Genomic DNA, 72,089 nt, shown 5'->3' on the forward strand with positions numbered 1-72,089 from the left:
TGTCGACGTTTGAGAGATAAAGTCGGATGGTTTTATGGGTGACAAATGAACAGAGTTGGTTTTGAGTCACATGAGACGATATATATAAAGAAGTAGATCATTTACTGTGGCGCTTTATGAAGGGGAAACGTCAACTGTGAAAGAGCGATGTGCGGTAAGAAATGCGGCGGTTTCGGGATTTTCCGGAGTGAATCTAATCTTTAATTTCCCGTTTCTGAGAGAGCGAACCCGAGACATATGAACCGCCATTACTCACTCGACTTCAACACGGCTAAATACAAACCCCAAGAAAGTGAGTCGCAAATGTAGCATAAAAGGTCAGTTATAAAGAGTTTAACAGCACTGACGCGCTCGTGTGAGAGGTTTATATTACTGTATAAGCTAGAAACTAATATTTATACTAATATGGAACAGAAAACTAACTCACAAAAAGGGCTTTAAGATGTTCCAGAAGTGAACTCAACCCATTTTACTGCATGTTTTTACATTTTTTGGCATCAGAGAAACAATAAATTACTCTAGTCTTTCCACACTGGTTTCATTTAGTCAGTCAGTCAGTCATAGGTTTGAAAAAGTAGAAATAAACGTTTACCTTTGTGAGCAGATCTAACTCATTTCAAAAAGGTGGTTCCCGTCCACATTTTAAGCAAACAAAAAGTAATCCTGTCACAATAATTACTTCAATAAATTATAGCTGGAACAATACATTTCATGGTTCAATATTTAAAGTAATTTGCTGCGGCTGCACGAGTTTTAAAATGGATTTATAAAACGTTTTTCGGACCACAACGTAAGGACATTTTGCAGTTTTTGTCTCACACTCACTCCTGAAATCACGAGTCTCACGAGATCAAACGACATTCAGCATTTATAAAGTTCAAGAGTTGTTGGCTGTGTCGGTGGCATTAAATACTGCAGTTTCAATACTATAGTTTAACGTGATATTTTCTGTAGCAGTTTAAGTTCATGATTAAAGTCTGAAGTTAAATTATTATAAGTCATGTCGAGTCAAATGCCTGAAATAATAGTTCATAATTACAGATCTCTACGAACATTAGAATATTTGAAAAGCAGCAGCAGGCATCGAGTACAGCACTTTTGTTTTTACCAGAGGTCGACAAGTCCCCTTTTAATGCCCTGTTGTTGCCATGGATACAAGCCGCTTTAACCCTTCCCCTCGATGCGTTAAATGCAGCTAAACGACAAACGTCACACGGGCTTTGCTCATTTCACCACACAAACAAGTCCTCTGCTTTGCTCGTTTATTGGGCGACCCCGTGGCTCCTCAGTCGCCGCGGGAGTCTCGTCTCTCTAGTGCGTCTCGTCTGAGCGCCGAGCGGACCCGGGACTCCAGCTGCTCGGCCCGCGGCCTGGAGAAGGGGTCCACGGCGAGCATGTCCAGCAGCAGAGCGCACACGTGGGGGCCCGGCGCGGGGGGCAGCGGGGGAGCCCTCTTGCACTTCATGGGGATGCACAGCGGGAAGTCCGGGTTCTCCGAAAGAGCCTCGCCCAGGGGCATGAGCCAGCGGCCTTTGCACGCATAGGCGCCTGCGGGACACAAAACGCATTCGATTAAACTGCACGCGACGCCATATTCAACTGCATTTTTATACTTTATTTGTCCGGGAAGGTCCCGCTGGAGGTACAATGTGACCGGTTACGTTTGGATTACAGAGGCAGGCACATGAAACAGTGCAATGAAGAGGAACACCATTAAAAACACAGGCACCACTCGACTGGGAGTATTTTTAGAAGGCGTTAAAAAAGGGACCAATCATGGGCACTGGAATAAATAAGGTTTAAATATAAATTAGCTTTCAATTGAACTTGCTGTATCAAAATGATTTGTTGAGATATGAAGGACGGGCAGGCCAGCTGTTCCCGGACCATGAACACACGTCTGCTGCTGCTGCGCGTCGACTGAAGAGGTTCAACAGGCGTCTGAAGACATGGATGAAACGAGCAAATGTGATGAACAGTTGGACAATTCAAGCGGTCAGAGCTCTGCCTCACAATGAGATCACAGGTTTGATTCCCGGGCCAACATCACATGATCTCTCTGGGTGGAGTCTGCATGTTCTTCCCATGATGGCGTCCAAAGATGTGCATGTGTCAGGTAAACTGTCCCACGTGACTGAATGTGAGAGAGAACGTCTTTGTCCAGGGAGCGCCCCGCCTAAGGCCCATAGTCACTGGGAAAGGCTCCACTCACCCCTGAACAGGAGCAAGTGGTAGAAGGTGTGAATGAAAGATATTCGACACCTTTCACGTGAGGCTGGAGGTATGAAGCTAACTGGAGGCACTGCTTGCTCTGACGCTCTGTTACTCTTTAATCTGAGCTTTAGTTTAAACACAAAACTCAGATTAAATCAAAACGCCTAAAACAAGTGAGTGAATGACAAACAGTCGACTAATGCCAGCTTGTGACTAATGTTATTTGAAACCAAAGCGGCTCCTCGTGGTTAAAACAAAGAGTGTTAAAACAAAGCTCAGGTTAAAGAGTAAGAGCAGCGTCTCGAGCGGATGTCGAGGACCATCACGTGAAAAGCATCAAGAACAGTCTAAAAGAACTAAAGACAGAACATCCTTTAAAAAGAATGTCAAGAGAGAGTGGTGCTTGTCGGTGGTGCAGTTGTTAAGGGAGACGAACACTCAGCGCAACCAATTGTCAAATGTCTCTTCCCCCTCGCTCCCCATTTTATGCTACAACTGTCCTGTTTAATAAAGCTAATAAATGGAATTAAAAAGAACACAAAAGAGTAGCTTAACTTGTATTGCACAAAAACATGTTGTAGAGGTTTTAACTTTGAGTTCAACTTCAGCTCCTGATTCAACATCAGGAACATCAAGATTAATGAACTCATAGCATTACATATACGGACTTGGCCAAAATGTTAATAATGTTACGATGATTATCTAAGTTATTAAGAGTATGAGCTTAATGATAACGATTATAAATTATTTTAAGCTTCTTCAATGGAAACAGCAAAAAATAAAGAAATTCAGTGCTTTACGTTTATGATGGGAGTGCATAATTGTTATTTTTTTTTAAACATTCATTAGTTTTAACCAACTAATCAAAACATTGGTGACTGCTCTGGTTAATTAACTCCATAAAATGCACACACAAAGTGAAAGAGGCACTTCTGGGTTGAGGCCAGTTTAAGCCGGTGCGGAGACAAAGTCAGGTGGGGAAGTGGTTTGTGAGAGGTAATGATTTAGAGTTTAAACCTCCCGTCTCCTCAGAGTGGATTGTGCCCGGTCCAGTCAATGCTCTTCAGAGAGACTTAAAGAATAGTTGAAGAATGGAGCTGTGAAAACCCTCCAGCTTCTTCCTCCTCCGTCACCTTCTTATTGACAAAGAGGATTGTGGCGCCGCCTGCTTTATTCTATTTGGTCTTGGTGATATGAACTCTGCCGTTCGTTCTTAAGCGTCGCAATTCGGTCTAATGCGGTTTATGTGGAGTTTCTTGAGACGAAGGCAGGTTTGCATTGCCTTTCATTTTGGCGTGACAGTGGAGCAGAGAGACAACTGGCCCCAGCGCTCTCGTACAGTCAAATGAATATAGAGTCCACGGCCGCTTGGGTTTTCAGAGGGAAACAAGAAACAAATAAAAAGACCATTGTTGGTGAAGGTACTAATAGGAAACTGAGTATTTTGTAATTGCTATTGTCCTCAAGGGGGCGATAAAAGGAAATGGCCAAGTCTGTGAGTTGGACAGTTGGCCTTTGTGCGCAGCCACAATGACCGGGATAAAAAAGGAAAAAAATATTTAAAAAAAAAAGAAAAAAAAAAATCATGATCGTAAAATATATAGAATAATTTGTTTTGTAATTACAGCAGATATTGTAATTAGAAAAAATAATTATTTTTAAGGAGAGGTCAGTCAAACATCAGGTTCAGACTCTGGAGGAATACATTGTGTTAAATTTAACTGACTTTAAAGTTGTTGATGTTTATGTTCATGAAAAGCACATTGTTTTTTTTTGTTTTTTTAAATAGGGTTGAAAATCAGATACCAAACTGTACTAAAACTAGTATTGAAACTGGATTAATTCCAGCAAGTATTTGATCCCAAAAAAAATAAATGGGGACATTACAATTGTTTAATGAGTTTGAAGTTTATCAGAACCACCACCCGTATCAACAGATCCCGTATCAGCCCGATATTCCAAGGTTTTCCCCGGAATTTTCCTGCGCTGTCCCAGTTTCTTTGTTCCCATTCCCAGTTTGTTCTCCTCAAAACTTTGAATTGAGAGTGAGCATTAACATTCCTGGCGTCTTTCACCCTTTTGGGCCGTGCAGGCTTCATTACACACTGTCAGCTCGTGTTAAGAACGACCCGGACTCTAATAGCAGCATCAAATGTACAGCGCATAAATCACCCGTCAACGCGCTGACATTTAGATTTATGATTGCACTATCCCTTTGTTGATCGATCTTTGATGTATAGCATGTGACGGTTTTTAATATGCCACCGTAATTGCGCACGCCCGTCACGCCTGCAATTTGACTGTTTTTTAAACACGTCCACGTGCAGATTGGACATGAATTCATACAGTACATGTCGAGGCTTTTAGAGTCTATAAAAGTCTAACATTTCTACTTTGAGAGAAAACTTGGCTAAAGAGTTCAGACGCGAGCTGGGAATATTTAGCATCTTAGAACTGCAGAATCCAGGACGTACGGAAGAAAGTATTTCAGGAAGTTAGAAGTGGAAGTTGTGACGTTTGATGTAAGAGCACTTCCTGGTTTGTTGTATAGTTTACAAAATACTTCCCTCCTTTCAATGACTCAATGTTTTTCCCGTTCAGATGCAAGTACTTTTTAAAGCCGCCTACTTGCAGTGCAATCTGGAAGACACAAAAGTCCAGTAGATCAAAAAAAGGACAAATGTCTGTCTAAAAAGGCACTGTTAAATACAATTATTAATTTGCAAGGCTGTGGTTACTAAGGTGGTTGAACACTTCTGACAAAACATCCATGTGATGAAAGTACGAGCTGCCAAACTATTAACACTCCTATGAACTGAACGCTGATGGTTTGAAATATATAACGCAACATTGGCTTGTATAAAATGTAATTATAAAGATTTTATTCCATCAAATCTTTGAGTCCGTGTGTGAAAAATGCATTTGATTTATTCCACAGGTTAATTGTAAACAATATTTAACCAATCGTTATATCAAATTCCACCACATCTGTTTTGTTGTCATCATCTGATTATGTACTCGTGTTAGAGTTTATGCTGAGGTCAGACGCACTAATGCTGCGTTACACTTACTCCGAGCTCGGACTTTGAGTTCTGATGTTCAACTTCACACATCTCGGAATTCCTACTTGGAAACTCTGATAAACTCCGGGGTCTGAAATGTTGCCCGAGTTTGGATTAGAGCTGGGTTTCGATTCGAATGTCAAGAATAGATTCGATTCCGATTTTTACGTTTCAAAATCGATTTTTTCTGATTTCTCAGATTCTATCCGATTCGATCCGGGGGTTAATGTTATTAAAAATGAAAAATGTATTTGAACCGTTTCCTTCACTTCATGACTGTGTAGAGAAGCAACATATTAAAACTAGTATTATAACAATATTAAACAGCAAATCTTACAAGTATTGGTAGTTACTGATGGAAGACTGATGAAAAGGTTAAGGGTCAATCTACCTTCAAGAAAGATAATCCAGGAGTCCTGAATTATCTTTCTTGAAGGTAGACTGAAGTTCACTGAGGGAAATGAAGAAAATAATTTTAAATTATAAAATATATATATATATATCTCTCTCTATCTATCTTTGGACGTACGAATCGATAATCGTCATTAATATGCGAATCGATTAAAAATCGGAAAATCGATTATTTCAACCCAGCTCTAGTTTGACAGCAAAGAGCAAATAAGGGAAAATAGCACAGGTATTATTATATTATTTTACTACTTGTTGTTTTGAGTTGTAATTGTACATAAACTAATCTACAGCTCATTCCATTTTCCAACTTGACGATTGGAACAGAAACTCGTGGTAAACGTCACTTCAATCCATGTGCCGTCGTGACACATATTCATGTACAATTACTGTCGTGATCACATGCAATGGTATTTATGTATTTAATGCATTCATTTATTTTTATCTTTATTATTTTTCCCCTCCATCCCTTGTTGGTTAATGGGAGGTTTTGTCTATGGGAGTTTTTGTTTATAGGAGATCTTCTGCTGAAAGTGTTTTTCAAACTTCCTATAACTGATCTGTTCTTTCCTTCTGTATCTACCTGCGTTGCACCAATGAAATTTCCCCATGTGGGACAATAAAAGATTGTCTTTTCTTATTTGATGTCCGAGTTCTAACCTCCGTGGACAATTTTGGGTCCAGACACAGAATATAATATAATAGTCCATTTCAGTTAATTATTCTCTAATGTATTTTATTCCTCTACAAAGTCATGAATAGCAGTTGTGATCAAAATACATTTTTAAAAATCAATAATTTAAGATTGAAAGACCTTGGATTCACTTGTCACTAATTTACTTTGTTGTGATGAGTTTTATTCAGCAGTTAGTCATTTCCTTTTGCAAATTGGTGCAATCATTTGATCAATTATACATATGATATAGGGCTGTGTTACGAGTTTCTTTACATCTTTAAAAAATAAAAAAATAAAAAAAATAAAGCCAAATTCAGAAAAGTTTTATATTGTTTGAACTGTATGTAGAATAAGAGTTGTGCAGTTGTGAGGAAGATACATCTCACTCACAGCAGTTTGTGTCATTTCCTGTAACTCTGGGCTGAGGCTCTGTCATCTGCACCAGTGACAGCCACAACACAAGGCAGAGTAACACCACTGCAAGGCCCGGTTACATTTATACAGTGATTTCTCAGCTCTGTGGACGGCTTGAGCTCTAGTCTTACCCAGTTGTTCCTCGGTGGTTCCCTCCTCCAGGAAGGCGATTCTCTCCAGGACTCCCCAGAACATGACGCCCAGAGAGAAGATGTCAGCCTGAGCCGTGTACGACTGTCCGCCCCACACCTCCGGAGCCATGTAGAAGTCAGAGCCGCAGGTCGAGGAGAAGTGCTGTTTGGAGAGGTCCACGCTCAGCGAATCCTCTGCCATCTTACTCAGCCCGAAGTCTGCCACCTACAGGACACGGACAAACAGCAATGAAAGGAAGACAATACCATTTTAAAAAAAAATAAGGCAATGTTGACCTTTATCAGTAGTAATACAAGAGCACATGGTCAAATAAAATGACACACCATCATTCTGTGTTTCCTTGTCTCCTTTATCACTAAATAGAACTAGTATATAATTGTATCTTGCGTTAATTAAAAGTATGTTTTTTTTTTTTCAATCGACGAGTTTGAACGTTTAGTACTGTGACTCCTATTCACAATAATCAATGTCCTCTATTGCTCCACTACCTATAAAACGGCTGAATACATGAGCTAAATACACTCTCCTCAGGTTTGTTTGTCGTAATGGTGTTGATGTGTGCAGCCATGGGAAAACTGCAGCAAACCAATCCTCCCAAAAGGGACAAATCAAAGTCTTTTATGTTCCATACTAAGGCAAATATTTAAAAAGGTTACATGACCGTTTCAAATCTGTCAGAATTCCAGTTAATTTTTACAGCACAGATTTGGTGGGGTTCATGTTGCCAAGGGATTTGCACACAATTACAGGCTTTGTCCATGATGCAAGTCTCATGGGACTTGTATCATTATATGCAGGATCTTCTGTGTCAAACATGGGAAGAGTCAGGAGTCTTTGATGCTCCCTTTGTGTAGTAGCTCAAGATGCATTGTATAAAAAGGCTTCAGAAACATTTTCAGACTCAAAACCATAGATGGGTTAAAAAAATATATAACTCTGTACTTGTCTGTAGATTCTCTATTTTCAATGTGTCAGTTTTTGTAAATGAGAGCTTTTAAATTAATTCAAACAGTTTCATAATTAAGTTTAGTTGAAATAAAGTTTCTAAAAAATAAAACATTTTATTACAGAAGAGTGATTTTGATTGATTCATTAGTTTTGTTATTCAGCTTCAACAAAACAGATTCGCATTGTCGGACAAAAAAGTTCTTATATCTGAATCAATAAAAGTAAACGGGGGGGGGGGTAATGCAGTGCAATACTGATGTAACCATGTGCAATACCTGTAAATAAGAGTGTTCTATTTTGTTTTTATTCTGTTTACTTACCTGCTAATAGTATTACCTATGACCTAGTCTTGTGCTAGCTATTTTTACTTTTATTCTATTCTATTCTATTCTATTCTATTCTATTCTATTCTTATTATTATTATTATTATTATTATTATTATCTCTTTTTATTTTTTAATTTATCCATTTTATTTTATTTCCCAAGAGTTCTATTAAGAGTGTTTTTTTTTTAAACTTCCTATAATCTGTCCTTTCCTCCTGTTCTACTGCGTTGTAACAACGAAATTTCCCCTTGTGTGGATATTAAAAGGATTATCTTATCTTTTTTTAATGTATGAGACACATTTAGCTAGGGCGGTGCAATTAATTGATTTTTAAATCAATATTCAGTCATCTCCAATGAAAAAGCTTGGGTTGGACCATGAGTGCCACTTCAGAGAGCAGCTTCAGAGAGACTGATCCACCCTCGATGTGTGACGGAAAGGTTCCATAGGTCTTTCCTTCCTGCTGCTGTCAGACTTTATAACAAACACTGTTAGTCCTGAACACTCGCAATACTGACCTAACCTAATACTGATGTGCAATTCTGTCATATGTGCAATTGCTGTTGGAATTCATGTGCAATTACTGTGAAATTCATGTGCAATCCATGTGCCGTCGTGACACATATTCATGTGCAATTACTGTCGTGATCACACGCAATGGTATTTATTTATTTGTTTATTTATTTGTCTATGGGAGTTTTTATTTATTTATAGGAGATCTTCTACTGAAAGTGTTTTTCAGACTTCCTATAAGTGATCTGTTCTTCTGTATCTACCTCTGTATCTACCTGCGTTGCACCAATGAAATTTCCCCATGTGGGACAATAAAGGAATATCTTATCTTATCTTTAATTGAGGTCCACAGACAATCAGTAAAAGCACATGGTTTGGAGCAGAGCTCAGGCTTTGGCGAAAGAAATTAGTTTTAAATGGCAATATTTCTGTTTGTATTGCTTATGTTGAGGAAATGCATTAAAAAATAGCTTTTACTGGAGATAGAATGAAATCGAATAGAAAAAAATCAATAAATAACTAGGAGTAAAATGGCGATTCCTCCTTCTGCCACATAGTCCTTCCCTTTGCTTACCTTGACCACGGGCCCTTTGGCGGTGACACACACCAGCACATTGGCCGGCTTCAGGTCTCTGTGCGTGATCCCTAATCGGTGCAGAAAGGCGATGGCGCTGGAGAGCTGCAGCACCACACTGTGATTCTGCTCTTCATCTGGAGGCGTGGACAGGAGAAACTGGTTCAAGTTCCCTCCATCACAATACTCCATCACCAACCAAAGCGCCAGATATTTCAGCTGCGGGCCCTGGCTCTCCTCATTAGGTGCCGGCCTCTTCTTCGCCCTCGTCGCTGGCCTTTGTGGAGCATCGCTTTGTGACTTGTCCTGCCCGGTGTTGGTCCTATCTTGAAGTCTGTTGCTCGTCTGGAGATTGCTCGGCGGTGTGCTGCTGCTGCTGCTGCTGCTGCTGCTGCTGCTGCTGCTGCTGCTGCTGTTAGTGGCCTCTAGACTTTGTTTTGATCCTACTGCGGTGCCTTTGAGGACACGTTCTACTAAACATAAAGGCAGTTTTCCTGGTCGTAGCGGCTTTAGAGTCCTCGGGCCAGTCTGGAGCAGGCAGTTGTGAAGTGCAATGACGTGAGGGTGCGCTTTGGCAGTGGCTCTCATCACCCACAGCTCCTGCAGGTACAGCTCGATGCATTCTGGGTTGTTGCAGGGGAGTCGTTTGATGGCTACTTTCTGCCCCGTTTTGGACATCTGGCCCTCGAAGACCACTCCATAGCTGCCACGTCCCACTTCCCTCTCCAAAGTGTACAGCTCCTCCATTTTATCTCAAAGCTGTGAACATAATACATACAGTTAGCATCGGGGTTCAAAGCAGCAGTAACTTAGACCTCAGCGATTCACGATAAGAGACAGATAAGAGTGTTTCTCGGGATAAAATCTTTGACAAATTGAACTTAAAATGTCACGGTGAAGACAAACGAATCACTAAAGCAAAGCATGCGCGCAAGGCAATGTTATGAAACTAGGTTAAACATGGCGTTGCCCTGACGAAAATGATAAAAGGAAGCAAAAAACGGTTGTTGTACTCACGTTTTACAGCAGCGCCGCAACCTTAAGATACAACGGCATGACGGGGAGTGAAAACGGCCGCGGTGAAGTACAAGAAAAGCTAGTTAAAGTGCGTGTTATTTCAAAGTTACCGGTGTTTTAACGCTGTGAAAAGGACAACAAACGGCGCAGGAGCGACTCACTTCCGCATCCAACTTCGGAACGTCCCGCTTTTGGTCTTAAGAGCGTTGTGATTGGCTGGTAATACGTTCTAATTGCAGAGCGCGTTTGCCATTGGCTGAAATTTGATTCTGAAAGTACAAGCCCCGCCTACTGATAAATACGAACGACTTTATAAATCTGAAACATCAAAGACGATAATTTAATACTTACTAGGATGGAGTTATGTTGTTGTTGTTGTTGTTGTTGTTGTTGTTGTTGTTGTTGTTGTTGTTGTTGTTGTTGTTGTTTTATGGCGGTTGGCATCCAATTGTTGCATTACCGCCAGACTTTATTCCTCAGACTTTTCGTAGTCCTCAGACTGTCGTAGTCCGTAAAAGAACTCCTTCCATTGCTTTGGTTGTTGTTGTTGTTGTTGTTGTTGTTGTTGTTGTTGTTGTTTTATGGCGGTTGGCATCCGAGTGTTGCATTACCGCCAGACTTTATTCCTCAGACTTGTTATTTGGTTTTTTATAGCGGCTGGTATCCAAGTGTTTATGTTCTAGGCTTCTTTACTTTATTCTTTAGGCTTTATTCTTTAGACTTTATGCTCTAGGGGCTTTATTCTTTAGACTTGAGATCATATCTTGTGATACCAGAAAAAAAAATCGAATAACATTTTAATAGTAACGTCATCATGGAAGTCGTCGTATGCTGGGGTTTAAATTTAAACCAGCAGGTGGTGCTACTGTAGCCGAGTTAAATGGATTTCGAAAATTGTCATTAAAGTACATAATTTCTTCATTTACTGCTTAAAGGCAAAATACTTTACCATGTTTATGCAAGGTATGGCAAGTTCATATAAAATAGCATAGTAACTGTAAGGTGAACATGGGTAAAGTGGGATTCAAAGCACATTATGCTAACCCTAACGCATGCATAATGAAAAATATTTTTTTTTTGTCAAATGATATGAAAGTTACCAGTGAACAAGTATAAACATAGCAAGTCAACATTCACAACTTGTATGAGCCCCATGAGACGCTGCACATTGGAAGGAAATAAAAAGAGGAACGGGTTTGCTGCATGGAATCTTGGTGATCTACCGTCTGTGTGTGATGTAAATGTGGGGACCATAAACTGCTCAACATTGTCCCCACCAGTCTAACATAAGTTCTCTTTGAAACTACCTCTGCGGGTCCCCTCCCACTCAGTACGCACTCACGGACTATTCCTTTCTAATACCAGTGGGGGAGAATTCCGAAAGTACTTGAAGTAAACTGTCATAATTTACTGTGACACTGAGAGCAAGAGTTTCAGGGCTTTGTGCCAGTGATGGTCAGGAAGGGCATCTGGTTGAGGGCCCCTCCAGCCAGGGGTCTCAAGGCAAAATCAGCCTGCTGCCTAATGTTAAGTCCGCCATTGCTTGAAATCATTGAATAATTAAATTAGTTAGGCCTATAGTGATAACTAATTTTTAAGTACAGTATATTTAACAATAAGTAATATAGTATTTATCATGACAGATGTACATTTAGTCCCTGTTTAGTCTTGGTTAATGCATCAATTCAGCATTTGTCCTGGTTTGAACCAATATTTAGCCCTATTTGAATCCAATTGATCTAGCCATCTGCAATGTACGAGCCATCGAATGAATGGGCTATTTATTTAACCAATACTAAACCTGGTGCAAGTGCTTATGTGTGCTTGCATGAAAAAGAAACAAAAGTAAGATTCACCCACCACATTACATCATTAAAAGGGCATCATCTCAAAGCTCGGGTGATTCTTTGATTCACAGCCTCCGACGCCAATCACAGACGCTGCTCTTCATTACTGCAGGAAGATGGAGCCGGTCACACTCCACTCGGTTTTATCTTTACGCAAATGCCCTCTGTTCTATTATCATATCTCACTCTCGTTGACAGGTTCCCAGATCTACAACACGCGACGGGGGCATAATATATCGTAGTCCACCGACTGGGGATTTACTGGACGACATGTTTTGTGGAAACCTCGCCACCAGGACGAGGGCGGTTTCAGGCGATGCCAAAACAATGTTAACGTCTCTAAAAAAGAATGATAGTTTAATCACCTCTGTATTCTGCTAATTGTGTTTCAGTGGGAGCTTCGCTGGCTAATTACGGAAGCTGCCAACAGGAGGGACAACAGTAATTATTTCTTTGATTGAGGTCAGAGCCCCTCCACTTAATCCAGAGGGGGTCTATCATGAGCCGCGCCAAGAGAAAACAATATTCGAGGCATTCACAGCAGGTGACTGTGCTAATGGAGATGTGTGCGCACTTAGCGGCTTACTTGGGGAAACCGGGATCTTGTGAGGTTCAACAAGAAGGCAATTCAGTTATGAATACAGGCCCGTGATATTGAAATGTTTTTGTATGTTTTTGTAGTCGTAATGTTAAATTCTCCCCCATGGAATTTTGTATCAGACTTACTTAATAATGCCATGAGTAACTTTATGAAGTGAACCACAACGAGGAAAGCCCTAGAAAGAGAAACAAGAATATATATTTGAATTGTTGATGAGCACCAAACACCTAAATTTGTGATATATGATTTTCCGATAAAACGTTTATTCCTCCTCCCCAAAAAAGAAGCTTTTTTCTGTACCAATGGTCCCTTTTCCCCATAGGCCCGGCTTGATCATTTATTTATTTATTTGTCTATGGGAGTTTTTATTTATTTATAGGAGATCTTCTACTGAAAGTGTTTTTCAGACTTCCTATAAGTGATCTGTTCTTCTGTATCTTTTGTAACCTCTGTATCTTCCTGCGTTGCACCAATGAAATTTCCCCATGTGGGACAATAAAGGAATATCTTATCTTATCTTATCTTGTTCCGTTTGTGCCTCTTCACTTCTTATTCCATTAATTATCTGTGGGAACATAGCAGAGTCTTGCACAAATAAATCAAAATTTTAAAAAAATCTCACAGCTTAGAGCGAATGAAAATGTTTTTAAAAGACAAATACTGTAATTTCTTGTAATTGAATCAACTAAAGCATTTGATATATATTCATTAACGACATTTGTGAACATCAGGTTAATAAGAGACTCGTTTTGGAAGTGTTTAACTTTACATTGTGGGAGAAGAACTTCACTTTTAGTAACATTTAGACACCTACGCTAACTTGTAAACCTGTGCGTGTTCTTGCACCTCAGGTTGTGAAACACGTTCTCTGTTTTGCAGTTCAGCCCTCTTAAATAACGTCACTGCTTCACATAAAGCACTGCTGTTTGTCTCACTGAACGCTTACTCAGTCAAATCAAACTTTGTAGACAGTTTTCTGGGGCTGGATGTTGAGAGCAGGTCTAATTTATCTTCCACGCAAAAAACAATGTCAGGCAGTTTTGGGATGAATAAAATGCGTTTTATTTATTGCTGTAAATAGTGATCACTTATGCGTTGACACTGAGCTGAACCGAATTGAAGAACTGCATGTTCCTGGATTTATGGTTCTGTTACATACAATACATTTAATGACATAATGAGACTTTGATGCTTAATTGATTTGACTTCTAAATGGCAAATGCTGATGAGAAAGGTTTTGTCCTCATAATGTAGTTAGAGTATGGAAATAACATTACAAACATGTTAATATACATTTGTTTGCCAGTGGGAGTTAATGCCAAAGTGCACAGCCAATTGACCAAACAGGAGAAAATAATAGAAATAAAAATAAGGTTGTTTTTTTGGGAACATTTTTTTTACTAATCCAATTTTTCAATCAGACAATTCAGGGCATTTATATAACTACATAAAGTAAAGTCAGCCAGTGAAGAACTTTTTGGGCGGTGGTAATTTAGAGGATTCTTTTGTAGATGGAGGCTGACTGTATTTTTTTATTTGTAGAGCAATTATTTTTACCGTATTTTCCGGACTATAAGTCACACCATTTTTCATAGTTTTGGCCGAGGTGCGACTTATACTTATATTTATGCTCATATACTTATACTTATATGTGATATTATTTGTTATTTTCACACTTCATACTCCAGTGCAACTTATATATGTTTTTTTTTCTCTATTATGATTTTTTCGGCTGGTGCGACTTATACTCCGGTGCGACTTATCGTCCGGAAAATACAGCAGTTATTCTGTAGGTGAGTGAACTGTCTTTGTCTTCACTCTCTGTCAATATCAACTCTGTCATTGTGTTTGCAATTGTGATGCAACGTCATTTACTGGATCTATCATCTGTTAATATTTATGTAACCAAGAGGCATCAGGTGTGAAGGGGTAAAAACGGATCTGGCTGCATTTGTAATCTCCATTCACCAAGAGTCATTTGTAGCCAATTATTTGCAATTGAAGAAATATTCTGTGGTTACATTGAAACAAATTGAAAGTAAATGTTCATTGATCTATTTTCTTATTCTGTATTTCATGGAGCTTAGTTGCTGCTGACACGGATTAATGAAAGCATTTGAAATTATGATGATCTAGTGATGACCTTGGTCCTAACCTGTGGATCTGTGTTCTCCTCATTTGTCTGGATCTTCCTCATCTATCAAATATCTCTGTACATACCGATACATATATATTTTTTACCTTGATTTATTAGTAGATTCTTGATTTATGCATGCCATATTTGATTCTTTGATGTTACTATTATTATCATTTTATTATTCATTGTTTGATGTTACACTTTAACACCGAAACTTGTTTGCAAACTGTGTTCAATGACAATGGCAATAAACCTCCTCATCCAGATCCTCCTCATTTGTCTGGATCCTCCTCATCCAGATCCTCCTCATTTGTCTGGATCCTCCTCATTTGTCTGGATCCTCCTTATCTGGATCCTCCTCATTTGTCTGGATCCTCTTCATTTGTCTGGATCCTCTTCATTTGTCTGGATCCTCCTCATTTGTCTGGATCCACTTCATTTGTCTGGATCCTCCTTATCTGGATCCTCCTCATTTGTCTGGATCCTCTTCATTTGTCTGGATCCTCCTCATTTGTCTGGATCCTCCTTATCTGAATCCTCCTCATTTGTCTGGATCCTCCTCATTTGTCTGGATCCTCTTCATTTGTCGGGATCCTCTTCATTTGTCTGGATCCTCTTCATTTGTCTGGATCCTCTTCATTTGTCTGGATCCTCCTCATTTGTCTGGATCCTCTTCATTTGTCTGGATCCTCTTCATTTGTCTGGATCCTCCTCATTTGTCTGGATCCTCTTCATTTGTCTGGATCCTCCTCATTTGTCTGGATCCTCCTTATCTGGATCCTCCTCATTTGTCTGGATCCTCCTTATCTGGATCCTCCTCATTTGTCTGGATCCTCCTTATCTGGATCCTCCTCATTTGTCTGGATCCTCCTCATTTGTCTGGATCCTCCTCATTTGTCTGGATCCTCCTTATCTGGATCCTCCTCATTTGTCTGGATCCTCTTCATTTGTCTGGATCCTCCTTATCTGAATCCTCCTCATTTGTCTGGATCCTCCTCATTTGTCTGGATCCTCTTCATTTGTCTGGATCCTCTTCATTTGTCTGGATCCTCCTCATTTGTCTGGATCCTCTTCATTTGTCTGGATCCTCCTCATTTGTCTGGATCCTCTTCATTTGTCTGGATCCTCTTCATTTGTCTGGATCCTCCTCATTTGTCTGGATCCTCCTCATTTGTCTGGATCATCTTCATTTGTCTGGATCCTCCTTATCTGGATCCTCCTCATTTGTCTGGATCCTCCTCATTTGTCTGGATCCTCCTCATTTGTCTGGATCCTCCTTATCTGGATCCTCCTCATTTGTCTGGATCCTCTTCATTTGTCTGGATCCTCCTTATCTGAATCCTCCTCATTTGTCTGGATCCTCCTCATTTGTCTGGATCCTCTTCATTTGTCTGGATCCTCTTCATTTGTCTGGATCCTCCTCATTTGTCTGGATCCTCTTCATTTGTCTGGATCCTCCTCATTTGTATGGATCCTCTTCATTTGTCTGGATCCTCTTCATTTGTCTGGATCCTCCTCATTTGTCTGGATCCTCCTCATTTGTCTGGATCCTCTTCATTTGTCTGGATCCTCCTTATCTGGATCCTCCTCATTTGTCTGGATCCTCTTCATTTGTCTGGATCCTCCTCATTTGTCTGGATCCTCCTTATCTGGATCCTCCTCATTTGTCTGGATCCTCCTCATTTGTCTGGATCCTCCTCATTAGTCTGGATCCTCCTTATCTGGATCCTCCTCATTTGTCTGGATCCTCTTCATTTGTCTGGATCCTCCCTATCTGAATCCTCCTCATTTGTCTGGATCCTCCTCATTTGTCTGGATCCTCCTCATTTGTCTGGATCCTCCTTATCTGGATCCTCCTCATTTGTCTGGATCCTCTTCATTTGTCTGGATCCTCCTTATCTGAATCCTCCTCATTTGTCTGGATCCTCCTCATTTGTCTGGATCCTCTTCATTTGTCTGGATCCTCTTCATTTGTCTGGATCCTCTTCATTTGTCTGGATCCTCCTCATTTGTCTGGATCCTCTTCATTTGTCTGGATCCTCCTCATTTGTCTGGATCCTCCTTATCTGAATCCTCCTCATTTGTCTGGATCCTCCTCATTTGTCTGGATCCTCTTCATTTGTCTGGATCCTCTTCATTTGTCTGGATCCTCCTCATTTGTCTGGATCCTCCTCATTTGTCTGGATCCTCCTTATCTGGATCCTCCTCATTTGTCTGGATCCTCCTCATTTTTCTGGATCCTCCTCATTTGTCTGGATCCTCCTTATCTGGATCCTCCTCATTTGTCTGGATCCTCTTCATTTGTCTGGATCCTCCTTATCTGAATCCTCCTCATTTGTCTGGATCCTCCTCATTTGTCTGGATCCTCTTCATTTGTCTGGATCCTCTTCATTTGTCTGGATCCTCCTCATTTGTCTGGATCCTCTTCATTTGTCTGGATCCTCCTCATTTGTCTGGATCCTCTTCATTTGTCTGGATCCTCTTCATTTGTCTGGATCCTCCTCATTTGTCTGGATCCTCCTCATTTGTCTGGATCCTCTTCATTTGTCTGGATCCTCCTTATCTGGATCCTCCTCATTTGTCTGGATCCTCTTCATTTGTCTGGATCCTCCTCATTTGTCTGGATCCTCCTTATCTGGATCCTCCTCATTTGTCTGGATCCTCCTTATCTGGATCCTCCTCATTTGTCTGGATCCTCCTCATTTGTCTGGATCCTCCTCATTTGTCTGGATCCTCCTTATCTGGATCCTCCTCATTTGTCTGGATCCTCTTCATTTGTCTGGATCCTCCTTATCTGAATCCTCCTCATTTGTCTGGATCCTCCTCATTTGTCTGGATCCTCTTCATTTGTCTGGATCCTCTTCATTTGTCTGGATCCTCTTCATTTGTCTGGATCCTCCTCATTTGTCTGGATCCTCTTCATTTGTCTGGATCCTCCTCATTTGTCTGGATCCTCTTCATTTGTCTGGATCCTCTTCATTTGTCTGGATCCTCCTCATTTGTCTGGATCCTCCTTATCTGGATCTTCCTCATTTGTCTGGATCCTCCTCATTTGTCTGGATCCTCCTCATTTGTCTGGATCCTCCTTATCTGGATCCTCCTCATTTGTCTGGATCCTCCTCATTTGTCTGGATCCTCCTTATCTGAATCCTCCTCATTTGTCTGGATCCTCCTCATTTGTCTGGATCCTCTTCATTTTTTCTGGATCCTCTTCATTTGTCTGGATCCTCCTCATTTGTCTGGATCCTCTTCATTTGTCTGGATCCTCCTCATTTGTCTGGATCCTCTTCATTTGTCTGGATCCTCTTCATTTGTCTGGATCCTCCTCATTTGTCTGGATCCTCCTCATTTGTCTGGATCCTCTTCATTTGTCTGGATCCTCCTTATCTGGATCCTCCTCATTTGTCTGGATCCTCTTCATTTGTCTGGATCCTCCTCATTTGTCTGGATCCTCCTTATCTGGATCCTCCTCATTTGTCTGGATCCTCCTTATCTGGATCCTCCTCATTTGTCTGGATCCTCCTCATTTGTCTGGATCCTCCTCATTTGTCTGGATCCTCCTTATCTGGATCCTCCTCATTTGTCTGGATCCTCTTCATTTGTCTGGATCCTCCTTATCTGAATCCTCCTCATTTGTCTGGATCCTCCTCATTTGTCTGGATCCTCTTCATTTGTCTGGATCCTCTTCATTTGTCTGGATCCTCTTCATTTGTCTGGATCCTCCTCATTTGTCTGGATCCTCTTCATTTGTCTGGATCCTCCTCATTTGTCTGGATCCTCTTCATTTGTCTGGATCCTCTTCATTTGTCTGGATCCTCCTCATTTGTCTGGATCCTCCTTATCTGGATCTTCCTCATTTGTCTGGATCCTCCTCATTTGTCTGGATCCTCCTCATTTGTCTGGATCCTCCTTATCTGGATCCTCCTCATTTGTCTGGATCCTCCTCATTTGTCTGGATCCTCCTTACCTGGATCCTCTTCATTTGTCTGGATCCTCCTCATTTGTCTGGATACTGCTAATCTGTGTCCTTCTCATCTTCCTGGATCCTCCTCACCTGCCTAGATCCCCCTCACCTGCCTTGTCGCTCCTCACCTGCCTAGATCCTCCTGGATAATGATAAACCTGAAGGAAAGAAGTAGAAACAATTACATTATATGACAAAAAAAATCCTCTCCTCTTCTGATACAACATATTTGATCAGCCATTATTCGACTTCATTTGACAGCATGCACTTGAAATGACATATAATTAGCAGCACATCAAACATATAGCATTTGCAAACAGCCTTAATCCCCCTTTTGTGAATTACAGTCTCCACATTGAACCCGTTTTTAACAGAACTTCTTCATGTCAGTCACCACACGGACGGGACATCAATCGCCGCCGCACACCTCCAGCACTTAAGGGCGCTCCTGTGTCACGGCGCTAATCAGAGTTCTTTGTGTTCCTGTAGGGCCCTATCACTGACAGACAGGCCCCTCCGCTGCAGCCCGTTCCACCTGCTTCTTATCTCCCGCTCGCTCTCAAACTCCAATTCAGCCTCACTATCGGACCCGCCACAGGGACACACGTCACACCACAGGAGAGAGAACCAGAGAGAAAGAAAGAAAGGCTTCTGCAGGTTTCACTGGATCTTTAAATGCATATTGTCGGCTAATTAATTTGCATTTTGGTCAGGATTTTAGTCCAGAGATAATTCGGAGAGCTTTTGTTGAACCTGGAGTGGAGGCAATTTGTAATTTATTCTGCGATTTCATGCTTAATGGTCAAAGGGAATATAATGGCCCACGAGGAACTCAGCATGCAAGGAACCACTCACCCGTTCACACATGTTAGGTTTCCATGCTTTGTGGAGACCAACATTGACTTACATTCATTCCCTTTTTCTATGTCATAAAGTAGAACGTGTTTTGCCCCAGTACAGATATATTGTAGGATGGAAGGATTTACCTCATTGGAACTGATTTTTGGTTCCCACGAAGCCAAACGTCCTGATGGCCTGTCAAATCCAGAATGAAATCCCACTGTGACCATCTCCTTGGGTTCAGATGGGTGTGATTGACAGGTGGATTAGCCAATCAGGGACACACCTGGTCCGTTTATATAAAAAATAAATATGACTGTGTAGAAGAAAAGATTATCACGGGACTGAAAACAGTGCATATTCCTGCACAATCAACGAGCGAAGCATAAAATGTCCTAAATCTGAGGTGAGAGAAGTTTGATGTTGTGCTAAATTATACATGACCAATAAACTCGTCTGGTTTACATGTGTCACAGAAATAAACACATCTGATTGCACAGTTCTGTTTGAGTTTGTCTTGAGGCGCGATGAGGGCGTGGTTTACAATTAATGTCATTAGAATGCATTATCTCAATAACAACATTCTAATGATTTTTTTAAAAGCACCAGGATTTTGCTAAAATGTGTCAGTAAATGTTGTGGTTGAGGTTCAAGTCTGGCACAAAACATGAACGGCCCAGAAAATTAACCACAAAAGGACAGAAACATAATTTATATATTCAGTATGTTCTCAGGAAAGTTTGAATAAATCCGTAATTTTGTGTATATTATTTAGTTATATTATTAATATTATTATTTTCTACGTGTTTCTGTGTTCCCGTTGTCCTGACTGAAAAACAATGAGCAGTACTACAGTTTATGTACAGTAACAATGTATGAGCTGTAAATAAACTGTAATACTGCTCAGTAATTTAAAAAAAAGTACTCAAATCAGCCAAAATGTTGATCCAGTAAGTTCATTCATTGACCCAAATGTTGTTATTATTTTTACAGTTTATAAAGCAGCATTTTAGAGTGAATTTATACTTTTGTTTTCATTCAGCTCGGTGTCGGCGTTAGCGACATTAGCACAACAGACACTTATAAGTGCAGAAGCCCAGCGCAGGAGCAGGTTCACAGAAGTGTGGACAGTAGAGAGAAAGTAAAGGGAAAATAACGCAGGTACCACCAATATTTGATCAGATATCAAGCTATATCCAAACGCAGGATAAACTCGGGGTTTCTGACTTTTGTAAGTAGGAATTCTGAGATGTAAGGCTGATCCAGTGTAAATGTACAAGTTGGAACATTGAAAAAGTGACCTCTAAGGACGACTGGAATGCAGCATGACTATAAATATTAATTTCTATAAAAGACCTGGTTAAATAAAAGTTAATACAAATAAATAACAGTAAATACAGCTACTGTTATGTACAGCCATCTGCTCCATCAATAGAACATAAACACCACGGACGCATCCATGAAACTCCCATAACAGATGCCAAATGTGAAGGAGCAGCAACTCTACTCTGAGCTCATCTCTGCGATTTCTAAGGTAGTGCACAGCCAAGCTAAAACAAAAAAACAAATTTCATCCTCTTGTGTGATGGAAAGTGAAATGTGAGCTTTGTATTGTGGCTTAGCTCCTTCCTCTCCGTGACCGACTGACTTTCTAACCACATGTACTTCAATTATTCTGTCTTTACAGTGCAAAACCCTGTGATTCCAGTCCTTCCCGTGGAGTCGTCTGCGCTGTGTGTTAGTGTTGGGTTTGTAGCAGTTCTCTGAGGAGCTGTGACTTGTTTTCCTCGCTGTGACTCACCTCAGCGCTGCACCTGACCTCTGCTGCTGCTGTTGCTTCTGCTGCTGCTGTTGCTTCTGCTGCTGCTGTTGCTTCTGCTGCTGCTGCTGCTGCTGTTGCTTCTGCTGCTGCTGCTGCTGCTGCTTCTGCTGCTGCTGCTGCTGCTGCTGCTGCTGCTGCTGTTGCTTCTGCTGCTGCTGCTGCTGCTGCTGCTGCTGCTGCTGCTTCTGCTGCTGCTGTTGCTTCTGCTGCTGCTGCTGCTGCTGCTGTTGCTTCTGCTGCTGCTGCTGCTGCTGCTGCTGCTTCTGCCGCTGCTGCTGCTGCTGCTGCTGCTGCTGCTGCTGCTGCTGCTGCTGCTGCTTCTGCTGTTGCTTCTGCTGCTGCTGCTGCTGCTGTTGCTTCTGCTGCTGCTGCTGCTGCTGCTGCTGCTTCTGCTGCTGCTGCTGCTTCTGCTGCTGCTGCTGCTGCTGCTTCTGCTGTTGCTTCTGCTGCTGCTGCTGCTGCTGCTGTTGCTTCTGCTGCTGCTGCTGCTGCTGCTGCTGCTGCTGCTGTTGCTGCTGCTGCTGCTGCTGCTTCTGCTGCTGCTGCTGCTGCTGCTGCTGCTGCTTCTGCTGCTGCTGCTGCTGCTGCTGTTGCTTCTGCTGCTGCTGCTGCTGCTGTTGCTTCTGCTGCTGCTGCTGCTGCTGCTGCTGCTGTTGCTTCTGCTGCTGCTGCTGCTGCTGCTGCTGCTGTTGCTGCTGCTGCTGCTGCTGCTGCTGCTTCTGCTGCTGCTGCTGCTGCTGCTGTTGCTTCTGCTGCTGCTGCTGCTGCTGCTGCTGCTTCTGCTGCTGCTGCTGCTGCTGCTGTTGCTTCTGCTGCTTCTGCTTCTGCTGCTGCTGCTGCTGCTGCTGTTGCTTCTGCTGCTGCTGCTGCTGCTGTTGCTTCTGCTGCTGCTGCTGCTGCTGCTGCTGCTGCTGCTGTTGCTTCTGCTGCTGCTGCTGCTGCTGCTGCTTCTGCTGCTGCTGCTGCTGCTGCTGCTGCTGCTGTTGCTTCTGCTGCTGCTGCTGCTGCTGCTGCTGCGATCAGCAGAAATCCCCCTGAGCATGTTAGATAAGGTACTGCAACCGACCACTGGTGTTCAAAGTAAACTGGTGCTTTTACGAACTCTTACAAAATAAAGTTGCTGCCGGCTTACGACAAAGAAAGACACAACAAATGACCTAAAAGGGCTGTACTTGATATTTTTTCATGTAATAAAGTACAATTAGTTTGACCCCAGTACATGTATATTGTAAAAGCAACTTTTTGGGTGAAAATGAGTCAATTGTGCGCTGTCTGCATCTGCCAGAAACGTGATCTGTATGCAGCCATTTTGACTCTGGCCGCTAATGCAAAAAAAATTGCATAAACTGCTCAAATATCCAATTCTTTACTGTTAGATGTGGTTCTGACATTTATACAACAACAATATACATCGTACAAAAGTGCAGCTTCATTTCAAAACACAAATGTGACTTTGATGTAGCGAGTTTTGTGGAAAATGCTAGTCAATGATTAGCATTGGTGATCAATTAGCATACAGGTCAAAATACATACATCTTTGAAATCTTCTAACTAAGGAAACATGGCTTGTACGTGACTGAAACGTTACCTGTGTGTGGTAACAGTGCCGTACTAAATATGAAGTAAGTTTTTAAGTGATTTGTAGGTTTTAGTGCTTAGTGAGCCAGCCAGCTTTGTGAGACGCCACTCTTAAGACAACATTCATGAACCAATTTTGCGTGTTTAAAAAGACAAAGTACAAAAGTTCCCATAGAAACAACACGTCTCCAACCAGCTCCAATTTATCTCTATTCTTGTTTTGTGACCTGCGTTAGCATGAACCGATTATGGAGCATTTTATTCCTCGGGAAGCTGGGCGTGTGCTGTAACCATGCTAGTCGCTGTTAGCTTTACTGTGACGGCAAAACGAAAGTTGTGAAAAGCGCTTATTAACTTCCAATCAAGCTTTTTCACGGACATAAAGGTCGACTAACCAAGCGCACTTTATTAAATGTGGTTCAAAGAAAAAAACCTACATAACGAGAAGAATTCACTACCGTCTAATTTAAACCCGGGCGCACTCATCATTTCAGGTAAACCGTGACTCAAACCTCTTTCGGGCCTCGGACAGACCTGACCCCTTTGACCTGATCGCTCATTCATAGTCTCGGTTCGGATATCGTTTCCCGTTAAAGCACATTTTTACCGCTTCGTTAGACGCCAGCGGCAAACGAGTGGCGTAGGCAGGATCCCTTCTACGTCACACAGCGGGGACTAGATATGCGTTTTTTTTTTTTTTTTTTGCGTGTGCAGGGGATCACCAGCCTCTCCCTCCTCCTCTTCCTCCTCCTCTTCCTCCTCTTCCTCCTCCTCTGTGGATGAAGCAGCTCTATGGAGATGTGCGCGTCGAGGAAGGGGAGGGAGCGAGCAGTACAGGAGGCTGAGCCAGGAGGGAAGCGCTGTGCCAATATAAGAAGCCCTCAGAGGAGACACGCCATCAGTTGTTCAAAACCTTTAGGGTACGGATACGAGCCAGGCAAAACGCAACACCAAAAAGTACCACCAGCGCTTTTCCGGGCTCTGCATTTGCATACAACAGGTAAGTCCTTTCTGTGTTTTTCAATGCACTTTTAGGATGGAACAGTTTGCTTGCTGGAGCGCTAATGAATCCCTGGGGAAAATGACGTCTCACTTTGATTTCTTCTTCCCAGTTAGCCACACAATTACTAGTCCACCAATTCTCTGTTGTTTTGTCGAGTACTTAAAAGAAACTCTAAGTCATCTTTCATTTTTAACTTCTCGCAAAGGTGTTTGAAATGCTTAGTATTCTTTGCCTGTTCCAGGGTACTTGGAATTGTATCATATTTTAAAAGTATGGATTAAATAAAATGTCTTTGTTGCAAATTTTACATATTTAAGACTGTTTTGGTCATCTATATCATTAAAACCAGACAATATAGTATAGTATTATCGTTATACTCCTATATAAAACAGATTTATTTAGTTTGTTAGGAGGCACTTGGACTTAAACTCAACACTGATCAACACAATATTTAATAATTACCACTGAAGTGCAGAAAAGTGAGTTTAGACCTGTTTTCTTGTTACAGAAGCCTATGTCTTTGGGTCACTGAAAAGCGCTATATAAATAAAAGTTATTATTATTATTATTATTATGTACATTTTTATCATCACCAAAAGTTAGCAGATCGTTTAAACCGTAGTAAAACCATTATTAGATATGTTTGGAACCCGTTGCCTGGTCTATTTTAGAAATTAGTAACAGTTGCTGCGGTTATATGCACACTCAAAATCAGATCATATTTGGATTTTTGGAGTTATAAGATTATTAAAATGAAATATAAACCTTAAAAACATCTGATCATGATCCCTCCCTCAGATTATTTGCATCAGATTTTGCTGTTTGCATGTTTGAAGGTCCAGAAACCAGATAATATTCAGATTTCGGTGCACATAGCCAATTTTTCAGCAAATAAATCAACAAAAATAAATTCTAAAATAAAAAGGAAAAATTCCGATTCGGTCAGATTTATAAAGACAGTTTTATCATTAACTGTATCATTGGACACCAGTTGATTCATCTTCGCAACATTAAAAGCTAATATTTTGATTGATCATTGAGAGTCACGCATTAAATAAATCAAAAGAAAAGTATGGCAAGGCAGATTAAAAAAAAAAAAAAAAAAGTCTTGACAGGCGGAATTGTCAAATGCGTTATAATGCTAAGCGGCGGATAATGATGATTCTAATGATAATGGTAATGAATGTGCATAATCTTTTCCCATTATCGGTGGGAGGCGACCAGAGCCCAGACTGAGAGGAAAATGGTTGCCTAATGTGGCGTTGACAGATAAATGAAGGCGCACTAGAAATGTTTAATGAACAATGAAATATGTTTACAAGAGCACGCTGTTCTGACGTACAGGAGCAACTGGACCTCCGAGGATTGGCCTGTGACTAACGTTCACGGTGCTGCGCTTGTTGGAAAATTAATTACTAAGAATTACGTGTATAATGTTGTCAGATTTACAACGTTAAATGGTAAATTATTTTGGGTCTTCAGGGTCGATAATAGTGGTCGATTAGTCAAAGATTAATGTTAAAAAAGGGTTAATTATACGTTAAAATAATTGAAATAGTTATATTTTAAAGCCCAAAAAATGTAAAAATGTAGAAAAAAGAAATCCCTAATCTTTGCAATCAAAATATTTCCAATTACTGTAAAATAAGTATTTATGCCATTGTTGAAATAAATTGTGGCATCAGGGAGGGCATCTGAATTATAATACCAGAATGACATTTTATTATACAATATACTTGATTTTTTGAGTGACACAATGCCAGCTTTGTCTTGTTGAAATATGACTTCATGACAGACATTTGTGCTCACGATGTTTGTAACAGAGGTTTTGATTTCAATTTTAGTTTTAGATTTTGTTGCTTGTAGGCTTTATTACACAGAAAAGGAGAGTGTGAAATGGGGGATGAGAGAGAAGGGAGGACATGCAGTAAATTGTCGTAGATTCAAACTCACGACACTGCGGCCGGCTGCACATGGAGCCTGACATACGTGTGCTTTAACCACTCCAACACGCTTTTGATACTTTTATCATGTAAACTTGCTTTTAAACATGATTTTGGTGAAATGATGGGAGACATACCATCAATGGCAAATACAAGATATTCATGTTAATCAGTGTTTCCCAGCGGCACAAAGGATGATTTCATATTTAAAAGAAAGATGGAATTGAATAGTATTGGAATGTAAACGGTTCTTTGTTCATTTGACATCTTTAATAACGCCTTTGTGGGATCATGTTGGCTTAACTATCATAAAAACAAGAAAATATTATAACAACTATTGTCAATCTACTAATAAACACATTCATAACGAGAAAAGAAACATCGGTATGTGATATATAGAGGCACTAAGTGTGTGAAACCCTCAGAAAGGTTGCAAACAGTTCATTATGTGCAGCCTAATTATAGCTAATACTAAATATAACAGTCAATATTTTGTTAATACATCATCATAAGTCATAAGTCCGGTAAAATCATCTTTGGTATGTTTTGAGCTTAAGTACCTAAAGTAATCTCATCGTGCAAGATTTCTGTCATGATATAGTTGGGGATTTCTTGTAAGCCTGAAAATGGTGCACGTACGTCACGACATTCCCTTATAATAAGCTCAAGTAGCTCTTAGATGCGCCGATTAGACTGTTTACTGGATTTGATGTGTTTTCAAATCTTGATCAGCCCAGGCTCTGGTTAATGCGATTTGGAGCAGACCGGAGCAGCGATCCGTCCGCGGAGCCTCTCGTTCCTCACCTCGCGGGGGCCACGGGAGCTCGTGTGTCCGTGCTGAGATTGCTTTCCCCTGGGCTGCGTGTCCAATGGATTTGTGATGGTGTCGGTGCAGTTTAACAGCGGCCCGATCAATGATGACACGATCACGTCAGCGCTGCTACGTACAGACGGGCGGCGGCGGCGGGTCGGGGGCTGCGCGGTGCGGGCAGCAGTCGTGATGTCTCATTATTGGTTGGCCGGCTCACGCAGCGCTTGTGGGTAGAATCTTTTTGTTCTTCAAAGGTCAAAAAGCAAGGGAAAAAAGTTTGTTGAAGGAAGAAAGACTTTTAACATTTCTGATATAAGATCAGGGATTGAGAATCAGAAAGATTGTACTCAGTATTTCCCCTGGGGCTTAAAGCAGGAATGATAGGGCAGGACTGGAACAGGGCAGAACAAGTCTACATCGTGACTAAACTGGGCTCAAATCAACTCCCTCTGTTTCTGGAGACTTCATCAGTCGAAAGTGAAGAACAATCTGTGATTTGAACTAAGGTTTTTTTTTACTCTGATAGTAATCGATACAAACACTAGTCCCCAAACTAGATATTTATTTGAAGTATTGAGACGGAAAAATAAAACATAAAAACAGTATAAATTTGACCTTTCCGGAACAGTTTTAGAATGATTGAGTTTTATCAAACTGGACCACATTGGTGACATAAAGAAAGTACTTTATAATGGGTTGATAGTTACAGTAAAAAAGAGAAGCTTTTTATTATCAGCGTGGTATTGAAATCGGTATTAAATATCGAGCATATTCCTAAATCAAAATAGATTTTTCTAAATATCCTGTGAATCCACGTTAGAGTGAATAACTGAAAGAGTTAATGGTAAACAATTGGAGCAACAACCCTGTTTTAAAGTCTGTAGTATATATAAGACATGTGGTTCTTCTGCTAATCTGGTCTCCAAATCAAATGACTTTGGGCATTGTAAGACTTTATGAGAACAGACAGAATGATAAACCCTTTGCGAGCTGCACGACACATTTACATAACTAATTAAGTTACTCGTGGAAAGACTCATTAAAAAATGATCTAGAACGGCAGTTTAAGGTACAACTTCAGGCTTTTAAACACTTTTTGGATGTTTTACGCTTGGCCTTTGACTGAAATAACGTCAAACACAAATAGAAAGTATCTTATATACAAACTGTTGGCACACGATAATGTTAAAGAATGTGATGACGCTGATCTACAATTTGAGTGATCCGGATGAGTGAGGCGAGGGCTGAACATGGACTTCACAAACACACTTCTGAATCACCTCCTGATGACGTCACACCGTGGGTTCAACGCCACAATTCAAACGAGCTCAATGAACCACAACCTTGTCTTTAAGCAACCGATTCCCTTTTCCAGTTGTGTTGCGTGCAGTCTGACATTAAGCCCGTTAATGCCTCTTCACGGGACATTAATGAGATAGTGGCGAGTTCTATTGCGCTCCAAACCATGAAGGACATCAAACGACGTGTAGAGTCTGCCGTGCCGTTTGGTATTTTTCCCCCCGCTGCTATCCCGAGGTGGAGAAACGTTTTCCAATTAAAAACGGCAAACGAAAAACGCTCGTAAAAAGTTATGCTCAGTTGATCCCATGTAGGAAATCATATCTGAGCTCATATTTAGTGGAGATGCGCGTGCAGGATACGAGAGCAAAATGGTGTGAATGGCCCACTCAATTTGTGCGCCCCGAGGCGGAGCGAGATAACGTGTTGGGTTGGTCCGGCGATGGAAGGAGTCGCAGAGAAAACAAGAAGGTAAGGAGGAACGTAAGGAGCATTTGATAGAAGTGTTGTATACGGCTGCGGCGGGCAATCATTTGGGTGACAGATTGTTCTCTAGCGCCGACCCTTTTCCCTCACCACTTTTACAAAATGGCCGTCAGCGTGTTGGCGTTTCGCAGATTGTGAGCCTTGCCCGGGTAAAGTCTTTTTGACGGTTTTTCCATCTTATCAAGCACCTGACAATTAAAAAGAGATCTAACTAATGCCCGCATCATTACGTCTGGCCGTTTGGATTTTTTGCGATTGCGGCTGTTGGTGTCTTTCCTGGCCAACAAGTTTGCTCAGGACACTTTAAAATGCACAAATATATTAATACACAAGTGTTTTTTCCAAGACGCACTGGGCAATCCGTCAAAGTACATTAGTGTTCCCTGAAAATCAAGACGCTGGCGCACAAAGTTGGACATTGAAAGAATACAATTTGGAATAAGCATGTGGTTTATCATATTGGTTTTGGAATAATATGGAGAACTCGTAAATCCTTTGGGGAGCTACAGGTGGGAGATCCCTGCTTCTGATTAATCGATTTGTCATTTAGATCGCGAAAGGTTCGTGAATATAAGATTCTTGTGGATGAAGCTAGAGCGATGTCGCTTTCATTAAAAACACTAAGTGTACAGGCTTAAGGTGTCATTTTTTGTTAATTGCTGCTCCGTCTGAGTCATAAAAGCTCTTCTGTTACCATGAATACTCTATCTTTCTATGAATAATAGCTGGAAGAAAACACAATATTTTAGGGCTCAATATTTATCGTATTTGTACTTTTTTTTTTGCAATTTTGGGGAAGGTTTTTGTAATTCTTTTGTGCAATATGTTAAGTTTGGAGATTCTATGTTTGTCAAGTCTGCTATTTATTTAATGCCATTTAATTATTCTGTATGTTTAAAAAGGGTTTACTGGGATTTTCCCGCTTATTGTTAATGTGTCAGGGCTATAATTAAGTTTGAATATTATCGCAATATTTTTCTGTTGCAAAATATCGTGCTTCACACATTATTATTCTGGTAACAATAACAATGTGGAGTATTTAGTTCAGAAAATGATTAATTCAATAACCAAATTAGTTGACATTTATTTCAGTATTTGATTAATTGCGTTTAATTGATTAACTTGATTCACTTTTCAGCTATAATTTTATACTGAATGGAAATTATAAGTCTGGGACAAAAAAATGTATTCAAAGTAATAGAGGTGCACTGGAATCTTGACTTTAAGTGTTCGCCAGTCAATCGATACCAGAGCAAACAAGCAGCCTTTATTTCCCTTCAAAGGCAAAAAGCGTACGACAAAACTGATCCAAATATGTCGCTTTGTAGAAGGTTCTGGGCCAAAAACGACCAGAAAACAGTCCAATAACAGCAATTCATTCAGACCAAAACAGAACCGATGAAACCAATGACCGAACCAGCATTCTCGATATCCAATACCAGTATCAGTCCATTCCTAAAGAGTAAAGTAATACTTTTTTCTATTGTTTTTTGCTAAATTAAATACAATTAAAACAAATTTAAATTGAGTGAAATCATAATTACTACAATATTTTGTTGTTTTTGCAAGAGTTGTAGCTTAAAACACAATTAAAGACACCAAAGGCAGTGCTACGGGGTGAACTTAAAAACCTTATAAACCTTTGTTATAATGCATTCCCGTCTTGAGCAGTATCCCCAGTGCTTCTAAAGTACCTCCTGAGATAAGATCTAAACTGCAGCTCCAGGCAAAACCAACTAAATCAGAGCCAATGTGCAGTCTGTAGATGTGACGATAACCAGACAAATGCTGTACTTCCGTGCAGTACGTCACTGCAGCGGCTTTGACGTCAGGCTCACTTCTGGCATTTTTCATCCAAATCTGACACATCTGGACTTAAATCGCAGCAAAGGAGAAGATACAGGTGTAGCCACAAGACCAGGGATCCAACATGTGTGTGTGGCACAGGTTTAAACCGGATTAGGGGGGATTCTGTCAGTTAGAGAAGGTTCCTGTGGAGACACTGCAGCAAACCCTAAACCTTTAGTGTAGTTTCCACGTCGTGGCTCTGCAGGCGCAAACCATCCTTATCTGAGTAAATGTTTCTGTGAATGAATGTGGAGGGTTTGAGATGACATCACAACATTACTAACATTATACAGGCCAATAATGAACAGAAGAGATGGGGGAAAAGTACTGCACTTTTATACAGTGGATGCTTCAGTAAAAATATTAGTACCTGTTTGAAAGTAAAATGAGTAAATAGTACTAATCCATCTATTAAGAGTTATTCATGTTTAATGATCTGAATTGTGCAGATTTTCAGTCAATCAATATCTCAATCATTCCTGGTCATTTTTATTTATATATTTTTGTTTGCTCAAAGCCGGGACTTGAAGTCAAAACCTTCAGGCAAGATGTCATCATAAATGAGCTTAAAAACATAAGAAAAGTACAATAAACTTTTCAGCTGAGGTGGCTCGGGCATCTGTTCCAAATGGAAAGAGGCCCTGGGGCGGAGCCAGGACACGCTGGAGGGGCTACGTCTCTCTGTTGGAGCTGGAGGAAGCGTCTGGGATGAGGGAAGTCTGGGGGTCCTTACTCAGACTGCTGCCCCTGCCATCCTGTCCTGGATAAAGCAGACACAAAATGGAGGTTTTGTTTTTGCATGTTCTTGGTGACATTCTGCTTAAAGGTTTTGAGTTCAAGTCTCGGCTTTGAGCAAACAAAAATAAATTATTCAAATTCAATAGAAAAATAGGAAAATTGATTAGAATTGCTGCAAAAGTTCTGCATTCCTTATCAACTTTTCAACTGGAATTTAAATCTTTAACTTGAGTAACTGTTTTGCTCAAGTTTCTGCACTTTCACTCAAGTAAATCACTTTAACTGTGGATATTTCTGTTTGCATATTTCTTGTGAAAATACCTTCTAATTATTAGGGAAAACTGGACACATCTGGCTGTAGGTCTTTATGTGTTTATAATATTCAACAATATTCTTCAGGTTTTGAGAGATTTGAGAGTTGAGAGCAACATATCATTTTCCTCCCACACGATAACTTTAACTGTGATCGTTGGTGGCCAAAGCTCTCAAAACTATTCAGCACCTTTATGATCTGAACTGACCTAAACTGCACTCAAAAGTTCATTCTCAACTGCAGAAAGGTATACAGAAAAGTACTGGGAAATGTGTATTTGTATGTAAAAAGTCAAGATAACTCACTCCATACCTTTTCCTTTCTGCTGCTGTTCACATCAATCTTTTGGTCGAGTAAGACACCATTGACCAATTAAACGACTTAAGAACCGTAGGCTTTACTCGACAGGACAGTGCAGCGTTAAAATGGGAATGAGACTGGGGAATGACATACAGCAAATTGTCAAACTCGCAAACTGATTTGAGACTTTTACATATAATCGTAAAATCGTACAAACTTAATATTGTAGGACGTTCAAACGTGAAAACTGGTGACGCTACGGGTAAAACAAACAAGATAAAACAGTGTAATTGTGTGTGAAGACCCGTTGTTTTTGGTCAGTGTGTTTAACATTGACTTGATACACGACAGCAGGATACACAGAGCTACACTTGGGTTTGTAAAGTCTGCCTAAAGGAAAAGTCTGTAATAAGTAAAATAGTGCGCAGTCTAATCTTGTGTATTCAGTCCGTGGCTAAGCAGCGGCAGATAAAGTCTTTAACCCGTCCATAGGCGTTTGGCAGACGACAGGCGAGTAATGAAAGTAAATGAGATAAGTGAGCTCTTCCTCTCGAAACCAATTTAGGAAAAAAAGACGCATTTATTGATTTATCGCCACAATCGCTTATCCACCCGAAATTAATTTTCCTTCAGCTTATTTAAAGATTTACCTTTTTTTGTTCCACTGAAGCGAGTTTTAGAGTTTGAGGTAATTATGAAGCGAGACACTGCAGGTGAAAAGGGATGTCCGTTTTGTTGTTAGTTTTGTATTATTTACTTTTATAAATGTGAGAAGAAAGGTCGAAATGGCACTCATTTGGGATGTATAAATCTAAAACATGTCATGTTAAAATATCTTGTTGATGTAAAAGTTGCAAAAGAATTGCAAATGAGATTTTGGATTTCTTTTTGAAGATTTGAATTTTTTCCATTTCAACAAATCCGAGTATAAGATTGCAAAAGTTTGTTGTGAAGTTTGTTGTGCTACTTTGAGGGATGATCTTTATGTTTCTATGTGACACGTGGATTATACATGAGAGCTTACATATTGAAAGAGCAGATGCACTAACACAAGTTCCCTCTTTAAGATGAAAGGACTTCCAGCTGTTTTCTTGTCCTATAATAAATACACATATAACATCTCTTAATGCATATATTACTATCCAGGCCAGGACAATAAGCACAGGAACATCAATTTACTAGAATCAGAATCTATTGAAGTCTCTTGACATGATTACAAAAGCAAATATTTGTAGACATATAGAATAAAAACCTTAATTGATGATGTAATCCTACATTCATCCAGAAATGGACAATGACATCAAAGGTTTAAAAAGTACTGTTTTTTGCTCAAGACTTTTCAATTTCCATCTAAGAACTGTTTCAAATTCTGGTTGCACTTGTCTCAAACTTGTCCTAAACTTGCTTGTGTTGTGTCTTTATGTTCAATAAGAGAAAAGACAATAATATAGTACAATAGAGAGTAATAACAATAGAGCATGACGACCGAGGTTTAGGGAAGCTGAAGCCATAAATCCAGCTCCAGATGAAACCTTTGTCACCACACAACGTTTTATTGACTTATAGGTTTAAAGTGGAAGTGCAGGAGCGGTGAGTTCTGTAGAATTCGACACGCTCGTAAACAAGCTGCATAACGTTCTCACAAGATGGACGACACGTTTTATTGATGTTGTGGCAGGGGACATAATAACTATAATTAAGTAGGTCGCCATGGATTTAACTTAAAACTCGAAAAAAATAATAGTTTAGATTTTTAATTAGATTCATTAGACCCAACAAGTACCATAGTTGGATCAGGGAGGCCATCAAGATCCAGAGACACACCCACCAGACTGTGAATCGGGACGAGGGGGCGTAACTATTATCCCACACTTTGGAGGCAGTTCTGGGTGAGTCGGACTGCAGATGGCGCTGTAAAGTATATGACGGTGCTCAGGATTTTTTTATTACAACTTGGTTTGGTGGGATGATCCTTATGGTAAGTATTTATCATAGTTTTACATTTGTCAAGTTGCAGTTTGGGCAGAAAATCTGAAAATTAAAAGTTGAAAACTATAGGAAGTTGAGTTATACAATGGAATCCCTCTGTGATGTCATCAATAAGCGACAATTTTCTGACAGTTTAAACAATTATTTAACACAACAAAGGTGTTGTCAGGTTTCATTATTTGTCAAATCATAACTATTGTGTAACAATACAGATTTGGCCTCTGTTTGAATTACCTCTGCTTCTCACGTTCAACCAGGAAGTGATAATACAAACTCAAACAAAACTGTCAAACTGAGGAAAAACAGGCAACAGTTCTAGTAAAATCTTAAAGGTAATCATACGTAGTCAAACATGCACTTAAATACCATATTGTGGAACATTCCACACAAAGAAAACCATAACCACGGAGAGAAGCAGGGGGCAGATATCCTGAATTCCAGTCATTTTTGCAGTTGTTGTTGTTGTTGTTGTTGTTTTATGGCGGTTGGCATCCAAGTGTTGCATTACCGCCAGACTTTATTCCTCAGTGCGGTGCCAACCTGAAGCCTACATACTGTACATCGCTTTGTGATGTCAGAGGTTCTAAAAATGGCCGCCGTATTTCAGGGACACGGAAACAATAGAAACAAAGGAAACAAAGGGACTTGTCGAAGCAAAAAGTGGGCAACAAGAAGCTGAAAGTGTCTACGCCGAGCGGAGTGGAGACCTGTGGGTCATCTGTGCATTAGCAGGCTCCTTTGTGCCGTTCAGATGCGTGCGGGCGGCTAATGGACGAGATAGAGTGAGTCAGAGCTTTGTTAGACACATACGCCGGGCCCTCCCCCCCGGGCCCCGTGACGCGCTCTGAACCTGACACTGATGGTAATTTAGCTCGCCGCTAGCTTCATTAACACTCTGGACTCCGTATACTTGTTGAGTTTGTTCCGCTCAGGATCTCTCAAACTGCATTATGGGACGTTATTCAACTGTTTGGGACAAAACAAAATGCTTGATGTAAGAGGCGGCCTAATAATAAGACTCTTACTGCTTCCTGTTTGCTCTTAATACGAAATCTTTCAAGGTTAGCGCTAATGGAAGCAGGTACAGAATTTGAGCCGCGGTACAGCCATTCACTCCAGTTCAAGATGGCCGCTTGTACACTTCAACACAAATAGCTTTTAGCCGGATTTAGAAACAGAGATAATACATTTTGCTTTTAAGTTTACATTAGGTCAATATATAGTATATTAAGATCTAAATTTGTATCATTTTTTAAATCTCATTTTATTACAGATACAGGTACCTTATTTGATAGTAATTTATGCAAAAGTATACACGCAATAATAATGTCATATACATGTGCATATGCAACTGCTGCAAATAAGAGTGTTTACTTTTGCCACTATTATTGTTATCATTTTTGTCTTATTTTTATTTCGTTTTAATTTTTTTCTCTCATATTCCTTATTAAGAATATGAGAGGTTCTGTCTATAGGAGTTTTGTTTATAAGAGTTTTTCTATTAAGAAAAACTCTACTTCTGTATCTACTTACGTTGCAACACTGAAATTTCCCCATTGTGTGGACAAATAAAAGCATATCTTATCGTACACAAAAAAATTATCAAAACTTATTCTTTGATCTGTTGTTTACATTGCAGCGTGAGCTACTGTGTCCAAGTATTTTGTGTGTGTATATAATAGTTTTAACAAGCCTAATTTCCAACCGTCTGGGTGTTATATTTTAGGATCAGACAGTTACTCACCCGCACAAAACAGTCCATGCTCTTGAAAGCTTCGAGGGCTTGTGGACGAGGACACTTGGATGTAAACGTCTGCAAAAGTTTGTCGTGGCAAGTGTTCGCTGCTTTTAAGTGTCAGCGACTTGTAGATAAGATAAGGATCAGAGCCCTTAACTTCTGTCCTCTTGAAGTTTCAACCCTTTTCATTGAACATTTTTATTACAGTTTTTCATGACTATCTTACAGCAGAGAGAGGCAACAACATGCAGCGACGACGTCTCCAAAATTGTGACGACAACAAATGAGTCATGTGACAGAAACGCATGAATATGATATGTTCAGCTGGCATTTTGTTGGCTTAAATCAAGATACTCATTTATTTACCCCATTTCTTTGGAGCATCATTCAAGTATCAATACAGGACAGAAGAGAAACTACATTAAAAGTCCTTTATTATGACGAAAATACACATCTTTTCATAATGTACAAGTGTAGCGTCTACTTGGTTTCATTTGAACATTTAAAAAAATAGTCAAAAAGGTCTTCTCATTATCAGCCGTGTGCCACTATTGGTTTGTTGCGGTCGGATTCTTTTATATTTCACAGCAAAGTGGAGTCAAAAGCCAAAGCAGAAGACGAAAGGCCTCAATTTAGCAAAAGCTTTTATTGCTCCCTGTTATATTCAGGATAAAACAGGATTGTGCATTTCAGGGTCTTAGTTAAACCTAATGGAGACACAAGTTGTTTTGGAGAGACGAGCGAAGTAAAAGCATTCATTTAACAAGGAGAACGGAACAAACCACCACTCCAGTCGATTTCCTCTTGCTTTCATGGTGATCATTTGGAGGGAAGGTCTGTTTTTATTTTAAATTGAATACATTGCTCGCTGTAATGAGGCCCAAACACTGGAAAACTGTTTGGTTTGCTGAAGTGTCGCGAATTTAAAGCCAATTTGTCCGGCTTGGCGCAAATAGCGGCAAAATGCAAATGATTAGTATTGTGCCAATTTAAATGTAGGGACTAGGCCAACAATATAGAGGGGAATCATTAAAATACAGCAAGTTTATAAGGGCTTTTTCCATGGCCTTTTGGTGTGGAGACACTGACAATTTGGACAATGGTAGAACATTCGGACATTGTTGAGGTCTTGCGTCGCTTTCATTACGAGACAAATTTAAATAGTTGCTACAACATGATGGATAAATAATATGAAAACTCCATATTTAAAAACAGAATCTGCTCCGTTGTATCGCAAAGGGAGAATTTGCAACTTTTTAGCCAACGACACTGTGTAATTTATAGCTGTTTTGGTCAAGTATCTTGTTTTTCATGAGGACAAAACTCCAAAACGACTTCAGTGACTTTTGTGTCATTGAAATAAGAGTCCATTTGATTTAATGAGAGTTATTTAATAGAACACAGTCTCCAGTCTCGAATACAAAGTCAGCGACATGTTTAAATGTCATTAAGACCTCTAACTGATGTGTTTGTTGGCCAAAACATTGCACATTTATGGCGATGGCGTATTTATTTTCAAGGTTATGAATTTTAACCGTCGAAACGCACACGTCCGCTCACAACAAAACACACTCGCCTTGTCACATTTTATGGTTACGCATTTCTGAGCCGAAAGGAAACATTGTGCCATTTTATTAACGAGTGAACGAACGTAACTTTTCTGGTTGAGGGAATGCCACGCGCTTGTCTCCGTGGACACACGCACAGCTTTGTCTGGAATGTTCCACAGTATGGCATTAAACCTTAAATAAAGTAAATGAAGAAAGAGCCAAGTCACAGGTCCAGTGTGTAGAGAGACCCCGCTCTACCCTCCACAATAAAACTAAGTCAATTAATGCAATATAGATAAGATTTAATGCCATACTTTGGAACATTTGAGGCAAAGCTATAAAATCTTACAGCTTTAATTGTTAGCTTCTTATTCCAAACCAAACTTTGTCACAATATGAAATGATAGTGTTACAATTATTATGAGAAGAAACATCACAATTTAACAATTATTCATAATTGTTGGCAGATGAAAATCACTGTATGTAGTTTGACTATTTTTGGAGTATAAATTTAACTGAATTGTTGCTGCCCATGATTCTCTCGGTGATTATTTTCCAGCTCTTACTATTGCTCTTCTCTAGTGGTCAAGACTCAAAAGGAAAACGTATTTAAGTGCAAGTAGGTCCAATCTCTCTACTATCGACGCACTAGTATCTGGGCAGGACACTTCACACATCTTTTCGATTTGATTATTTGACTCAAGTTATTGTGGAGCCACTGCCAAAACCTTCTGATGCACAAACTTCTTCTTTCTTGCAACAGATGTGATTATTAGCTCTCATAACACCATTTGAGATCCATCAACTGTGAATGACTTCTTCGGGCAACACAAATGCGCGGCGCCGCCATTCACTGGCGAGTGTAGCATTTATTGAACACGGGCGCGCTTGAGGAGTCGGCCTGGGCTAATGGCGCAGTGACAAGAGGTGTGCAAGCAAACCAGAGCGACCTTGTAATAAATAATGACACGACACACGAGTGGCTCTGGTGTCAAAGAGCCGAGCCCAACGACACCCATTAAACCCTCGTCTGTCAGAAGGGACTCTCTTCACAAGTGCGCTTTGACATGACGACATATGACACGGGACAATGTGTCACTTACAGTTACAATTTACAGTTCGAATTAGTCAAGATTTAATTTGCTATCATGAAATGAACTGGACTCTAATTGATGGAAGTCATTTATTTTGTACAGAACGGACTGATTGTTAGCACTGAGCGAGAGTAAAAGGACCTAATCGAGTCTTTTTTAACCTCAGTGACAAATGAACTGACTGAAGATGTCATTCAAAATGTCAAAATGTGCCAAAGAGCTTTGCCAACTCCACTTTCTTGAGCTTTTCCCGATGTTTCCAGTTGGCTGCTCTTAATCGTCAGTGAGACATTTAGTTCAGAATTTGGTCAAATAGATGAAAAGTTTGTTCCACTTTGAAAAGTAGTGAATTATAAAGTACTGATGTTCTGCACACAGAAAAGCCAATTAAGCAAACAGAGATACAAATATGTGTCTGTATTATGACAAAATATGAGCTGGCAAAATCACTAATAGCAGCTTTTTGCATAATGCTCACAATCAAAGCTAAAAGAGAATCCCCAGAGTCGGCATTTTAAGAGAGTTAATGGCCACTAATGTCATATTTACAAACATGAAAAATGAAATGCATTTGCATGGACGTGAAAGCCTATTATAATATGCAGGGATCTACATCTATTCACAGCCTTTAGACTTAGTTACACCTTTATGCATTGCTCTTTTGTTTAACTTGCGTGGAGCGGGCCACTTAGGGGACTTCTAACGCTGCCAAATGGACTTAGTCAGCACAATGGTAAATGACTATCACACAAAACATGCTACCAATACCAACACGCTAATGATTTCCCATAAAGCCAATGTTTATGCAGGTAAATGGGCCGTAGTTTATCCACTGAGGACCCCCAGAGCTAATGCAGTACAAAGCCAGTGGTCACGCTGAACTCGTATTTATTTGCCTGCCCTTGAATGGGTCCATCAGGACCTCTCTCTGGGCAGTGTTTAAGACCACTCTCATTGTCAATACTTTCAGGGACAGGGTTGACTGAGCGGCTGTTTGTCTTCATATTTGTTAATGTCAGTAAAAGTGCACTGTACACTATGTAACTCTTCCACTACCCTTTTGCGTTACCGTATGACATTCAACTTAAACTGAATCTGTGAAAGGATTTATGAAACCATGAGAGAAAACTGCTTCAGATGCAGCACGAGTGAGGTTTGATTTAATGAAGCGCTGAGACAAGACGTCCAACACATTTATTTGTCTTTTACGCAGTACAAGGGTTCAGCGGCCACTACAAAATCACACTACAATTTTATGTTTTAAATCTATAAGATCCACTAACAACTCACAGTTGCTCAATTCAACAACAGAAATAGACTTACTTTACTTTCAGAGAAGTCAAAATATACTTACTTTAATTACTTAAAACAGGACACAAGTGCTAAAACTCAGCCAATACAGATCCAGTATTTACCAGAAACCTGACCTGGACTAAGACTAGGTTTAAACCAAGACTTAAACAAACCATATCCACCTGAAAACATGTATAAACTATAAAGCAAGTCTTGAACTATCAAGCCTAGTCTAGAATAGGTCTAAATTAGAACTAGGATTTGACCTTACAGAACTAGTCCAAACCAAGTCTAAAAAGCACTAAAGCAGGACAATCTTAAAAATAAATGCCATTACAACATTTGGTTCAAAGAATATTAAAAGTATAGTCTACAGTAGACTAATACAAACAGAGCTAACGTTGCCATTGAGTGCATTATGAACAAACGCAGCTGTCACTAGGCACAGTAGCATGCATGTTTTTGGCGTTTTCTGACCTGCAGCAGCCGCACCACGGCATCTATTTTTTCAACCCACTTAGTGTCTATTACCAAAAACTGTAAAAAAGGTCCACCTTTGATAACCCGACCTGTGGAACAACCCGCGCAGCACGCACAGCGGTCTGACGTACTGTGCACTCACACGGGACTTTTACTTCAACGACGAAGACTGAAAAACACACTGTCCTCTGGGTCCACGTGATGTTCCTCTTTAACGAGCAGACCTCCAAACACTCGGAGAAGAAGAACCAAGCTTCTTGCGCAGTACTACTCAGTGGCCTATAGAGGCCACTAAAAGACACCATGACTTCCATCCAAGCTTCAGCAGCAGAAGTGAGGGGAAAACAGATTTATTTGGATATATTTCACAACAATTGAAATGTAGTTGTGACACACTGTAATTTTAGTTTTTACTGGTCAGTCACTGCTTGCCTTGACTGCCCTGACCGCACGCCACTGGTTGAAAGTGTCCCACAGATTAGCCGTTTAATCTACATCCCCAGATGCATGATGTCATTGTGTCCTTGGGCAAGATACTTTGCCGGCCTCGTCCGCAGTGTCTACGTAAACAGATGTATGAATGTTTGTGTGACTGGTTTGTTGATGTATGAATGATTTGAGTAGAAAAAATTATAAAAGATACGGTTTTGCCTTTTACATCGTGAGAGAAGTTTTTAAAAAAATGCAAATGGACCACCAACAACTTCAATGTTAACTTCCTAATTCTAAATACATGCAAAATGAATATAAATATGACTCTATGACTCCATTTGAGCCACAGAGTCACTTAAGGTATTGGTTCCATTGGTGGGGTGTAAGATTAACCAGTCTATTAAAACACACTGGAGTCAGGACAAATGTGAGGGTGAATTTAGTTCAGGATAAAGATAAAGATCAGTCCATTAAAGGTTTAAAAGTGGACTAGACAGCTCTGCAGACAACGTATCTTAAACTTAATTTATCTGATGGCAACAGAAAAGCTGCTGTATCAAGGAAACAAAGCCTCACAATGGGCAAGACTCAACCAAAGTGTTTCACATGTGCAACTTTGTTAATTGATGTAAACACTGACTATTGTAAAGAAACAAAATAAAGTGTAAAAAAGTGTAGAAGTGCAGCTCAGTACATTTCAATTGTTGGCCACCAAACATAGCTTGACTGTTCTTTTCTTCCCAGAAAGGTTAAATAAAATGTGCTTTTCTTGGGGCGATTTAAAATAGACGCCTTATTTTTGGTCTCAACAACAGTTGGGCTGATTAACTGCTTAGTTTGTAAATTATATCTTAGAAATATAATGATAGACTAATTGTGAGGACTTGAGAAGATGTGGTCCTTATTACACGATGATCCGTAAAAGGCAAAGTAATTTAGAAGGACCGCTTAAAATTTTAATAAAGTCTTTAGTGCCATTCTGGGAAGTTAATAATTGTGATAATCGGAAAATTAGAATATGTCAGCAGTAAAATTTGACTAATTTAAAAGTAAGCTAATCCTGCAAAACTCTTCATTATAATCTGCATGGTTTTGGTCTATTAACCTTGCATCAACTTTGGCTAATCCTTGTACAATTACAATCAAGCAAAACTCTGGTACAGACCTTACACTTACACTTAGCACCTACTTTTACTAAAACGCCTAAACAAAATTACGCCCAAAAAACCTGAAGCTGTTCCTGAACCCTCTGGAGCCCAAACAAGAGGCTGGAGCCTTTGTGAAGCTGAGACTCTGTAGTTTTGGACTGAGATGTTGGTTTTACTCTAATTATAAGAAGAAACAAGCTCTTCACAGAGGAAATCAGAATTGAAATTCTGCCTGGATTTTCTTTGTTAATATATGAATGAGTAAAGCTGGTTTCTTTTTTGAAGTGAATTTTAGGGGTCATAAAGCAGGGGTGTCAAACTCATTTGTGACGCTCAGGCTGGGTCGCGGGCCACACATAATGTAAAAAGTAAAACAATACAAAATATGAGAAATAAATATCTTTATATAGCCTTGTAATAGTTATATGTGGATCTGCAGCAGGTGAGTCCATATTCATGCATCAGCACCAGGAACAGGAACATGGACTTGTGATATGATTTCTTGATGAAATATAATAAGTGTTGTTGATATTGCTGCACAAACTCAATATGAGCTCATTGTTTTTATAGTTTAAGCTTATTTTAGTGACAAATTATCCCTGTAGTGAATCAAATGAGTGCTCACAGCCGCTTCACTGTGTCATGTTCATACTTTATCACACTCTGAGCTGTGTTTTTACCTGTGGCTGCTGATCTGTCCAGGGTTTGCTATGATTTGGATGTTTTCTTCTCTGAGCTGTCAAAACAGAAGTCTGTTTTCTTGTTGTTAGCTCCACATTAGCGCCACTTTTAGCATAGCTCTCACGTCCACAAAACGCCTTCATCCTTTCTTTATTTCACACATCTTTTTCCTCGCTCAAACCTCTACTCAAGTCTGTAAATGCACTTTAGATATGGGGCACCAGGCAGAACTATCACAGATGAGGTTTTGCTCATTTTGAAAAAGTGAGGCAAGACCATGGATCTATTGGGCAAGACACAGCCCCAAAAAACAGCCCCAGACAATCTGAAACACCAGCAGCACAGAGCAGCACGGGGGAGGGGCTGCGGCTGCCAAGGATTGTGAGACTTGTAGTTCTAGCGATTAAACGCCTTATATCTATCAGGAATTAACAAATATAAACTAGAAATGTTTGGTGAGCCGGATTAAAACGTCTGGGGTCAGAGTGTGTTAATCCTTGACGTCCTTCACTGTGATTGAGGATTTCTTTCCATGTAAAAAGTGCCAGATCAGATTCAGCTGAAATCATATATATTTGTAATACATTTGTTTGTTTTTGGGGGGCTAAATCTGAACCCTTTATTACCAAATAATTAAATAGGGCAAAGAAGACCTTTCAGGCTGGGACCCCCACTGCTAAATAAAATTGTCATCTGTGATCATTTCAAGTTGCAACATTTTAAATCAGGTTTGTTTGTATCCAGTTTTTTATTTAAAATATAATCAATTCAGTGTCATAATGATAAAAATCACCATCTTCAAAGTCATCTTGCGACCCCCACTTTGAGAACCTCTGTGCAAGATGGCGTGTCAGGGACTTGACAGTTCCCACCGTAAAGCCCCAGAACTATTTAGTATTATTGTCACTTTAGTGTAGGTTAGGTACTTGGATGAGTGACAAAAACCTTTAACTTTAGAAACTGTCACGACTGAGGTATTACACAGACTTTATCCAAAATGACGGCTATAAATGTGGACTATAATAAATGTTGACTATATTAAATGTTTTATGTTTCTGTATTATATGTACGGTAGGCTGTTTAGCAGGAGACTTCAGTTGATTTTTTTTCTGCTCGTACCACTCCTATTTTTTCCGATACCTTTGTATAAAAATGCATTAAAACTCCTTGACCGTAAACATTTTCACCTTGGAATAGAGCCCTGTTGCAACTGATAGAACAATTAAATATATGTACTGAGAAACTGAATTATGAGTAAGGCAAAAATAATGTAATACTAGAAAAAGTTACATTTGTAAACATTGAGTTTTATGTTAATAAAGATTTATGAGACAAGGCTTATAAACACCTGTTTGCTCAGGGACAAGTGCTGAAAAACCTTAATCATTTTTGTCTTATCTTAATCTCAGACCCTGCAGCCAATCAAAAGCTACACGGACAAATCTCATCTTATAGGTCACGAGTCAGGACTATTCAACTGAAGTTTCCAGAGGGCCAAGGCCCCTGGGCCGGAGCTGCACAACACGCCACTACTGTAACAACATTTTGGGGTCACACAAAAATCCCACTTTTCAATGGATTGATGTAATACAATAAAATAACCACTGATAGATTAGAATAACTAAGTCTGTGCCCGTCTTTGGATGTGATTTTCAAGCGAAGGACCCTCATCCTTAATCGTGATAAACTATTGCCATTCATTTCCAGAAAAGGGGTCAACGTTACATTCTCACAAACGTATCAGATTAACTAACTATTATTTTTTTAAATGAATGAATTGAGTTATTTAAAATGTCTGGTGCCCCGCTCACACTCTAAACTCAAGCTGTGTGGCATGTTTCCAAATGTTGATCCAATTCTTTAATCATTATCAACTTTGAATGTCACACTCTTTCTTAAGTGAAAGGAAATAAATAACAGTACCTGGACGAGTAGTGATACTACATAAGTATACAACAAGTCATCTACAAATGTCAATAGTGTCTAAAAGTTGCCTCGTAAATAGCACATGAATGTCTTTGGACTGATAGTCAGACAGCTCTTCCCTTCTTTATGAGACACACTCCCGTCTTACACTGATGTATTCCAGTATTTTTGCCAAGTCAGTCGATAAAAATAATATCAACACATAATTGAGCACTCGTTGCCTCAGAATATGTTCCTGTTTCTGGACACTTTCCACCAAAACTGACCATCCAATTTCAGCTCATCTTTTCTTTAGAGCTGCATTGACGCAATTTTTGTGTCATTCTTCTTCCCATCCTTGTTGTTGATCTATTTCTTTTCCTCTGGGGTTTGTTGTTGAGAGTGGTACGAGGAAAGTCATAATATATAATGGGAATTTAATGGGAAACAGCAGATAAGATTTCACATTTTCTGATGAAATGTTGTGCAATGACGTTTAATACCCAAAATTATATAAATATACATCTGCCTTTTGAATTGGCTCTTTTCAGATTTGTTGAGGCCACTTTCTGAGATAAAATGGGATTATATTTTATTGTTTTATGGTTGTATTTTTAAGCGGATATCCAAAAGAATATCTGTCTACAAACTAAACCACTACATTAACAGATTATCAATAGACTTTTTTTCATTCTCCACATTTCAATTAAACATTAAACCAAACAGTTTACGCAGAGCCAGTGGTGGAAGTAGAACTCAGTTTTGTTACTTAAATAAAATAAGTAAAACAGAAGTAAAAATGTAAAAGTGGGTTAGAATGAGAATGTACTTTAAGGGTAATGAATTGAAATGATAAAGCGTTAAACTGATTTTGAAAAATAATTGTGATGATTTTTGGTCAAAAGGGGAAAGTCCAATCAATTTCTAGATAGTTTTAGGTGTATATTTGTGTTTGCTCAAAGCTGGGGCTTGAACTCAAAACCCTTAGGCAATAAAAATAATGAATGAAATTATGAAAAGTATGTTTTACTTGTCAGTCCAGTTAAAAACTGTTGTGCAGTAGAAAGTGCAGATACCTGCTCTCAAATTTCAGTAAGAAGTAAAAATTGCTTAAATAAAGTACAGATATCTACATTTTAGTTATTTTCTCACCACTGCATATAACTTAAATTAAATCTCTTCTCCCTCAGGCTCAAGACTCTGGACTCTAGTTTGGTCTGGAATTCCCCCTGACTGAAGACCACCTCTCAGACCCTGGTGCTAGCTGCCCCTGCCTGCCCCTGCCTGCCCCCGCCTGTCCCCGCCTGCGCTCCTGTCTGCCCTGTCTGCCCTGTCTGCCCTCTGCTCTGTGTGCGAGTGATGAGGAGCCTCGTGTGGAGCCTGCTTGTGCTGGCGCTGGGTTGCATGTCCAGCCCAGTGAAGGCCGACTGCCAGGGCGAGTGTGTGGCCTGCGGGATCCTCCTGCAGGAGCAACAGATGGAGCAAGCCTTTAATACTATGGTGAGTCCGCATGCAGCGCCCGCGGGCAGAGATAAGAGCGGAGCTAATGCGTCCTGTCAACAGCACAAACAGCACAGCGCAGGTACCAACCTTCACAAACACCCCCAGACCAGATGGACCCACGATTACACAAGCCATTTCATTTTCACTCACCGCTGTCTGCTCCTGTTGTGTGGGCTGAGGATGTTCCTTTGGACTGAAATATAGACACAACTTTTGCCAAAAAGTTAAACTTCCAGACGTTTTAATCTCCAGACAAGACTTAACTTTAAAACCTTTGAAAATCCATTTGTGTGCTTCAAGGCAACATCGCTGGTGGTTTTGACAGATAAAGTGGCAGAAATGTAGCAACAAAAGTAGAAATCCCAAAGAAGAAATCCTTGTTTACTCTGTGCATATTATTACAATGCATAACATACTGTATGAACTCTGCTATAACCCTTGATTCACTACGGGAGCGGATCCCTGATGATGTGGGACTTTTCTGAGTGGAAAGATGAGTTTTTCCTCCTTAAAATGGTTATTACTTCTCACATCTGATTCAAGTTAGTGCACCTTTAATGTGACTTTATTGATGGAGGACATGGCATCTGCAGTTTCCACTGAAATATTATTGCTTTGCCTGGAATGTTCCACAATATGGCACTAAACATAATCTGTCTCCATGACACCACCAGGCCAAGTTATGGGTCAGGTCTGTGGTGAGGCAAGCCTACACACTGACTGTTGCCATGAACCTGTACTTGAATAAATCCAAAACAGATTATTTATTAGCATACTATGGAACATCCAGGCAAATGGAGACGAACATGTTCCCTCCATATGAAATGTTACATAATGCACCTTTAACCTAAGCAGAATATAGATCTGATCATCATCTGATTTCTGGAGTTATCAGATTATTGAAATGTCTTGTACAGTTACAGATGATGTGATTAATCTGATCTTTCTGACTTTTCACACTTGAGCAGGTTTTAACAGGGAAAACTCTGCAAAACATGGAAAACGAATGAGTTAAAGACAAATTTTATGAAAACGTTTAATGTAAAATTTGTTGTTCTTTGTCTTTCAATACAAAACCAAATACAACAGTCTGACACATTCCATCATATTTTATTATTATTTGTTATTCTTTCTTTCAAATCCTCAATTTAACACAGAACATGAAACTGAGCGAGAACAAAAAAATACAAGTTAAACAGAGTGAAATTAAAATACGGCACATTTTGTCCAGCATCTAAGTCTCATTTTCAAATCAAGCCAGAATGTGATTTTTAATTTTTTAGGGAATCTCAGTTACAATATCGCTCCAGCTCACCAGTTCATTTTCCATTATCAGATGTGTGCACATTCTCCAAAAATCTAACTATTGGGTTATCTGATTAGTCTTCTGATTATTAGCTGATTTGTGCAGGCCATGTACATGTACCCACTGTGGAAGGAGCAAAAATACACGTTTATTTCCCAAAATCCCCATCTGTGTAGAGGAATGCAGTCAAATCTAAAACAATCTCATCCCCGCACAGACTGGCCGGGGTAAAAATAGTGTGTGGGCGTCGGAGGATCGCCTCAAAACGGCTAATTTAGCTGATAATGATGCAGAGAAAGACAGCTGGGACCATTGGGGAAGTTGTAATGGAACTATGTAATTGAGTGCGGCTGGGTTTTGCGGCGGCCGGCCCTGAACCCAGTGACTGACACCCTTTATCAGCCCGCATTGTGTGAGCCGTCCCCCCTCCGAGCCCCAGGTGGATCGCTTCTCCAATCCCTTTTGTTTCTTGCGCCAGACAGAACCGCAGTGTCTGTTATCGCGGCAGGAAGCGCTCTGATTAATGCCGACACACACACACACACACACACACACACACACACACACACACACACACACGCACGCACACACTCTCACACACACGCACACACACGCACGCACACACACACACACACACACACACACGCACACGCACACACACACACACACACACACACACACACACACACACACACACACAGCACACACACACACACACACGCACGCACGCACGCACGCACGCACACACTCTCACACACACGCACACACACGCACGCACACACACACACACACACACGCACACGCACACACACACGCACACACGCACACGCACACACGCACACGCGCACACACACGCACACGCACACGCGCACACACACGCACACACGCACACGCACACACGCACACGCGCACACACACACACACGCACACGCGCACACACACGCACACACGCGCACACACGCACACGCACACACACGCACACACGCACACACACGCACACGCACACACGCACACGCACACACACACACGCACACACGCACACGCACACACGCACACGCGCACACACACACACGCACACACACACGCACACGCACACACACACTGCACATATATACATACATACCATACACTTCCTGTTGCATAAACTTAATCAAAGAGAAAAGAACACAAACCCCTAATGCTAATTGTGAGCAGTGTAGTCTTTTGTAGCGCTAAATGAATCCTCCGGGATCCTCCTCTAAGCCCTTTGTTTAAAAACCAGGATAAAAAACGCAAAGACAATGACGGTCTATAATGCAAACTGAATACAGTGAACATATTAATTGCATCAGCCCATAGCACAGAATGCAATTATACAATTTAATTAGAATGTGTCTCCCGGTTTGGAGGCTCACTGGTGTAATAAAATGGTTGCAGTTTATTTGTCTTTTGGAGCAGGAGGTCTCACTCTGTATGCGCTGGTCGGGACAAAGGCTTATAACGTCAGTTAAATGTCAGAAAAAAGATATCTGACTGTGTAGGGTGCGTTCACGCTCGCACGCAACACCAACATTAGGACAAAACTGGGGTTAAACCTGGAATTATAGAGCAGAACAAGACCAGGATTGAAATGGGAGCAAACCAAGTCTAAATCGGGACTAAACTGAGCTCAAACCAGGACAACTGTGAACTAAGAGTATCTAAAATGTACCTTACTACTACATTTGTGCCACGCTTCAGTGCCAATGGGGTTAAATGTGTCCAGAGCAGAGAGCGAGAAGGTTGGGTTTGGGAAAGGGTCTTGGCAGAGCTGCTTTTGGGGTAAATCATTGTGATTTTCACTCTACAAAAGTAGGAAGTAGGTACTTACACTGTGGCACAACGCTAGTACTCACATGCACACATTTATCAAGCACAAGAACAGTTTTGGAACAGCTTTTTCCAACGGTGAAGTGAAGCAGGGCTAAACCGCCAACAATCAGTTCAATAACAAAGACCCCAACCTCCACCAAGAATACAGTCGAAATATGAATTAAATATGTATGAAGACGATGGTCATGACAGATGGACTGAAGATAACTGTAAATGTATCTGAATTTAATCTAGAGCTGCAACTAACCATCGTTTTGCTAATCGATTAGTCTAGAGGTTATATTTTAGATTGATCATGAACGCGAATGTCTCGTGACCGAAATATTTTTACAGAATTTGACCCAGATGATCCTGGTGGAGCACATTTATGAACAAAAAAGTGTGTTCATCAAATACACTCAATTTACTCATTGTCTATGTCATTTTCATGCAGTTGAGTCGGCACTTTGAGTCGTAAAACTTATTTTCTCAGCTCGTGGAATATTTTAGAGCCTATTCATAGACCAGTGAACGATTATTTGATTACTAAATTAATTGACAACTATTTAAATAATTGATTAGTTGCAATTAATTAACTTGTTGCAGCCCTAATTTAATCCCAGCGACACTCAGAGCTCTTCCATCAAAAATACTTTATTATTAAAGGCAGTGATTTAGTCACAAAGTGCTGCTGTACTCTATGGAGGAGGAACAAAATGTACTTTTTCACATGATTTCGTAAGCCTCAAGTTAACGTTCCTGTTAGTTTTGACAAATTGAAAAAGCATCAAGTTTTCTCAATGTAGAAATCGAGAATAGATTTGTTTGTGGCAGCTTCAACCAAATGCAACTGAAACATGAACCTGCTGTGCCAGAAACAGAAAACACATGAACCTCCAGGATCTTATTTAAGAAGCGATATGTGATGACTTTAGCGTTAAACACAAAAACAGTGCAATCTTAAGAGGCCAGTTGAAGCAAGTCATTTAATTGGTGTAACTTTTATGTGTCAGAATTTCACACAGCCACTTTGAATTCCCAACATGTCTGCAGATGGCTGTGGAAAATGAGGAGTAAATGAAGCGGCGGCCACAGCTAATAATTATAATAACCACAACCTAATCGTCCGTCCCCGAGGTCTCCAAGGCTTCCCTCTTTGCAAACACTCTGATATTTAAAGCCCTAACCCGTAAGAATAGCCCCATTTTCTTTGGTTTTGCACACTTCCTTGCCAACACACAAGCCACTCTTCTCTCCCAAACTCTGGGACAGCATTGAGCCAATAGAAAGAGTCCCCTGGTGCGCTCATTTCATTTATGATGCTTAATTAATTTGCGCTGATAGACTTGTAGCAGAGCTCCCGCTCTGCATTCCTTTGATGCAAACAGGTTTTCAGACAACTAGGCAATCTATTGCGTCATTTAAATGGGATTTGCCGCTTAACCTCGCTCTGAATTTAACTTGATAAAGGTTTAAGATTTGTGGACACGTCACAATGCGGCGGTCAACGGAGAATACACCCACCGCTCTTGAAAATAATAGTTTAGAACTATATACTATAACTATATATTGCCTGTAAGGTGAAAAAGAGAAGAATAAGTGGTGATGGTTTACTAAACTGCTGAGAATATGTTGAAAATAACAGGGATGGGCGATATATTGGCTGATATTTGTCATTGATATTTTCTCCTGCACTGCTCCAGTCTAAGTGCCTCAGTGCATCAGATTTGTCTTTTAGAACAAACTAATTAATGGAAATGGACATACAAGAGCAATTAGGCTTTTAGCCTAATTGCTCTTGTATGTCCATTTCCATTCTATTATGGCAATATGTTTACACAATCATGCCACAAATGTGTATATATCCCAGATAAATACATTCTGTTATTAAGTTTAAGGCAAATATCTGTTATCGGCCACAAAAAAACATCCTGGTCTAATCCTAAGCAGTTTCAGACCTGGTTCAGTCCTGGTTTAGTCCTGGTTTAGTCCTGGTTCAGTCCTGGTTCAGTCCTGGTTTAGTCCTGGTTCAGTCCTGGTTCAGTCCTGGTTCAGTCCTGGTTCAGTCCTGGTTTAGTCCTGGTTCAGTCCTGGTTTAGTCCTGGTTCAGTCCTGGTTCAGTCCTCGTTTAGTCCTGGTTCAGTCCTGGTTTAGTCCTGGTTCAGTCCTGGTTCAGTCCTCGTTCAGTCCTGGTTTAGTCCTGGTTCAGTCCTGGTTTAGTCCTGGTTCAGTCCTGGTTCAGTCCTGGTTCAGTCCTGGTTTAGTCCTGGTTTAGTCCTGGTTCAGTCCTGGTTCAGTCATGGTTCAGTCCTGGTTTAGTCCTGGTTTAGTCCTGGTTTAGTCCTGGTTCAGTCCTCGTTCAGTCCTGGTTTAGTCCTGTTTCAGTCCTGGTTCAGTCCTGTTTCAGTCCTGGTTCAGTCCTGGTTCAGTCCTGGTTTAGTCCTGGTTCAGTCCTGGTTCAGTCCTGGTTTAGTCCTGGTTCAGTCCTGGTTTAGTCCTGGTTTAGTCCTGGTTCAGTCCTGGTTCAGTCCTGGTTCAGTCCTGGTTTAGTCCTGGTTCAGTCCTGGTTTAGTCCTGGTTTAGTCCTGGTTTAGTCCTGGTTTAGTCCTGGTTCAGTCCTGGTTCAGTCCTCGTTCAGTCCTGGTTCAGTCCTGGTTTAGTCCTGGTTTAGTCCTGGTTTAGTCCTGGTTCAGTCCTGGTTCAGTCCTGGTTCAGTCCTGGTTCAGTCCTTGTTCAGTCCTGGTTCAGTCCTGGTTTAGTCCTGGTTTAGTCCTGGTTTAGTCCTGGTTCAGTCCTGGTTCAGTCCTGGTTCAGTCCTGGTTCAGTCCTCGTTCAGTCCTGGTTCAGTCCTGGTTTAGTCCTGGTTCAGTCCTGGTTTAGTCCTGGTTCAGTCCTGGTTCAGTCCTCGTTCAGTCCTGGTTTAGTCCTGGTTTAGTCCTGGTTCAGTCCTGGTTCAGTCCTGGTTTAGTCCTGGTTCAGTCCTCGTTCAGTCCTGGTTTAGTCCTGGTTCAGTCCTGGTTCAGTCCTGGTTTAGTCCTGGTTCAGTCCTGGTTCAGTCCTGGTTTAGTCCTGGTTTAGTCCTGGTTCAGTCCTGGTTCAGTCCTCGTTCAGTCCTGGTTCAGTCCTGGTTTAGTCCTGGTTTAGTCCTGGTTTAGTCCTGGTTCAGTCCTGGTTCAGTCCTGGTTCAGTCCTTGTTCAGTCCTGGTTCAGTCCTGGTTTAGTCCTGGTTTAGTCCTGGTTTAGTCCTGGTTCAGTCCTCGTTCAGTCCTGGTTTAGTCCTGTTTCAGTCCTGGTTCAGTCCTGTTTCAGTCCTGGTTCAGTCCTGGTTCAGTCCTGGTTCAGTCCTGGTTTAGTCCTGGTTCAGTCCTCGTTCAGTCCTGGTTTAGTCCTGGTTCAGTCCTGGTTTAGTCCTGGTTTAGTCCTGGTTCAGTCCTGGTTCAGTCCTGGTTTAGTCCTGGTTCAGTCCTGGTTCAGTCCTGGTTTAGTCCTGGTTCAGTCCTGGTTTAGTCCTGGTTCAGTCCTGGTTTAGTCCTGGTTCAGTCCTGGTTCAGTCCTGGTTCAGTCCTTCTCCGATCCAGAGTCTCAACAGTTAGTTGTTTCCTTGTGTACAAAGTGATTTGCATATGTTTTAAGGCAGATGCCCTCCCTGACACAGGCCTCTCCGTAAACACAAGCTCGGCACAGCCCGTTTACGAGCATGAACCTTTGTGATTGGATTGAACCTTAAATTATCATTGCTACTAGAATGAGCCCATTTCAAACTGAAGCTGTTCCTGAACCTTCGGAGCATAAACAAAAGCCTGGACTCTTTGTGAAGCTGAGACACGTCGCTTTGGCTTCTGTTCTGTCTGATTTACTCTGATTGCAGTGGAAACAAGCGAAAGGAAGATAAAGGAAAATCAGAATTCAAATCCCGCAAAATCCCCCAAATGAAGTTGTGTGAGGTTTGGACAGAAAAACAGCAGATTGAGCATTTGTTGACCATTTATTTTTTAAAGCTGAAACTAATTTGATTAAAAAATTAGATTTAGGGACTTTTATTTGTGTGTTTGGGAAACAAAATGACCCAGATTCTTCCAAGAATGATTGATTTGCCTGAATAATAAAAAGATAAATGAATGGGTTTTAGCTTTCTTTTCATGTTTACCTTCCAAGGAGAGTTATTTTTTTTTATCTGATGATGGACAAAATGGAACAAATGCAGAAAATATCAACCGTTAAAACCTCCAAAACCTAGTCATTTGTACCAATTTGTGAGACAAAATTGAATCAAAGACGTATATTAATCTACTTCCACCAAACAAACAAACTTGGATTTCTTTGTCTTCAAGCTATAAGGAAACATATTCAATAAAAGTAAGTTACTAAAACCTCTGACTGAAAGTGAGTCAGCAGGAGGTTACCAACATGTCGACATTGTAACGTTACCAGTTGGATATATATCTATATTTCAACATTTAAACCTGCATAAACTGTGGGAGGTGATGAGTATCAGGTATGAGGACAATTAGACACGTGGTTCTGAAGTCTGCTCCGGAGCGCTGAGGAAAAGCTCTCATTTTAACGTTACAGGTGGAGGAGTCACTGAGAAGTACAGTTCTCACTTCATTTAGCTGCTGTCTTTCACAGCCTCGGGCAATTTGCTCTCATTTGGTGCTGTCCATCATTTGCCACAAGTGAATATCAAATTTCAGACGTGACACAGGCGGTTTCACAGTGGCACCGCTCTCTCTTTATGCTGATCAATCCATCTGTCTATCATCTATATCATCCATCTATCCATCTATCCATCTATCTATCTATCTATCTATCCATCTATCCATCTATCCATCTATCCATCTATCCATCTATCCATCCATCTATCCATCTATCTATCTATCTATCTATCTATCTATCCATCTATCTATCTATCTATCCATCTATCCATCTATCCATCTATCCATCTATCTATCCATCCATCTATCCATCTATCTATCCATCTATCTATCCATCTATCTATCCATCTATCCATCTATCCATCTATCTATCCATCTATCTATCCATCTATCCATCTATCCATCTATCCATCTATCTATCTATCTATTGTTATGATTTAATAAGAGCATCAGACTAATCCTGGCCATATAATGTTGCAAGAATTATGAATATTTTCTATGTTTTTATGTTTTTGTTTAGGCTTTGTGTGGTGACTAGACTTCATTACACAGGACAGTTAAAGGTGCACTATGTAACATTCTGGTGCAGGGTTTGCCACAAGCTTGTCTCTATGGAGACGGTATCACTTTGCCTGTAACGTTCCACAGTGTGGCATTAAAGCGGTCTATCTTGCATTTTAATTGCAGTTTTTTTTAGTTTTTTTTTAAATAGAGTTAAATCAGCCTTTAATCACCAGCAGAGGCAGATGTTTAGTTTTGGTCGACCTGCTGCCCAAAGAATACACATGATGCTTTATTTGAACACAAAGTACAAAGAAGATACAGCACAAAATCTGACGACACTGTTCTCTTATTCAGATTGTATTGAAATATGTTTGTGGATCACTTTGTAGTCAAATTATCACATATCAGCACAAAAATACCGCCAGAGCTTATTGGCCAGCTCCAGATTCTAGATTATTTTTTATCTGAGTTTGGCCATAATCAAAACCAATTATACCAGTCGATCTCTAGTTTCTTTTTATCTTTTGTGGCTCGTAGGCTTTAATAGACAGGAAAGGACAGTGTGAAATGGGGGGTGAGAGAGAAGGGAGGACATACAGTAAATTGGCCCAGTCGGGATCCGAACTCACAACACTGCAGCCGGCTGGACCTGGAGCCTGGCATACGTGCTGTGCCTTAACCACTCCACCACAGCACTGAGCTCTAGGTTCTGATGCATTATTGGTTTGAGTGGTATAGATAAGTTTGATGCCAGACTATGTAGAACCATCAAGGCAGTAACTTCTCCATGGCAGGTGGCAAACAAGTTACATAGTGCACCTTTTATCTTGAGAGCGGGAGAGACATTAAGCAGATTGACTGAGCCTGAACTCTGATTTATTTATTTATAACCTTCATTTCAAGCAAGTGAAAAACACATTGAGATATCTTTAATAATAATTCATTTGACAGGACATAAAAATAGGCTTTAAAAAATATGGAATTCATTTTCTTTCAAAAATAAGAATAAGAAACATTTTAAAACAACCAACCACCAAGGACACTGCGAGTGCACTTTAGAACAGTGTCAAGCTTATATGAAGTGACTTGGGCCAAAGTACAACTGTAGCAAACATTAGAAAACATTTGCACTAAAATAATAACTACAAATAATTGTAAGTGATTAAAGAACAAAGTGACATTTTTATCTTACTAAACATCTTGGCCAGTCCCTGTGTTGGTTAAATATGTACTTTTGGCTCGTTTGAAGTGTTTGAAGAAACAAACAGCAAAACCAAAAAAGTTTTCAGGTCTGTTCTTTGACAGTGTATTTTCACAAAGGAGCTGCAGGGGGAGCTCTATCTCTAAAGTCACTGCTTTGAAAGAGGACTTCATTTATAAGCACACACAAGCTTCATAGGATTCTCGATCTTTGTTTTAAAAGTAGAAAAGCACTTAAATAAACCAGCGCACACACCACGTGGTCCTGCGTCTGTGTTTCTACCTAACCCCTGAGCCATCCCTCTCTTCTAACGCTGTACTCTCTCCCGTGCAGGTTTGCTTGTTGGAGTGCGAGGGCCACGTCTCCTCGTCGCTCACGTGGGAGGTGTGCAAACGGGCCGTGCCTCTGTCCCAGCAGACGGCCTTCACCGACGCCGCGCTGCTCTTCAAGCGGGCGGGCGAAGAACTGGCCTCGCGGGACCTCAGCTCGGACAGAGAGAGGCCCCTGGAGCAGTACGAGTCCGAGGAGCGAGAGAGCCGAGACGCCGAGGAGGAGCAGCAGGAGGAGGAGGACGAGGACGTGGACGAGGACAGCACCTCACGGGCCGTATCCAAGCGCTTCGGGGGCTTCCAGAGGGGCCGGCACGGGTACAGGAGAATCTTCAGCGCCCCCATCAGGCCGCTGCAGAAACGATACGGGGGCTTCATCGGGGTGAGGAAGTCGGCGCGCAAATGGAACAGTCAGAAGCGAGTGAACCAGCTCCTGCGGCAGTACCTGGGCATGAGGAGCAGCCGCAGCGGTCGCCCCGTCACCCGGGTGTGGAGGGAAGAGGACGCCCTCGCACCTGCCCCCCTCCTGTAAAAATACTCCCCCCCCTTCACCGCTCCGTCCCACTCTTAACTGTGATGTCACAAACAGACTGACCCTTCTGTCTGTCCCAACAAGGAATGTTCTGTGGAATTTAAGTCGTGCCAAAAAGTCCAGCGAAACATCGAAAGTCACAAAAGTCACGTATTCTACTGCAAATGTATTCACGCAATCTATTAAAGCCGCACCGTGTTGCTTTGCCTGGAATGTTGCACAGTATGGCATTAAAAAGGCGCTGTGCCGGAACTTCAACGTCTTAAAAATGTGAAAAACAGAACTAGTAAACTCTTTGCAGCAGTTTACGTATATTTCTCACTTACATATTGTATTCTTATTATTCACCGTGATGAGTTTATAACCGCTTTTCACAACCTCCAGAGCAGGGAGCCAGTTTTGTTGTCACGGTGGGTTTGGCACCTAAGTTCCCCCGTTCATAGAAAAGGGGGGATAAGCTAATACTAGCATAGTTCAGGTTCCACATCCCCAATACTTGTGCATAAATGTATGGTTTTACAGATTAAAATATAGCAGCATAACCCGAACCCAAACCCTAAACCTAATCCAGGTCTCTAGGGCTGACCCCGTCACGCTCAAGCTAACAAATCAACTAGCATGCTAACAGTTCCTGACAGACAGCACACAATGAACTCATTTTCACCCAAACAGAAGCTTTTACAATATGTTTATTCAGGGGCAAAGCAGATTTAACTTAATTACATGAACAACAAAATCAGGTACAGCCCCTTTAAACTTATTTATCAAGCCTTTATTTCATATAACAGGTATTTTCATGTATCAGAAATTAAAGTAAAAATTAGAGTAAAAAGACAATGTTACAAAGAACTTGTATTGAATGCCATACTGCGGAACATTTAAGGCAAATCCAAAACATATTTCCAGAGTACACAGAGTTTACCTTTGATATTGCAGTGCTGGTGTTTTTTCCACTGCTTTTGTCCTGCACAAATATTGACATTGACATTCAAATAAACATGAGTCAATCTGGACACAATCAACCCAAAAGTAAGTGGTTTGTGAAAGGCAGAAGCAACATAATAAGCACACTTCTAACTGTGGTCAGACTTTCAAGTTACGATGATGATATTTTTGGCACAAACTGAATTCCATATTTTTTCTTTTGACCTTCTTGAAGCATATTTTCACGCCATTCCGTTGAATAAAAGATTGACTGGAGAAGTGCAGCTGTATTGTGTCTAACGGGCCAAATGAGATTGGATTTTGCCAGATGCACTTTGTTGTGGACTCAACATCACGACTTCAGCAGCATTTGCACACCGTACTTTGTCTGGTGACTCTAATAAAACGATAAATAAACTAAGAAGTACTATAGAACCTCAACTTGTAGGTAATTTGGAAGTTCATTCTTTGCTCCGCTTAAGAATAAGCCTCACACAATTACTGAAGCTGTTAATTAATGTTATTATAGAGTCTAATTTTCAGCTTTGGCACGTGATGAATCACCAAAAGAGATGTGCAATTGGTTTTCTGTGCGTCCAAAATGGTTCTGGTTCTTAATCTAGCCTGGAGTCGTGATACAAGATGCCATTTCCTTTTGTATTGTATTCTGATTTCTGATTGTGTTCATTCAGAGCCAAAGTGGAGACGATCCTTGTGCTGGAGAAAGTCCGTCTCCTCTAGTGGAGCAACAGTGGCCTCTAGTGGATGTCTCTATATTACAACGCTGTGGGTCATTTATGAGACACATCTGGGATCAGTGACTTATAGAGCAATGTAACAGAAATTAAAGGCTCAATTTGTGCTCTTCAAGGACTTATTGAAGAGCAAATAATCGCCTCTTCTTTAGATGACACACTGAACAAACACGAAATAGAAGAGATAAACTGAAAGTAGATAAATACAGTTGAATTATGTATACACAAGCACAAAATTAGATACTTAAAAGTGCCATAATGCATTTTGATTTATTTATTTTTAAATCAAAATTTTGAGGACATTTCGCCATTCAAAAGATAAGTTAGATTTAAGTATATTTGTAAATTGTGATTTTTATCTGGATTTAAAAAAAAAAAAAAAGTTTAAACTCATCCATTGAGGTTCTCTCATCTGATCTTTTTTTATTTTAATCAACCAAGAGGCAGCAAAGTTCCCCACGGTTACACATGCATACAAACATAGACACAAAAAACATTCTATATTAAAGGGAGAAGAAATAAGTTGAAATTGTTTTTTTTTTTTTTTAAATCCTACCCCAATTTTTTATTAACGTGGTTCTTAACTACATTTTCTTTGGTGGAAATTCTAAATTAAATCTGTTGCAAAACAAAATATGGTATAATTAGTAACGCTTGATCTGAAACGCTGATCCCAGTTCAGTTCTCAAAGGCCACAGTCACTTGCAGAGTCACTCAAACCTGGACTATACCTTAAATTCAGATTTAAATTAAATTAAAAAGATTAAAATGAAGGAACCAAGAATCCTCTCCACATGTGGTGAACCATCGTCCACTTTCAGAAAGACGTCGCAGCCCGATCTCCTTCTCTTTTGCTTTGCCGAGCAGCTCGTGTCCGCTGTCCTCAAACCCAAAAGTGTTTTACTGGTGTTTTAGTGCTGAACAAATGTACAGAGTGTCGTATGCTTCTGAATGCGTGTCTGAGAGAGCGCACGTGCATGTGTGTCTGTGTGTGTAAATAATAAATATATTGGCATTCAAAATACAACTTTGTGAATAGTTTTAGATCACATGACACCATTGTTCAAGATGGAAAAGTACAATAAAATAGTTTGCTATTTCTTTGGTGGTCTGTTGTGCAAATTAATCTTAAAGGAGACATATAGTCCTATATATATATACTATAGTACTATAGTATAGTATTGAACTATAACATAAGTAGATCATCATTTTACATTTTGTTTGTTGTAAATGGCAACACTTATCTAAATTGTCCTACTAATAGAAACAGGTTCATTGACTTCCTGTTCAAAACGGCAGATTTGATAAGCTCCGCCTCTTCCCAGTGCTCCGCCTCTTCGCAGTGCTCCGCCTCTTCGCAGTGCTCCGCCTCTTCCCAGTGCTCCGCCTCTTCGCAGTGCTCCGCCTCTTCGCAGTGCTCCGCCTCTTCCCAGTGCTCCGCCTCTTCGCAGTGCTCTGCCTCTTCGCAGTGCTCCGCCTCTTCCCAGTGCTCCGCCTCTTCCCAGTGCTCCGCCTCTTCGCAGTGCTCTGCCTCTTCGCAGTGCTCCGCCTCTTCCCAGTGCTCCGCCTCTTCGCAGTGCTCTGCCTCTTCGCAGTGCTCCGCCTCTTCCCAGTGCTCTGCCTCTTCGCAGTGCTCCGCCTCTTCACAGTGACCGTTCACCGTAACAAGCAGCGGATTGTATTTTTGCAAAGTGGCGACAGTGGTGACATTTTAGACCTCCACACTCGGAGACAACATTTTCAAATGTTCACATAAGCACAGGGAAGTTGGGCGGGGATAGGGGGTAAGGGGAATGAGGAATTTTCAGAGCACTCGAGCCTCAGCTGCAGGACAAAACACGATACTCAAACATGCAAGAATCAATTAAGTCAACTGAGCTGATTTTGTATATCACAGTATGTCCCCTTTAAGTTAGTGAGACATAACATTTTTGACACAAACCTTTCATTGGCAGTACAGTTCATCCAAAATGAAAGCATGGATTCCAAAATGTTTAAAACTAGAGTGAGCCATTCTACCTAAAACAGAAATTACAGTTAAGAATTTGTTTTAAATAGAGGCTGGTTTTAATATTTGAATTAATCACTTTTGGAAATTAAAATGACAAATAACATTTAGTTTAGATCTATTAAAGTGCCAAGGTTAAAACATTTTCTGGGATTCAGATGTTATAAAGTGGTACTATGTACCTTCTGGAGGCTCCGCCCCCTGTTTACATATGCATCCTCTTGATTTACAAAGCACATTTTATAAACAAGACTGTTACCAAAGTGCTTGATTTAAGACTTTTACTCAATGAGTAAAACGAGTCATGTGCTAAGAATAATATCATAAGTAACAATAAACCAAATGCCTTTTTGTATTTCCATGGAAAATTCCAAAGTATAATTCAAATCTTGCATTTATTTAATTAGTATGTAACATTACAGGTGTAAAAATGTGCACTCGTATTAGAATAAGAGTCACGTAACTTAAAAATGCAGTCCAAAGGAATAAGTAGCATTCAACATTCAAGAATCCCTTCACTTTGATGTTGAGCTGGTTAGAAATCTGAGGTGTAATTCGCTGTTTAACAGAATTGATCAGAATTGCAGATTTGCTGGTTTATATTTCACATTTCTGTCATTACTGGGGCTCATTCAAATGAAACACAAACTGAAAGTTTGTGTTTCAACTACAAATGCATAGTTATTGTCAGTTATTTCAGGTTTATGGAGCCGATTGCAAACAAATAATGATGAGTTTCAACATTTAAGGATTTCTTATTGTTTTTTCTCTTAAAAACAGTTGCTTGAATAAAACAGAAGCGCTTTAGCCTCATCATGAAATTATAGCATGTGTAAGAGTAATAAGTACGAGTAAAAAAGTGATTGGGGAAAGTACTTCTAAGGTAAGAGTAACTGTCTAAGTGTGACATCTGATTGTAATTGAAGTTGATTTAATTGGAAGAATAAAAACCTTAAATGATGCACAAAATCTAGTATTTTCAAACAATAGACAACAAAAATGAGAAAAACCAAATCAAATCTGAAAAAGTGGGGCAAGAAATATTGGTGAGGCCTTTTTTTATCCGGGCACGTTACATTATGAAAATCATTTCACACTTTGTTATTTGTTCCTTAATTGAGCACATTTTTACGGAGTGAATGTAACAGAGTGAATGTAACAGAGTGAATGTAACAGAGTGAATGTAACAGTGAATGTAACAGAGTGAATGTAACAGAGTGAATGTAACAGTGAATGTAACAGAGTAAATGTAACAGTGAATGTAACATGTAACAGAGTGAATGTAACAGAGTGAATGTAACAGAGTGAATGTAACAGTGAATGTAACAGAGTAAATGTAACAGTGAATGTAACAGAGTAAATGTAACAGTGAATGTAACATGTAACAGAGTGAATGTAACAGAGTGAATGTAACAGAGTGAATGTAACAGTGAATGTAACAGAGTGAATGTAACAGTGAATGTAACATGTAACAGAGTGAATGTAACAGAGTGAGTGTAACGGAGTGAATGTAACAGTGAATGTAACAGAGTAAATGTAACAGAGTGAATGTAACAGTGAATGTAACAGAGTAAATGTAACAGTGAATGTAACAGAGTAAATGTAACAGAGTGAATGTAACAGTGAATGTAACAGTGAATGTAACGGAGTGAATGTAACAGTGAATGTAACAGTGAATGTAACAGTGAATGTAACAGAGTAAATGTAACAGAGTGAATGTAACAGTGAATGTAACAGTGAATGTAACGGAGTGAATGTAACAGAGTGAATGTAACAGTGAATGTAACGGATCAAATGTAACAGAGTGAATGTAACAGAGTGAATGTAACGGAGTGAATGTAACAGTGAATGTAACAGTGAATGTAACGGATCAAATGTAACAGAGTGAATGTAACAGAGTGAATGTAACGGAGTGAATGTAACAGTGAATGTAACGGAGTGAATGTAACAGTGAATGTAAGAGTGAATGTAACAGAGTGAATGTAACAGTGAATGTAACAGTGAATGTAACGGATCAAATGTAACAGAGTAAATGTAACAGAGTGAATGTAACGGAGTGAATGTAACAGTGAATGTAACGGAGTGAATGTAACAGTGAATGTAATAGAGTGAATGTAACAGTGAATGTAACGGAGTGAATGTAACAGTGAATGTAACAGTGAATGTAACAGTGAATGTAACGGATCAAATGTAACAGAGTGAATGTAACAGAGTGAATGTAACGGAGTGAATGTAACAGTGAATGTAACGGAGTGAATGTAACAGTGAATGTAAGAGTGAATGTAACAGAGTGAATGTAACAGTGAATGTAACATGTAACAGAGTGAATGTAACAGAGTGAATGTAACAGAGTGAATGTAACAGAGTGAATGTAACAGAGTGAATGTAACGGAGTGAATGTAACAGTGAATGTAACAGAGTAAATGTAACAGAGTGAATGTAACAGTGAATGTAACAGAGTAAATGTAACAGTGAATGTAACATGTAACAGTGAATGTAACAGAGTGAATGTAACGGAGTGAATGTAACAGTGAATGTAACAGAGTAAATGTAACAGTGAATGTAACAGTGAATGTAACAGAGTAAATGTAACAGTGAATGTAACATGTAACAGAGTGAATGTAACAGAGTGAATGTAACGGAGTGAATGTAACAGTGAATGTAACAGTGAATGTAACGGAGTGAATGTAACAGTGAATGTAACAGTGAATGTAACAGTGAATGTAACGGATCAAATGTAACAGAGTGAATGTAACAGAGTGAATGTAACAGTGAATGTAACAGTGAATGTAACGGCGTGAATGTAACAGTGAATGTAACAGTGAATGTAACGGATCAAATGTAACAGAGTAAATGTAACAGAGTGAATGTAACGGAGTGAATGTAACGGAGTGAATGTAACAGTGAATGTAACAGAGTGAATGTAACAGTGAATGTAACGGAGTGAATGTAACAGTGAATGTAACAGTGAATGTAACGGAGTGAATGTAACAGTGAATGTAACGGAGTGAATGTAACAGTGAATGTAACGGAGTGAATGTAACAGTGAATGTAACAGTGAATGTAACGGAGTGAATGTAACAGTGAATGTAACAGTGAATGTAACGGATCAGAGTGAATGTAACGGAGTGAATGTAGCTGAATGAAAGCAACGGATTAAATGTAACTGAGTACTAGCCACGTCTGATAGTAACCTGCAGTAGATTCCGAGTAGATTTATGTTAAATGCAGAAGAAAATCACAGCCACAGTCAAATTGTCAGTGCGTTTAATTTGAGTTTATCAATATATTTCCTTTTTATTGCTATTACAAACTTTCCCCCTCCATTCGCTCCCACAGCTTCACTGAACAACCATAACACTGGTGCCGTCACATGGGCAGGAAGGAAATACACCTCATGGAAGGAATTTGGCTGGAGTCAAACCAAATGTAGCTTATTCGTGAGTATATTCAACAAAGTGCAAAAAAAACCGATCATTCAAAATTAAAAAGAGAGAGAAAACGATGATGTGCCCAATCACAGGGGCTCCACAAGACGCTTTAAAAAAAAAAAAAAAAAAAAAGGTATAAAACACAATAGGACACAATAGTAATGTACACCATAGTTATAACCACTGTGTTACCACTGGAAGGACGTTGTAATGACATAACAGCTACTACAGTAAGCTACGACGTACGGTGACTCCGAAGAGTCAAATGTAAAGCACCACAATCAAAACGGCACGCGCTGAAATGCACAAATCAAGCGGGCAAAGGAAAAAAATGATGAAGGCAAAGACCATCTAGCAGGAAGATTAGCCTTTTTTTTGCGAATGTTTTAAGCTAAAACATAGATACATTTCCATTTTAAGTACAGGAAATAATAAGAGGAAGTTGCTGGTTTGTGATCAGAGCGAAGAAATCAGGAAGTAGCTTAAAAGAAAACAGGACTCTTACATAGGTTTAAGACCAAGGTATAGGAAAAGCAAACAATAAAATGTTAATGTTATAATTAATGTTTATCCATACAGCTACAAAAACCTGGATTAATTTAATAATAAATAATCTGATAAGACAAAATTTCAAGCTCAACTGATGGAAGCCCAACTTAAAATATCGCACAAAACCTGATGGATAGTAAATGTAAAATTGAACATATTAATCTGTATACTGTACGCTTACCTCCATGGTTGACTTGATTATTGTTAGTATTTGTAATTAACTATGATATTATTATGCGCTGGTATGATTTATAATCGTTTCTGACAGTGTTTTAGCCCTTTAAATTGGATCGTGACCGTTTATCTTTGTTTCAACATTATTTAAGAAGTGTTCAAAGTAGTTGGTGACATACAGTATACATGCATTAATGACCAATAACACATACACACACAATACATTTGTTGGCAAAATTAAAACATAAGAAAATGACAATGAGAACGTAACATATCCCATAAATCCAAACCAAAACATGTACAGTGCATTAGGTTTTTGCTACCGACTCGTAGCAAGGTTTTGTTTCCACTTAAGGCCCAAAGTTGCCGGGATTGTCTCTAGCTACGCGCAAAAACAGAAATGAAGAGTAGTTTAGCGTGCCTTGTCCCTTCAGGGCCACCGTACCGGGGGAGATACTATCTGAGCTTTGGATACAAACGGGAGAGTACTGCAGGCTTAGCACATCACGGTCAAAGTCAGTCGACAGTTAGCACCAGCGCAGACTCGTGCTCCAGAAAGAAAGGGCCGACTTACGAAGACACACACACACACACACACACACACACACAATGAAAAAAACTCCATTTGCATTCCGTCGGGAGGGAGACAAAGCAGATAAAAGTAAAAAACACGTAGAAGAAGAACAGTTTTTCCCCCGTATATATATATATATATATATATATATATATATATATATATATATATATATATATATATATATATATATATATATATATATATATATATATATATATATATATATATATATATATATATATATATATATATATATATATATATATATATATATATATATATATATATATATATATTTATAAGTCTCTGTTTGGGGTCGTTGCGCTTCTGCTTCTGAAGGTTTTAGTCGGGGAAGCGTTGGCAGGCCTTCTTCCAGCGACAGGCCGTGCACCACTGGTCCTTGCGCTCCACGCCGTAGACTTTGCGACACTTTTTGGCCTCGCTGCGTCCCTTCCTGGAGCAGAGGACGGTTACATTGACGTTACATTGACGTTACATTGACGTACATTGTAATACATTCAAATTCTGAGACAAGAACCCAGCGTTTCCCATAGATGTCGTTCAGAATATGGCAACACAGTCATTGTCTTTGAGTATAAATGTCAATGAGTGTCATATATGTCCTATTTTGGTAGTATCGTTACTTTTTGTGTGTTTAGGGGTCTATATGTGTGTGTATAAGTGTGAGATATTACTTTTAATGAGAAACTCTGAGATAAACTCATAGTACCCACAAGAACACTTTTTAGCTACTAATTAAATAGGGTTGACAAGACTAACCTGTTAATCAATAATACATTTTAGATTTTAGAATAATTGATTGATGAAAACTAAAGTCAAGCGTAAATTAGGATTTCATTATCATTTGCTGCTCACACTGACAAAAAACATGATTAGTTGTAAAAATTGTTACTTATGAATAATCGTAACATTTTATATTGTGACAAACTATTCTGTGATATATTAAACTTAATTGCACTTCTACAGCAAGAAGTTATGCATTTTAGTAATAATAATGTTTAGAAAAGCAATTTTAGCTACAAAATCAATGCATAACTTCAATCAGATAAGTTTTTGTCAAGTTTGTGTTTCTTTGAACTTTCCTTAGAACGAAGATTTTTAGATTTTCTCAAAAGTGTATTGTTTGTTGTTGAAAATACTTTGTAGACTTTGTAGTTACACGAAGACTAAAACATAATTTAAATGTCTGTGGAGACCCTCAAGGAAGTATTCAATTAAACCGTATCATTAAACACCTTTTTACTCATTTGTGGGTTTTTGGACGCTTATTTTACTTGAAAAACATTATTCAACACAACTGTTTTTGGTCTGCTCTGGCCCCTCTGCATCCCACACCAAGAGTCAATCTCAAAAGAAATCTGAAGGTGAGCTTGGACAGGTAAACGCTGACATATGAGTGAAAAATGTTTATCTTCAGAAGCAGAGATATAAGAGCAAACCAGGCTGAAATGTGATAAGAAAATACCAATACCAAAGTTCAGTAAATAAAATCGAAATTTAGATAATATTGAGAACGTTGAATGTTTGAAAATTTAAATATCGAGTTCATCATTTATTATAAAAAATGCTAAAAAACAAACTAAAATAAAACTTACAAAAGAGAATAAGGTGAGATTTCTGCAATTTTTGATTAATTTTACAGACATTTCACATTTGTCTGATAATTAAACGACACATTTCTGTTGGATTAACATAATATTGTCTGAATATGACACGGGAGATACAAATTTTTGTCAATATCGCCAACCCAAGAACCAAACTTATGTTCAACCTGGCGTTTATAATAATATTTAGGTTAATTTAAAGCACTACACGACATAATCTACATTGTTTAAAGACATTGGACATTTGAACTCCAGCTATGCATTTATTCCCGGTCCCGAATAGGACAAAAGCCGGCAGTGGTGTGAGACACAGACCTGAAGGAGCAGTGAGTGCGCGAGGGCGAGGCGCTCACGGGCTGAAGTCTGTTCTGCTGGAGCCACTGTTCGCCGACGCTGACGGAGCGACAGCGCGGCTTCGCCATCTGTCCAGAGAGACAAGAGTCACACACTGTATTCAGCCCCGGCTCAACCACAGACAAACACAAGGCTCAGGTGGTTGAGGGTCAGTGTGTCGGTTTTTGATGAGAAATGTCCAAAAGTCAGAGGCGCTGTGTGGAAGACAGAGCTAGTTTTGAGGGTAAAACAACTCCAAACAACTCAACTACATAGAATAATACATCATCACACATCATAATTACAGGGTTCCTTTGCCTATTTTTGGTGAATTATTATTACTCTTTTGTTGTTGCTGAATACTTTCTGCCCATTATATCACAAGTGAACTTTTGAGTTTGCTGATTTTTTCTGACCACCCAAAAAAGATTGACCTAAGTCAGAACTCTCCAGAACAAAAGAACAGCATTTTAACAACAGACATTTTGGCTGAGCCCATCTTAAATAAAGTGATGAAAAAGGGGAGACGTACTGGAGTGTTGCCGTGTCCAGGGGCAGCGGCGGGGGCCCAGGGCTGGGCAGTGGGGCTCCTGGGGGCCACAGACACCTGGATGGGACTGCACGCCTGTGAACATGAAGCGTAAACTTAATTAATCATAGATGTGGCTATGAACTGGTTCAGAAGTCGAAGCTGTAGTGACAAAAAGTATGGTTAATATTTTGCATTGGGTGAGTTCACACTTGGTTTGGTCCTGGTTTGATCCTGATGCAGACTTGGTTTGGTCCTGGTTTGATCCTGATGCAGACTTGGTTTGGTCCTGGTTTGATCCTGGTACAGACTTGGTTTGGTCCTGGTTTGATCCTGATGCAGACTTGGTTTGGTCCTGGTTTGATCCTGGTACAGACTTGGTTTGGTCCTGGTTTGATCCTGATGCAGACTTGGTTTGGTCCTGGTTTGATCCTGATGCAGACTTGGTTTGGTCCTGGTTTGATCCTGGTACAGACTTGGTTTGGTCCTGTTTCTAGTTCTTGCTGATGAATCAGAAAACTCCAAATGGATATCGCAGCAATGAAGTGCGTGTGATGTTATAGATTTGCCGGACGACTTTTAAAGGTCCAAAGTCAGGCTTTTGTTGGTTCCATTCTTGGAGCTTCTACACAGTGTTGTGTTGGGTTTAATGGTACTTGTCTGGATGTCGATGGTCGGCCGGAGAGCTTAGATGTTACACTTCTTTTGGACCCTCCCGACGTTACAAAACATGCAGCACTTTATTTTTAGTTTACATTTGATAAGAACTGCAGATGGCAGCACATGTTCTAGTCCTGGTTTAGTTCTTTCTGGGTTTATTCCTGGTTTAGATGAGCGACTGCAGCTAGAACATTCACAGTGCAGGGGCGCCCTCTATTGGACAATCTCCTCTGAAGCTCCTGCACAGATCTACTGTGTGCATCTTGTTTGCAGACATACATCCATGTCACACAGCAGATGTCTTTGTCGGGCTTCCATGACTAAAATTACAACCCCCAAGACGCCATTAGAGGTTCATTATTCACTATTTATAGACCCTTTTGGAGTTTGGAAACAAATACATTCTAAATTCTGTAATGGAGGCAAAGTAGAACAAAATGTGATTTCAATGAAGAAACTTGGATTAGTCTCAGATTATCACAACACTTTTTGGCAAAGAAAAGAAAACAGTCATGTAGGAGCCTGGTTCCATTTCATGTCATTTGTTTATTTAATGGGAGCTTAAGATAGTAAGACAATAAGCAATCCCGATTAATAGGTTTTCATGGACAAATATTTACAGAACTGTTGACTCACAATAGTTTTTCATTTGATCCACAGATATATTGCAAACTTTAATGCAAATGAATCTCTTTGTGAAGCTCAAACACAATTTTTAAGACTAGAAATGTGTATTTTTTCCACATTCGCTGTAATAAAAGTGAAACCACATATTCAACCATGGAAATTCTAAACCGTTTCATATTTATTATAAAGATTTGCCCTTTAGATCTGATCAATAGTCTATCAATATTGAAAAGGTGTCATGATCTAAGTGATTTTTCCTCCATTACAGAATTTTAAACATTAGTCCTTATTATTTGTGGTTCAAACTGAGCTTCTGTGAACACGACAAAGCGATTCAACTGACCGCTCGCCTCAAGTGCCGTGACATTTCGCCCGCGTCAGGCACAGAAACCCCCCTTTGTCCCCCCGGCGTTTGGGCGCAGCCGCGACCCACGCTGCACCGGTGACCTGCGCTTCACCCGACGCCGCTCAGACAGGACAAACTGTTCTGCTCTTCTGCCTCGCTTCACTCATCAAATATGCAAACACGCCGGGGCCGCTTTCGTCTGTGTTTGGAAGCGAAGAGACAAATGGATAATCAAGGCTCCCCAAAGAGTTTGAGGGAAAAGCTGTGGATGTCAGGAATATTAGGGTTATACAGGCGCAGGAGACGTTATTTATTTAGTGCGCGTCTGAAAAGCATGCTGGGAATAACACGAGTCTGAAACCGCAAAAGTCTGCGGTGTTTTAAGTTCAGATGAAAAAGTATCATTTGCGAAAACGGCAAAGAGCAACGCAGTTTACTTTGTCTAGCAGTGTTTTCAAAAGCTGAATATTTGAATGCAATAAAAATAGTATTCTTGACCTTCTTGAGCAAATCCCCTGAACTTTACCGCTATTAATGTGCGTGTAAAAGAGGATGATAAAATAAAAATCGAATAACTCTGGGATACATGTTCCAAACGAAGATATGTGTTTTTGCAAATGAAGTCAAACTATTTCAATATAAACTGCAGCACAGATAAAGCTAAAGAGTTTATTTTAATAATGATTGGCTGGCTAAAAGTGTCACATTTAAACAAAAGTGTGAAAATTGTTCAAATGCCATTAGTTTAGTGAAAATGTCCAGCTTTGGTAAAGGTTTAGTCCTAGTGTTTATAAGAGTTTTAAGTTAAAGTGCCCAAATGTATTATTATTTATTTATTATTATTCATTTACTGACCTGTCTTTAACCAGTAAAGTCTGAATGAAGTTTGTTCTGAGGCATATCACATTTTTCAACAGTTAAAGCGACACTATTAGAGACGACTACTTGCTACTGCTTTGCCTATAACGTTCCACAGTGTGTCCTTTTTGTCCATCTCCGTGGCGACGAGCATTTGAAACTACCAGGCCAGTTAACAGTGGCAACATACAGTAGTTTATTAAACCTGTAGAGCGGTTTATGCCTGCATTTTTACGCTCACCGTAAAAATGCAGGTTTTTGAGTAATAAAAACGGCGGTAAATTACAACTGTCAGACTTTAGTCGTTTAGTCGAATAATCAGTCGACCAAAGTCTTCATTAGTAATATTTTTATGGAATTGATAATGAAACGATTTATTTGAACCTCAAAAGAAAGGAGAAGACGTGTTCGCCGGAGTCTGGGAGAGAATTCTGAATTGATTCTGCTTCTTTTATTCGCTTTTTTCTTGTCTTGTCAGTGCGCAACGGGTCGAATATACGTGCGGTTTTGAAATGCCACGTTCCATTTAGTCAACGCATCAATGCACAGTCTTTAGTCGACCGAGAGCTTCTTTAGTCGACTGCAGCCCAACTCCAAACGTGTGAACGCTTTAAATTACGGGGTTGAATCTTTTGCTATCAGGCCAATTCTCACGTGCTTGTTTACCACTTGGTTTCTGTCGTTGCATGATGTTTGCTCATGGTGGAGACTGATTAAACAGACGCACACCCGCAACTCGCCCTGCACCGTGTCCCAGTAGACGACTGGAGCGCTCAAGTGTCTTTTGGGGGTGAAACGCACCGTCCCAGAGCCGCCGTGTCGGGCTCAGAGCGGGAAAAACGCAGGTCAACGCTCTGATGTGCCGTCTGCTGGTGCATGAAGAAGACTACACCGACACGATACATGATTAGACACCAGCGCATTGGTATTCAGAACAGTTACAGTCACGATTCTAATTCAAAGGGCAGTTTCAGGGTTTGCGATATTGAACGCATTTGAGTGTGTCGGACTAAAGATGTCGCAGTATCACATTTTAGTGTTACGACTGTTGAGAATGTGACCAAACAAATGTGGACTCCTTCATGTTCTGTCCTCTCTGTCTAATGCATCTTCATCCCATAGTGTAAGGTCAGTTTGATGAAATCCAACTTTATGCATTGAATTATTAGGTTCAAAAAACGTAATTATTCAAGTTGCATTATAAACGTAAGAACTAAAAAAAATAACCCTAACAAAAAACTTTGCGTTTTTAATTCAATCCAGTCAAAACATTTTTGAAAATAACTTTTTTCGGGCCGTTTCCATTGAATTAACTTTATTTGTTATTCAGAAAGTACTATTTTATAAAACTGGAGGAATAGACAATTATATTTATTATCATCATATTATATCATCATCATCATCATCATCATCATCATCAGACAATGACAGAAAGATGTCACTGCTGTTTGGCCACGTTCTCCATGATTGCGAATAATCAATAAATTGTGGTGTTTTTCCTCACACATAACTGTGACACTACAATTTGATAATGTCCAAAGTGCTCACAACAATATGTTTTTTCTAACCCAATAACCTTGAGAGTTTAGAACGCGGTTTATGGAGGATTGGTCTGTGAAAAAATTAAAATCCCAACACATGTTTTGGTTGTGACTTGGACTTGCCGTGCAGTCTGTTTGACATATTCTCTTCAGTCATAAAAGGCCACTTGGTTGTTAGTGTGGAGTCCTGCCAAGTACACGACAAAGGGCTCAAGGTTTGAAAAGCGGTAATGTAATCGCATCGTAAATTATACCATAGAGAATTGTTCGCATAACGATGATTGCGTGAAGTCACCAGGCAACTCAGTTAATAATAATAAACATAAAAAGCAGGACAGTCGAGGACAATCGGAAGCAAATGCTGACTGTGAATCCAACCAAAGTGAATATATAACACAATAAAAGCTTCCCCGGGGAGGAGAATATAGAAATCCTACTTCATTTTGAGTGGCTTGTCAACACCACAGTCTGTTAGAGGATGAGTCAGTATTACAGAGCTGTTTTGATTGACAGGTGATAAGGGGGGAAAGTATGAGATACAGTGGACTAGAGGAACCTCCACAACCATCAAACTGACTTTAAAGATTTGGTGTAAGTGAGAGTATCAAGCACAGCAGTAAAATAAAGAAAGCTTGATGCCGATGCTTTATTAGAATGTATCTCTTACTTTCCTCCAGAGCGACAACTCATGATTATTTTAGTTGTTGGTTCTTCTGTGATTATGTTTTTGATTTTTTTAATTGTACATTGAGACTTTACAAATACATTTACAACCAAACAAAGATGGAAAAATTATAACCAAAGCCTTCTAGATGGAGAATATTTACTTTTAAAAAAAGAATAATGCCAGGATCATTGTTAAAAAGATATTTTCACATGAGTTTTAGAGTCTATTAATAGTTGCAGCTTTACTTTCTTGAAAACTAGAAGACCTGGTTTTTGTCCATAAAGGAGGCAGGTCCCAGGAAAACCCACAGAACACATCAAAATTGGGACTAAACTGGGACTAAAACAGGACCAAAACAAGTCTGCACCAGAAATAAACTGAGTTCAAACCAGAAATGAGAAGGCCTAATTATTTTGACACAGTATGTGGCCTTCGCAATAAAAGGAAAATCTCAGACATAAAGACTTTTTAAGATCCTGCG

General features: G+C 40.0%; 3 protein-coding genes across 4 annotated transcripts in view; 1 reads left to right on the plus strand and 2 right to left on the minus strand.

The window, feature by feature from the left end:
* Positions 1–1,268: 1,268 nt before the first annotated feature.
* On the minus strand, positions 1,269–10,040 carry LOC140358956 (serine/threonine-protein kinase pdik1l-B). Its single transcript, XM_072443896.1, has 3 exons — positions 9,288–10,040; positions 6,906–7,131; positions 1,269–1,548 (listed from the first exon to the last, which is right to left on the minus strand). Exons 1-3 carry the CDS (start codon positions 10,032–10,034, stop codon positions 1,286–1,288), a joined length of 1,236 nt encoding a protein of 411 aa, XP_072299997.1. The 5' UTR covers positions 10,035–10,040; the 3' UTR covers positions 1,269–1,285.
* A 35,362-nt stretch (positions 10,041–45,402) lies between these two features.
* On the plus strand, positions 45,403–56,126 carry pnocb (prepronociceptin b). The gene is made up of 2 exons (XM_072443897.1): positions 45,403–45,644; positions 55,477–56,126. The coding sequence occupies exons 1-2, from the start codon at positions 45,504–45,506 to the stop codon at positions 56,002–56,004; spliced, it is 669 nt and encodes a 222-aa protein (XP_072299998.1). The 5' UTR covers positions 45,403–45,503; the 3' UTR covers positions 56,005–56,126.
* An 8,581-nt stretch (positions 56,127–64,707) lies between these two features.
* znf395b (zinc finger protein 395b) overlaps positions 64,708–72,089 on the minus strand; it is a 13,540-nt gene continuing 6,158 nt past the window's right edge. For both annotated transcript variants that reach the window (XM_072443899.1, XM_072443898.1), the window contains exons 7-9: positions 66,913–67,005; positions 66,363–66,469; positions 64,708–64,876 (exon numbers count right to left, since the gene is read on the minus strand). In XM_072443899.1, the coding sequence (XP_072300000.1) occupies positions 64,765–64,876; positions 66,363–66,469; positions 66,913–67,005 (312 nt within the window). In that variant the 3' untranslated portion in view covers positions 64,708–64,764. The remainder of the gene's footprint in view (positions 64,877–66,362; positions 66,470–66,912; positions 67,006–72,089) is intronic.

This window comes from Eucyclogobius newberryi, unplaced genomic scaffold (genome assembly GCF_026437365.1).
Source record: "Eucyclogobius newberryi isolate DKJ021-1_F unplaced genomic scaffold, fEucNew1.0.hap1 SCAF_1, whole genome shotgun sequence".
NCBI classification, from domain to species: Eukaryota; Metazoa; Chordata; class Actinopteri; order Gobiiformes; family Gobiidae; genus Eucyclogobius; species Eucyclogobius newberryi.

Bases quoted from the DNA above. Each gene is read 5' to 3' on its own strand.
- pnocb (XM_072443897.1), top strand. From the start codon at position 45,504: ATGAGGAGCCTCGTGTGGAGCCTGCTTGTGCTGGCGCTGGGTTGCATG. The intron at 45,645-55,476 runs GTGAGTCCGCAT...TCTCCCGTGCAG, and splicing joins AGCAAGCCTTTAATACTATG to GTTTGCTTGTTGGAGTGCGA.
- LOC140358956 (XM_072443896.1), bottom strand. From the start codon at position 10,034: ATGGAGGAGCTGTACACTTTGGAGAGGGAAGTGGGACGTGGCAGCTAT. The intron at 7,132-9,287 runs GTAAGCAAAGGG...CGTGTCCTGTAG, and splicing joins CCAAAGGGCCCGTGGTCAAG to GTGGCAGACTTCGGGCTGAG. The intron at 1,549-6,905 runs GTAAGACTAGAG...TGTGTCCCGCAG, and splicing joins AACCACCGAGGAACAACTGG to GCGCCTATGCGTGCAAAGGC.